This window comes from Spermophilus citellus, assembly GCF_964194105.1.
Source record: "Spermophilus citellus genome assembly, chromosome: 2".
NCBI classification, from domain to species: domain Eukaryota; kingdom Metazoa; phylum Chordata; class Mammalia; order Rodentia; family Sciuridae; genus Spermophilus; species Spermophilus citellus.
The window spans coordinates 163987035-164059123 of NC_138183.1; the positions used below are offsets into that span (position 1 = coordinate 163987035).

Sequence of the window (72089 nt, forward strand, 5' to 3'; positions counted from 1 at the left end):
ATAGCCTTCGAGGACAAGTGTCCACCTGAACTTTGATTTCAGTGTCCACCAAGGCCGTCAGACTTTATACCTAGCATTTCCAACTGTACAGGTCTTTAAATTATAATGTAAAATTCTGATAGGCTCTATTAATAAACATCTGTAGCATGGCAGTGGAGATCTATTTACAAAAAGCAACAAGCTCTTTTTTTTCCTGTATGTTTTAGGTATGTGTGTACACCTGTGTATTATATTGTTGTGTCTACTTATGTGCTTCTGTCCATATATCATGTACATGGTATTCAAATTGGCATATAAATAAATGAACATGCATAAATTAAAATTTAGTTGAGAAATGGATACAAATACCTTTTAGTTCATGTGACTTAAAGAGAAAGGTTCAATTTAAATTATGTAAAAAGATGAGAGTAAAGATGTCTTTAAAATTACTAACTCACAAGTTTTTCTAGGTGGTCAGACAATTAACAGAGTGTTGGTGTCTATAAAATGTCTAGAATGTAATATCCATTGCTTCTAGGATTTTTCTTCAACAAGGAATAGATAGCTAGTACTGTTAACTACACTTGTCTGGTATCTTGGTTTTACAGCCAAAAATGAATAAATTAGATTTAACATCAATGGGATTAATCTTCATAAATGTGTTTGTTAAAGGAGATATCTGATTAATTTGCAAAGCTAATGTGCACATCAACTGCTAAATATAAAATCAAGTACTCTTAACTTTTTATATTTCATAAGATAATATATTTAAACATTATGTGTGTTTTCATAAGTTGGTAATTGGAAAAAGGTTTTAAGATTGTTTTGTTTCTGCGTCTTCACTAAAAACAAGGTTGCTAAGAGTTAAGATTTTATCCTGTATAATTTTATATACAAAGAATACAAGAGTTTCAATTGGGTTTCAAACAGAGTACTGTAAAAACAAAGAATTTCATCATATTAAAGTGGAGTATTTCATAAGGATTTTATATTCAGAATGTGAATATAAAAAGGGTTAAGAGCTAGGAAAGAGATACAAGAAGGTTCTAGATATGGAAATATATTTAAAGATGGAAAGTAGAAGGAAAAGTGTAGAATGTGTAAAGAAGTTGCAGAATGTTTCTAGAGGATAAACTTCGAAAAGTTTATGTGTAACTAAATTGGTTATATATAATTAGACAATCAGTTAAAGTTATTTAAGGTTTTTCCCTAAAGTCAAATATTAATGGATTGATGTAAACCGAAGTTTAGTCCTCTATGGGTTGAAGTAACAAAGATTTCTTAAAGCATTAATCTGCTCTTATCTATTGGGATAATTTCTTATGTCTGTTAAGCTTTACTATTTAGAGAAACTAGTCTTAAAGGAATTAGGGTTTGTACAACTTTGATTAAACCACAAATGTTATTTTATAATAACTTATCACACTGCATACAGATTCTGAATTTTTCTTTGAAAGCTAAACTTGGTTAATATAATAACATCAGTGTTATTGTGGTACCGTTACTGGCTTCTTTGTATACTAGATGTATTAGTATCTTCAAGTATGAAAGTCTTCAAAATATAAGATTTAGAAGAGAATTTTACCAAGTTGGTGTTCTTCTAACTAAAGTTTAAAGTAAAGGTTTGGAACTGTAAAAATTATGTTTCTTGGTTCAAAGCTATTATGCAAACTAAATAAGTTCTTATTCTTGTTAATTTCATTTTGTATTCTTCTTATAAACTTTGTAACTGTTATCTATTAGTGCCTTACAGAACTATAACTTCTAATGTAACATCTTGAGTTAATATGAGATAATAGGCCATCACCTATAAGACAGACAGGATGTAAGTCCAACTACCACTACTAATACTGATCTCTAATCAAATGAAAGGGTAAAATTATAAATATTAAAGGTAGAACCCAGTCCTCTTACTTTAAGACTGGTAAAACTGGCTTCCTGGATTTTTAAGACCCAAACTTGGAGTCTAAAGTTGAGGAAGTAAAAGGGCCAAAAAAGAAAATAGCCAATATTTGGCTCTTGCCCTCTGAGGTCAGTTTGAACACAGGCAACAATGGGACTTTTCTAAAGGCTTTGGGACTCTGGGCCACATGACCTCCCAATCATGGGTATCAATGAGACCCTGGAGAACAGAAAGCTGACTAGTGTACATGCTGAAAAGAGGAGGGTCGTTGGAAAGGAAAATGTTCCTGATGCTTCCAAGGGAAGCCACAGGGTCAAGGAAACCTTGACACATTCTGGCAGATGGCACTAAAGGAGCTAAGAAACTACTCTCAAGTTCCCAAGAATGACTCCCTGAGGGAACTCAGCTGACTCTCAACAAAAGATAGGAACAAAGTCAAATTGACCAGCATGTTCTTAAATACCTAGCAAAAAGAGTTATAACCAAAGTACAACCATACCTAAACATTCAAAAGAAAAGACAATAGTTCTCTTAATGGAACTTGAGACATACACTTTTGTCAGCCCCACCAAAAATAAGACTAGAGGCTATAAAAGAAAAATTCCTAGACAGTAGTGCCTGATAACTATCAAAAAAGACTATCAGAGTCACAAGGTTTTTAGTTACTTGTAGGTCTACAAATCTTCCTAACCTCCCACATAGACAGACTTAATCTGTTTGCTAGTATGATTATCTAGCTCTAAGTAACAGAAATAAAGGTATCTCTACTAAACCCAGAGATTATGCCAATAAAAAAGGTATTTTATAAAAATCCGATGACATAAGATATTTTGATTGTATCTTATTGGTAGTATCTCGACATCATAAAAACTAAGTGTTGTATTTACATTCCTGACAATCTGGCAATGTAACTAATATCCTTAAAGATTTACATTCTCAAATAGAGGACATGTCCCCCCACTGGCCTTGCCATGGGAACAACTTCTTAGCTCTTGCACCCCTGGTAAAAATTCTACTATCATCATGATATTCATTGACACGTTCCAGATGCTTTGACATTTATTTTTGTATTAATCTTATTCCAATACTCATATCTTCTTGTTTCTCCATAGAGCATCTGCTTCTCAAATGACCTTACAATGTGCTTCTTCCAAACCAGACTTTTACCATGGAGCCCTAAACTGACCCCAAACATTCCTAAAAGGTAAACCCAAACTGCTTTTCCCATGTTGACCCCTCTCATTCTGAAGTAGCCAAAGTTGTCATAGTCTATTTCCCCTTATAGTAGTAAGGGTTCCCTTCTCAGAGGGGGGATTGAATCCAGGGGACAAAAGGACAGTCAGTATAGGTAATGAATGATTGGGTCAGGAAGATGGGGTCTATTTGAAAGGAAATAGAATGCTAATACCTGCAGAACTCTTCCACCCCCTCCAACCTATTGCCAAGGTTACCTGCCTCCAGGGAATTGTTCCTCCCAGCAAGGAGTTTTAATGCAGTACCTCCTGGGCAGTTCTCTTCCTGCCTTTCTGTTGAGATAAGGAAAGGCACCCTAGAAAGGGCTCCTTTCCCACTTTTTGGCTACATGGGCAAGATAAGAGAAGGGGGTATGAGAAGAAAGGATAAAAGGGGCAGGATACCCCTACTTCCACAGGTACCAGCATTGGACCCCTCCTCTACAGAGAACTTTCTCTATTTATTTAGTCTAGTCTTTAAATAAAACTTTTTGTTCTTGCCTCAGCATTTCTCGGGTGTCCAATCTTCAAAATCGGGGGAACGGACCTGGATCATGATTCTCAACATCAGTATCATCTCTGGCCTTAATACTGAGTAAAGACAACAGAGAGAACAAGGAATGAACAATCCCAGGGGTGGAGTGGTTAGTGGTAACTGGGTAGTTAGGATTTGGGGAATGAATATTAAGGAGTCAGCTTTAAACATATTATGTATGAGATATCAGTAGGTAGATGTAGGCATGTTGAGTAGGCAGTTGAAATTATGAGTCTGGAGAGGTCTGTTAAATATTTGGATAGTATTTGATGCCCAGGTGTGAATGAGATCACCAAATGTAGGTATGGGCAATAAAGTGAGGAGGTATGAGGACCATGATTTGAGATGTGCCACAGTTTTAGAAGATGAGGAGAAGCCAACTGGTAAGCAGTGCCCAGTGGGTGGGACAAGGAACCAAGTAACCTACAGGGCCTTTGAAGTAAGTTAAAACAAAGTATTTGAAAGAAATAAAGAAGGAAAGAGTAACTGTTTATAAGATGCACTCAAGTTAGCCAAGAAATTGGACAATGAGAATTGCCTAGTAGCTTCTTAAATGTGAATGCTATGAGATACGAACCATTTTCATAAGACTGGTAGGAGTTAAGCCCTAACGAGAATTAGGTTTTTAAAGGGAAAAAAAATGAGAGGAAAGAGTTTGGAGTCATTGAGAATGTATCATGCTATTGTATCAAAAGAAATGAGGGATGGAGGTAGCAGATGGGGATTAATTACTCCTTTTTTTTTTTTTTTTTTTCAGGAGGAGAACTCAAGTTTTGAAGCTGAAGAGAATGATTCAGTTAAGAAACAAATGATGAAGCAGAAGAAAGAGCTCCTGAAATGGCATTTTTGAGTAGTGAGATAGAATGAGTGGTTCAAAGTGTCTTACTGAGGAATGGACCCTCCATAGAACAGGAAAGCCAGAGTTGTGGGTACAGATATTGGGAGGTAGGCAAATGTGATGTTGCTGAGAGATTGGGTGGGAAACAGTACACCCAGAAGGAATGATTGAAGAAAGAGTAGGCAAGAAAAAAGAGACCTACAAGAGATAGGGAAGCAGTCTGGGCTAAACAGGAACAAGATGTTATCTACTCCTAAAATGAAAGGGCAAGGAGAAGTGGCTTCAGAATTTGTGAAACCTGTATGTGGAAGAAAGAGGGCTATGTTTTGCTAAGGAAAGCAGCTAAAATAGAAGGGAGAAGGCAAAAGAATCATCATCCTGACCTCTTTCCCTTACCACCCCTCCTCTAATGGTCCCTTCCATTTGCAGAACCCAATCATGGAAAAGGGAGCCTGGTTAATACAGGGCACTGGACATCAGCCTTCTTGGGTACCAAGCAAGGTGAAAATCTCTAGACTTAAAGGGGAAAAGAACCACCAGTTAGTAGGCTTCCTGCTCATGCAATACTACAAAAGCATAGAAAGGGATTTAAAATACACTCAGTATCAATAGAAAACAGGGTATTTTCAGGACCACCAAGTTATAGGCTCCTACTCTTCTACTGCTGAGGGCTTCTAGGCCAGCAGGAGTGGTCATACACATAGCACAGGGACAGTCCTGAAGATGATCTTTAAGAAGTGTATTAGGCCAAGCATCAGATGCTACTGCTTAGGTAGCTTTTTCCTTCTAATGATGGTTCCTTTTAAGTTTTTCCAATGAACAAATGATTCTAAAAGCAAAGAATGGTGACTTAACTTTTAGGGGAAAAAAATTCTCTTAAGCCATTTTTACTTAAAATGTAGCTAAGTTTGCATTCTCCTTACTATCTGTATTGCTTTAACTCCAAAGTTTCTTTCAACAGATTTAGATAAATCAGGTACCCATTTGCTGTCTTGTGTTTCCTAAAGGTATATATTTCACTGTTTTTGTGGCAAAAGCTACAGAGGTCCCCAGATTCCACTATCACTGTTCCACTATTGCTGGTTGTTAAATAATTTCCAGCACCCCTAAGGTTAATACAGTGATAGAACCTGGAGTGGTGGTGTGCACATCTCTTCAGTGACTTGGGAGACTGAGGCAGAAGGATTGCAAGTTCAAAGCCAGCCTCAGCACTTAACAATTTACTGAGGCCCTCTCTCAAAATAAAAAATGACTGGGAAAGTGGTTCAGTGGGTGTGCAACCCTAGTTTAAAAAAAAAAAAAAAAAAAGTGCTCCACTACGCAAAGGACAACATGATCTTTACTAAATTGCTCAATATTTCAGCACTTTAGTTTTCCCATCAGCAAAATGAACCAATCCCATAAGATGATTAAACAACCTAAGTATGAAACAGTTCGTGTGGAAGACAACTATATAATATAATTAACTTGGACAAGACACTTAAGGAAGTCATTTGACATTATCTGATAAACTAGAATTTTATCCAAAGACCTTAGCCAATCCCAAATTCACACATACTATGATGGCATTATTTTCCTCCTAAAGATGAAGCTGGGCATGGTGGCATATACCTATAATCCCTGCAAATTAGGGTGAGGCAGAAGGATCCCAAATTCAAGGTCAGTCTCTTCAATTTAGATCCTATCTCAAAAAGAAAAAAAAAAAAGGCACTGGAAGGGGGACAGCGGGGAGAGGGAGGGAGGGAGGGAAGGAAGGAAGTAAGGAAGGAAGGCAGGCAGGCAGGCAGGCAGAAGCGGACTGCCTTTCCTCCCAACCTTAAAAAAATATATATCTCCCACGTCCCATCTGTTCTTAGGAAGCTACTTGAAGATACGCCCTAGCCAGAGGGGGAGGACATTTAAGATACATGATCTAGGAAATAGGAAACAGAATCCAAAACAGAAGAAATAATTCCCAAGTTGACAGTAGAGAAGATTTTAGAAGACAGCTGTACACCAGCCATAGAAGGCATACAGTCCAGACTGGACACTGCAGACTGCTTCAGGAGTGATTTTACAAAATGAATGCACCTGAAAGAATGTTATTAGGTCTGAATATAATACAGAAGTTATTCATTTAGCTGGTTGAAGGCCAAGCAAAGCCAATTATTAATTCAAGGAAATGAAAATATAGTAATGTAGTATATTATCACTTAGTAATCAGAGGTTACATAACCTAAATAAATGTAAATATGTTCTAAGTGTAACCATAGTCAAAAAGGAAACTCTGGAATACAATTATGTTGAGAGCAGAAAGGGGGATAAGTAGAGAATGCATAATGTTGAGAAGAGAGAAGGGTTATATTAGGAAACCAAGAAACAATGCCCTAAAACTGAAAAATCAAGTAAAAGTAATATAAGCATATTATTTGGAGATATAGTTGTAAGTTACAAAAAAGTCAAAAGTTGTAGTACTTTAGGAAAAAACTTACAGATTTTTCAAGTTGTACACGTACAACTTTGATTTAAAAAATAATAGGAAAATCAAATTTGAAAAACACAGAATCTAGCACTGTCAGGCTCATAAAAACTCCATAAAGAGTATTAATTATTTTATTATCATAATGACAAGACAAATGGTTTTTCATATCACCATTACACTCATGCTAGGGATAACAATACTTTCTGTATTATAAATGCTACTTGATCTTTTTTAAACACATTACTTATTATGCTTGGAATAAATGAGCATGCTTAATAAAATAAAAAATATTATAAAACATTCCAAGATTTTTAATTAACAAAAGTACCTATTTTTATACAGTTTACATACCACTTTCAATGTTAGTAATAGAAACAATGAAATTATTTGATATTTAACAATAAGATTAACTTCCCAAGACATGCACTACAACCATATAATAGATTCTGTCATCAATATGATGGTCTTGGCATTTTAATATATTATGTTCACATTTTAAATTAAGTCCTATTAACTAAAATAAAAACAGATTGAAGACAATGAACAAGAGGATCATTTAAAAAAAGGAATACAAATAACCAGTAATGTTTATCAACCTCATTTGTAATGAAAGAAATACAAATTTTAAAAAATGACACAACATTCTTCAGGTATACTAACAAAGATTAAATACAGGGGGGAGGGGGAGATAAAAGATAATACCTACAGTTGACCAGGGAGTATACAGATAAGCATGGTCACACATACACTACTAAATGGAAGTGTAAATTGGATAGCTTTTCTGAAGAACAATATGCTAATACTTACCAAACCTCTAAAAATATTTAAGCCCTTTCAGTCAGTCACTCCAGTTCTAAAAACTTTCTTAAAAGACATAATTAAGCATGTGTCTCAAAATGTACTAGGGCATTCACTGCACCACTTACAGTAACATAATGCAGACAATCAAAATGCCTAACACAAAAGATTTCTTACGCCAGACAATGGGGCTTCACCTCAATGCCATAATCCCAAAGCTCCTGTAGCTTTTTCTTTCCCAACAGAATCTACTTCTAACAGAGGCAAAAAATGTCAGATGCTAGCTTTCTCTATGACCAAATCTGAGTTGATGGAAAATGAGAGGAAATAATTTGGAGGCTATTAGGAGAAATATTCCGCACCATAAAATAAATGTTACAGGAAAAATGGTCTTTCCTGCCTTGTAGATGCAATTTTAGGAAGATATAAAACTAGAAGTTATAGCATTATGCTGGGGAATGAGATGAGCCTAAGGCAAAATCAATAAATTGAGGGCAAAAAAAAAATTCTTAATGAAACCTCTGACATTATATGTTATATAACAAATATCCTTGGTTACTTAAGCCATTTGGACAATGTTACCTCTAGACAAAAGCATCTTAACTGATATTAGTCATAGAAGAGAGTACTTTAGAACCACTAAAAGTTTATGTAACAGAGGTATTGTAAACAGTTTAAAAAACTTACAAAACAGTGTGTTCCCATTTTAAAAAAAAGTTAACATGGATTCAATGGCCAAGAAAAGTCTGGAAAGAGAACTCAGGGTTTAAAGATGGGATCCTAATGTTTCCTTTTTCCATATTTTTTTTCTACAATGAACATGTAAAATTCTTCCAGCCTTTTTCTATCAATTCAATGCAATTTCAGACAGGAAGAGGGAAACATATTGTACCAGAAATCTGCTTTTTGAATAGTAAAAGTTTTCAGTTTAAAAAAAAAAAGTTTTTGTGAAATAAAACTTGATCAGGCATTGATTTTTTTTCCTGCGAATATGGAAGATTACAATTTTCATTTCCCTTTATTACGTAGGGAATCATATCATGACTTTGTACCATTTCGAATTGGAATTTCTTCTGTGAAGCAAAAACAGTCCCAAAATGAAGGATCTTCAGGTGTCATGGGAACAGCAGATGATATTAAATCATTAAAGGTAAGAATAGTAAACTGCCTCTGGGTTGGTATAGAATCATCTTGGGATGAAACCTAAAAGGAAAAAAATTAGATTTTAAAATATTTAATGTTTTTAATATTTAATATTTTAAAATAATTATATTACCTACTGTATAGTAATTATTACTGTATAGTAATCTTATGAACAATTTTATAATTATAAAAATAAGACCAAATTATATCTTCAGTAGATTACAGTATGACTGTAAAATTTTTAGAATATTTTTACTCCTTGTATTAGTACTGAAAATGTACCAAGTTCAAAAAAGAGAAAACTTTTTTGTATTTAATGATAACCTGGTTGTTTAAAATTTCTTGAGCCCCGCATCCAGAAAGACTGATTCAGTAGATAGGAATTTAAAAGAATCTCAAAATCTGCAATTTTAGCAAGCAGAGTTAGGCCCAAGGCAAACTTTTGAAAGCTACTACTCTAGAGTGAGGATCTGGGATCTGATAAAACTGTTACTAAGTATACAGATGTAATGCTACTTTAGGAAATTACTATTCTGCAATACAGACTTTGTTCAGGACACAACCCAATATAGGTCTTTGATGTTCTATACATTCTAGTACAGGTTGAGCATTTTTATTCTTAATTCAAAAAATTTTTAAAAAGCCAACATGCTACAAAATCTAAAACTGAGTGCCATTATGATACCACAAATGGAAAATTTCACATCTGACTCTCATGTGACAGGTCACAGCAATTACAGGTACATTAAAAATATTACATTTATATATATAAAATTACCTATAGGCTATGAGGTGTATATGAAACAAATGAATCATTATTTATTATTATTTAGTATTTTAATATGTCTAAGTAAATATTCCAAAATTTTAAAAAAATCCCAAACACTTCTGATCTCAAGCCTTTCAGATAAGGGCTTCTTAATCTGTATAAATAGCATTTGGGTTTTGTAAAGTATAGTATAATTATGTATAGCTGTGCTGTAATATGGTTTTGATTTTCAACTTTATTGATAGGGAAATTGAGGCTCCTAAAGATCAAACAATTTTCCCAAGCTTACCACACAGGTTAAAATAGTAGACTTGTGTAGAACTTAGACTTTCCATTATGCCACTGCTGGATAGGCTCTAACCAGGGAAATAAGGAAAAGTAGTACTGAATATGTAGATACTATAAAAACGATAAGGCTGTATAAAAACACGATACCCACAGGGAGTTATGAAGTTGAGACTTGAGATCATTAGTAGGACAGGTAGCCTAGGTCAATAACAGGTATTAATTTTAACATGCTATCCTTAAAAAATCTATGTAGAATTTTAACACTTTGATTAATCTATCAAAGGCATGGTCTGTGTTCTGAGTTATTTTTCTAGAAGAGATGCTATACAGAAAATTGATTGTTCTACATTTTCTTACCCAGATTCATTAAAAATAATGGAGTGCATATAGCTTTGATTATAACATTATCTTAAACAAATTACTTTGGCAGAACCACAACTAAGCTGCAGTTTTTAATCCTAATTTTTTCCCTCTCTCACATACTAGGTAACAGCCTCAGAAATATATGTCTCACATGTTTGACACTGTAACTTTGAAATAATTTAGGATATTACTTTAAAAGGGGAGGAGGTTCAATTGCAAGATAATCCTATTACTTACCAACCTTCAATTCAGTACCCTTTTTATTCAACATGGCCCAAATTCATAAGGAAATAAATTTCTATTTATATGACCAAGATAATGATTATAGTGAATTTCTACAAAAATATGAATGCTATGATAATACTACCAACATTTTTTTCCCATAATATTTAAATATATTTGAAAATGAAGAAGCAGGTAACACACACTTTCAAAAAGTTTCTGTGACAGACTTACACATAATCTCAAACCTGATGTAAGGCATATTAACTATTTCCATTAAAAAGGTGGGAGGACAGATTAAACATTAATTCATACTTTGAAGAAAAAAAAATCTTACATCCTTGTGTCTAGATCCATTGGGTTTCCTAAGAGCTACTGCAACAAAATGGTGTTCATCTATTTTGCTTTCCTGAAAAATAAAAGGGAAAGAGACACGGATTATAACATATGTAAATCTAGATATAGTTTTGTTTACATTTTATGTATCCCATTCTTTTTATATACATAGATACACAAACACACATGTATTCCTCTAGGAACGAACTTATAGGCAAATGAGACCAAGTGTTGCATTCATTCATGTCCTCTTAGCCTTTGTCTTTTATAATAATAACATTTTAAATACAAACCCCATGGATTCCCACTTTAAAAGAATGTTGCAAATTTTTGGTTTTATGTTTCTTAATTAGATTTAGATCAAGTACACACTAGTTATCTGCCCTTTAGTATGGGTTGGGACTGTAGCTCATTGGCAAAGTGCTTGCCTACCATGTGTGAGGCACTGTGTTCAATCCTTAGCACCGCATAAAAATAAATATAATAATACAGGCATTCTATCCATCTATAACCACCAATTTTTTAAAAAATAAATAATAATAATAATAAAAGATATCAAGTTGCAATGCTGGTTTGTAAGCAGTTAGTTACTTATACAATAGAGCCTATGGAAAACCAATGTGGAAATTTATAGGTAAGATTTAAGAAATAGGAAACTATCATCAGAAGTAATACTTGGAGACCTTTCACCTTTTATCTTCCTTCATATTTTCACACCTTAAAAAATCCAAATTAGCAAAAAATAAAAATTCAACAAGAATTAAATTAAGACAATATAATTAAAGAGGAAAAATAAATAAGACTAAGAATGAGAAGATTCAGTAAATCAAACATCAAAAAATATGCTGGTTAACAAAGCCTGCTTTTTCTTTACAAAAAAACTAATTTGAATGTATAGATTTAAAAATACCTAAGACTAATTTTCAGAAATTCAGCAAATGACACAGTTCTTATACAGATGGAATATTTTAATAAATAAACATCATGCTTAACATATATGTATGAAAGTTGGGCACTAAAGACTGTTACTAATTGATGTATTATTTCTAACAGTATGAGATACTAACAGAAAATATCATTCTATCATGACCCCAAGGAAAAATATTTTCCATTAAACTAAGATATTTTAAGTTCACAATATTTACTTAAGTATTATAAAAAAATTACTCTATATACCAATAATAGCACATTATAATATACAGAACTGTTTTGGCTAGAATTACTTCGGGAAAACACTCTGGTCAGCAACTGTACTTCCTGTATGTAAGACAAGTACTAGAGATAACTGTGGGCAATAACCAGTTCTTATTCCACCTATTAGCTAAAATACCAAGATACCCTGCTCATTTTATCTATATAAGTTGTTACAAGCCAAAATTCAGTAAGATTAATTTCAAAATGAGGCTTCACCCTGTTTACTCAGACCTTGTCAGTGCAATATAAATATAAAATATGACATATCAAAAGTAGAACAGCTGTATTATAACTGATGCCCCAGTTATCAAACTGTCATGTACCTCATTGTTACATGTGGAGTTCTAATAATGTTAGCTATTTATATACAATAAATATTAGAATGAAATTTATATGAGGTTAGGAAATTTATATGAAATCCTTTCTGGTTGAGAAAGTGCCTTTAATAAATGTGCCTTTAATAAATGTAAGATGAAAAAAGAAAAAATAAATTTAAAGCAGCAAATTACCCTAGCCAGTACATTCAATGCTGTAGAACATAAGACTTAAGTTTAATTTTTAAGACTTTCTAAATTTCAAGAATTCTCTTGTCATTTTTTTTGTGATATATCATTCTATATCTCAAATTTACTAAATTTACTGTGAACACCAAAATCCCCCTAAAATTTCCACCAAAAGAAAAGAAATCTTTTCAGGAAATAGTTTAACATTGGTTTAAAAGATTAATCTGCTTCAGTAAAATGACAGGTCATTTTCTTCATGTGTGTTTTCTTACAAAGTTAAAAAAAAAAAAATTTAGCTACAACTTGAAGCATTCTCATTTTACCTTTATTCCCAAAGGTAAAAGGTTGAAAAACGTTATCGATAAATTCTGACACATTTCTACTTGATAAGTCCTTCCTTTGCAAAAGAATATAACCTCATCATTTCAAACATTTTGTTGTTCATTTTCCTGTAGAATGTTCGATTTTTCCAGGTATGAAGATTCAATATATTTGAATAAGTGACCTGCCTTCAGACAGCATTAAGAAATTAAAACAATTACATAGCTATAGATTATGAGGTAAAATGTGGTATATTGTAGGTAAACAAATATAAAATGTTCTGTCCCAGGTTTTTCTCTTTTCTAACTTAGATATATTTCATTGCTTCAACTTGAGTTCTCCTCTTCCTAGATTCAATTTATAGCTACTACTTAGGTAATGTCATAACTTCAACTTCATCCCATGGCTTCACATACCCATATATAAATGATTATTGTTTGTTTGTTTGTTTTGTCTGGTCCCAGCCCTTCATTCTATTTGCCCACTTGATATTTTCACTTGGATGTCTCAGTGGCATCTCAAACTTAACATTTAATTTGTTTTTATAACATTCTATATCTCAATAGGTAGTCCTCTGAAGTCAAAGCACTGCTCACATCATCTTTGATATCTGCCTTCCTTAACCACTATATACATCAATCTGATGTTACCACTCCATACAACACCTATCGAATTCTCTTGAGAAAATTAAAAAACACCTCCTATCTTATCCATTCATCACCAAACACTGGGGAACTAACCTCTTTATCTAAATTTCTTACCTCAAATGCCCATTCTTTTTCTTCCTCTCCATCCAGGAACAAACGTGTTTCTTTATAAACTTCGCCTATATCCAAGTTTAATGGAGATATATCAAATTCAAGCCGCTGCAATTCAAATCCCAGTCCAACACCAATAGCTTTTATGAAGCTTTCCTTCAGCGCCTAAGATACAGACAGGCATCCATTTCTTAAAAGAGTATTCAGAATATAAAACTTTCCATAAAATGTATAGGACCAGTACCATACGAATTTCTACTTCTGTACCATGTTATTGTATGCGATTTTAAGAAAATTTTCCTTTCTAGTAGCATGGAAATAAATCATGCCTATAAACTTAAGCTAAATCACTTAAACTCTGCATCCATTCCCTTTTGCGTGAACTGTGACAACAACACTTTCACTGGTTTGTTACAAGAATTAACTTATTAAGAGCTTGAAATGGTATCTTCCAGCATGTAGTAAATATTATGGATTTGTTAAACAATAGTCATGCATATGAATTTCTTCAAGACAAAAAACATTTTAAATGGTAATGGAATACAATGAATTTTTGTTTTAAAAGTACTTCTAAATTAGTGTTAAATTTTCTCAACATAAATCATCATGTAATACTATACGTGTTAAAATCCAAAGTTCTCAAGCAATCACACATTTACTTCCAAAGGACTTTTACTCCCATTTTTACTGATAATAGAATCATTACAGATTTCTCTTTTCAAAGTTAGAAAAAATTTATACCCAATTCCTATAAAACATATCCAGCTGAGTCCATTCATCCTTAAAGCTTCTGATTGTTTCCCATTCTTTGTTGGTAAACTTTCTTTTCATAATATGAAAGAACTCTGGAATTGAACCTCGGCCTGTGAAGTAAGAAAATACAGAATTAAAAAATTAGCTTTTCTATTTAAAAAAAAAAAAAGCTGCTCAGTAGAGCAGCTAAAATCTGTTAAAGTCAGCATAGAAAAAGAACACTACAAGGCAACCCATCCAGTCACAGTAATCTTTTTTTTTTTTTTTAAAGATATATATATATATATATATATATAGAGAGAGAGAGAGAGAGAGAGAGAGAGAGAGAAATTTTTTTAATATTTATTTGTTAGTTATCGGCAGACACAACATCTTTGTTGGTATGTGGTGCTGAGGATCGAACCCGGGCCGCACGCATGCCAGGCGAGTGTGCTACCGCTTGAGCCACATCCCCAGCCCCCAGTCACAGTAATCTTAAACTAAGTATCAGTCAATCAAATTGAGCTGGGAATTAAGAGAATAACATGTCATGTCAAGCAGAGCATAGCCTAGAAACTGAGGTGCAGTTAAGCAGGAATCAGTGAAATTGGAAATTATTAAATAATTAAGAATAAAAACTACATGGCTGTACCAAAAGATGTTCCAAAAACTCAGATTTTTAGCATCTAGCTAAACAGGAGAAAAAAGGAATCAATTATTTTCTTGTAATTTGCTGTAAATCAGAAAAAAAAAAAAAAACAACTAAACATTGTTCTTTTAAGTCATTACTGTGACTAGAAAATTAATACACCCTTATTTCCTTCAAAATAACTGTTTTTTCAAAATGTTTTCTAATATGACTTCTTCAAATAAAAACAGATTTTCTTATCTTTTTGGTACTGGGTATTGAACCCAGGGGTGCTTAACCTCTGAGTCATATCCCCAGCCCTTTTTATTTTTTATTGGGAGACAGGCGCTAAGTTGCTGAGGACCTCGCTAAATTGTTAATGCTGACTTTGAACTAGCAATCCCCCTGCCTCAGCCTCCTGAGCTGCTGGGGAGGTGTGTACCACCACACCCAGCAGATTTTCTTTTCTTTTATAGATATAATGGTAAAATAAGTTCATATTAAAATCTGAAACATATCTTTAGCGCCCACACTCCAAAGACAATATACTCCATAGCATTCTAAAAATCAGTGATAATTAAAGAACACAACTCAAAGGGCTTGCTTCCTACAACTAAGGGCTAAGGTAAAAACTCTTTGAAGGAAGTCCCTCCGCAAATTCTGTCAAAACAGAAATGTCTCTAAAATGTGACATTTCTGTTTCTGTTAACTACAACTCTTTTAAGTGATAGCTGCTACTATATTCTCCATGAGCACCTCTTATGGAAAGAATTATGTCTGTAAAAAAGATGTTGACTCCCCCTATTAATGCATCCCTGGCATATATATCACTAATGCATCCTTTGAGAATCCAACAATTAAATTCATTATTATTATTCACTGAAAACATATGAGTTCTAGATGCTGATAATAACATGATGAGTAATCATACCTTTCCCATAGTTAACTCAAGGGCAGAAAAATATTAAAAGCCAGTTCTCTCACAAAACTCTAATTCCCATACTGCTCTCAATTAAAGAGTCAAAATAATTTGCTCATTTAGCCAGGAAGTGTTTCTGATTATCCTAAAATGATAAGTAGTACTTAGATAAGACAAAGATTCTTGTTCTTTTTCAAGCACTGAAATATTAAACTGTGAGTTTAACAGTTCTATCACAAGGGATTCTACCCTTTTAGGGCCTTGGATCATTCTTACAGTCTGATGCTTACTTTTCAACACCTTATGCAGACAACTAGAAGCTCCTCAATAAAAACTGTTTTGATCAGGGCCACATCACTGGCACATGCTGGATCAACAAATAACATACTAAAGACTACCTTAAAGAAAAGAAAGCAAGCCTTCAAAATAACTGAATTTGGAAAATAACATTTATGTATTTTGAGTGGAACTATAGTTTTAATATAATTTGGTAGTTTTAATATAAAACTATAGTTTTAATATAATACGATCCAAAACTCCATAATTTAAAAAGATGTGTCCATTGTCATCTATAGTGTCATTTTTGTTTGTTGGTTTCTCCAAGTTTTCATTTTATAACCTCTAAGAAACTGATTTCTAACTAAATGTGATAAGGCAATGAAGGAAAAATTTAAATATGTATGCTTATAAAAAATGATTAACATAAAAGGCAATCTAGCACAATCACTAGGAAGCAATCACAGAACTCATTACTTAAGGCTAAAAAAGTAACCAACGACTGCATTTTCATATACTTTTGAGAGCATCTTATCTAATCCACAAGAAATTTGACAGCAACAGGAAAAGGTCATTTTGTGAATATTCAGCCAAAGTACAACAGCGCCACACTGTGGTATTACGGGGGAAATATGTAATTGGTGAAGTCTGTTAATCCCATATCTTACTTAAGAAATTTAACAACCATTAGGAAATACCACTAGAAAAGTAAATTTGTCCCTTAATCTATTAGCAAAATTATTGGACAAAAGCTGACAAATCATCCTAATAATACTATCACACATTCATGGCTATTACAATTTTCTACTTAATCATCCTATTCAACATTTTTAAGAATTCAGAAAGGACATACGTATTTAAGAAAGATGAACAAGTGGAAACCATAGAGGTACTACTACCAGTTATGTTTAGAAAACCTTGATCTTCCATCTGAGACCTTAATATTAAGCAGACAGTACTAGATATTAACTAAAATGTTCTGCAACATTAAGCAACTAAAAGTCCTTTTTGTTTTCTTTTTTTTGTGGGGGGTGTCCCAGGGATTGAACTCAGGGGTGTTGGCAAACACTGAGCCACATCCCCAGCCCTATTTTGTATTTTATTTAGACACAGGGTTTCGCTGAGTTGCTTAGAACCTCGCTTTTGCTGAGGCTGGCTTTGAACTCATGATCCTCCTGCCTCAGTCTCCAGAGCCACCAGGATTACAGGCATACGCCACCATGCCCAGCTCTAAAAAGTTTATTTTAAACATAGTAATAACCTACAACAAATCAGTCAGTCAATACCCTTGGCTACTATTGCAAGCCTATGACAAAAATTCCTGATAGTACCAGAATCTCGAATCTCCCCTACATCATTTTCTCAAAAATTAACTCATCAATATGTATGTATAAACAGCACCTCAGTTAAAGCTCACCATTCTTCTTAAACAGACCAGCAAGATGAGTGATATCCACTTGTGTTGCTTATAGCAAAAATTTGTTATAGAGACTACATATGAGAAATTCTAATGAGTTTCATTTTTTAAAGTATGATTACATAGGACTGGGATTGTGGTTCAGTGGTAGAGCGCTTGTTTAGCACATATGAGGCACTGGGTTTGATTCTCAGCACCACATAAAAATAAATAAAGGTATTATCCATCTACAACTAAAAAAAGTATTTAAAAATATGATTATATATAGTCTTGCTTCTATGAGAAGTGTCAAGTGTTCTAATATGTATACACTAATGCTTCACTTACTAGCTCACCTATCAAGTTTACTGAGATACAAAACCAAAAACAAAAAATGTGAGATGTGATTATACTTTCATAAATTCTATACAAAAAGCTTCTTGTATGTTATTGACAAAGGATCTTTAAGTTCTCATTATGTAAAGTACAGCAGAAAAAAGATTAGACTGCAATATGATATCCTTGACTTGAGACTAACACTAAGTAGCAAACTTCAGTTGCTCTTCTGTGTATTTATTTGAATGTATATATATTAATATATACTGGTTGGCAAGAAACAGGCCAACAAAGCTAGAACTATGAGACTGGGAATATTATCCTTCAACAAAGGTCTTTCATAAGCAAGGAAGAGGGCCCAGGAAAAGCAGGTGGGACCACCCTAGGAGCCTACATACAAAGTAAGCAGCTGTTATTTTCAGTTCTTGAAACATAATGGAATTTATTTTCCCTCCTGAATTTCAAACTTGCTTGTAAACCATGATCCATCCCCCTTTTCTCAACTTCTCCATTTTGAAATGGAAACTTTTTCTTATGCTTCTCCCACCATTGTATTTTAGATGACTTGTTTTCTGGTTTCAGATTCACAGATGGAGATGAATTTTGACCCATGATGGATCATATCTAATTTGTATGATTCAGATTATGAGATCTTCAACTTTTTGAGTTGGTAAATTAGATGAGATTTGGGATGTAGAGCTAATATGGGTTTGAGTTAAACCTAAGGGATGCTGGGAGGGGGTGGATTGATTTTGTATGTGGAATGGATATAAACTTGGGGTGGAATATGCACAGGATGAACTTTACTGGGTTGACAAGCATTTCCAAAACTTACATCCACTCAAAACTACAGAATGTGACTAGATTTGCAAAAAATTTCCGCAAATGCAATCAAATCAAGATGAGGTCATACTTGACTAAGATGAGACCTGAATCCAATGGCAGGTTACCTTAAAGGAAGACAAACTGATTATACAAAGAAGAGAAGGAAGAAGGCTACATGAAGGTGGAGGCAGAAAATGGAATGAAGCACTAAAAACTAGGAAGAGACAAGGAAGGATTCTTTCCTGGAACCTATAGAGGGAGCATGGCTCTGTTGACAACCTGACTGATCTAAAGCCTTTCAGAATTGTTAATAATTTTTTATTGTTTTAAATCACTGAGTTTGTGGTACTGTGCTAGGTAGCTCTAGGAAACCAGTATACACATGTATACCATTTCAAGGATTAAGTAAACAGTCTTATGAGTTTAAGTGTTATCTCTCTGGAGTCAAATGTTCAAATATTTTCCATCATTTCTTTGTCATATTTATTTATTATGTCTAGGGACAAAGAGTTGAATAAAGAATAAACATATAAACTACCTGGAAATACCAAGTACCTAATAAAGATAAGTTTTGGTTTTTTTTTCATGGATGACAGTGGTTTATTATTCAAACCATATTAACCAGAGAAAATGATTTATTAAATTATTTGCTTTTCATTTCTTGACTATTTTTGAGCAATTTTTTCATTGCTGTCATGTGGATTATCAACACTGAATATTAGAGGGGGAAAAGAAATAGGAAGTTACCAGGTAAAGGGAACTAGATGTAGGCTTCAGGAGATCGCAGGGACAATGTGGCAACTCTGCTAAATCACTTCACTATCTGAAGTCTCTATATAACACCAATAAAATTGCAAATATCTTTAAACAACTGTGGCTACTGCTCCCAGGACACAATTACATAGTCAGTCCAGAGGAAGGGGAAGCAGGAGACTGAGTAAATTCAACTTTTAAACTATCTTACAAGGCACTATTCTACCATTAGGACTAAACCCTTTGCCTTGAATAATGAATGGTCTCTGCAACATATTGCTTAGGATATACTATCTGCAGTTTTCTTTTTCTTTTTTATTGGTTGTTCACAACATTACAAAGCTCTTGACATATCATATTTCATACATTAGATTGAAGTAGGTTATGAACTCCCAATTTTACCCCAAATGCAGATTGCAGAATCACGTCGGTTACACATCCACAATTTTACATAATGCCCTATTAGTAATTGTTGTATTCTGCTACCTTTCCTATCCCCTACTATCCCCCCTCCCCTTCCCTCACATCTTCTCTCTCTATCCCATCTACTGTAATTCATTTCTCTCCTTGTTTATTTTCCCATTCCCCTCACAACCTCTTATATGTAATTTTGTATAGCAATGAGGGTCTCCCTTCATTTCCATGCAATTTCCCTTTTCTCTCCCTTTCCCTCCCATCTCATGTCTCTGTTTAATGTTAATCTTTTCTTCCTGCTCTTCCTCCCTGCTCTGTTCATAGTTGCTCTCATTATATCAAAGAAGACATTTGGTATTTGTTTTTTAGGGATTGGCTAGCTTCACTAAGCATAATCTGCTCTAGTGCCATCCATTTCCCTGCAAATTCCATGGTTTTGTCATTTTTTATTGCTGCATAGTACTCCATTGTGTATAGATGCCACATTTTTTTTATCCATTCATCTATTGAGGGGCATCTGGGTTGGTTCCACAGTCTTGCTATTGTGAATTGTGCTGCTATGAACATCGATGTGGCAGTATCCCTGTAGCATGCTCTTTTAAGGTCTTCAGGGAATAGTCCGAGAAGGGCAATAGCAGGGTCAAATGGTGGTTCCATTCCCAGCTTTCCCAGGAATCTCCATACTGCTTTCCAAATTGGTTGCACCAATTTGCAGTCCCACCAGCAATGTACAAGTGTACCCTTTTCCCCACATCCTTGCCAGCACTTGTTGTTTGACTTCATAGTGGCTGCCAATCTTACTGGAGTGAGATGGTATCTTAGGGTGGTTTTGATTTGCATTTCTCTGACTGCTAGAGATGGTGAGCATTTTTTCATGTACTTGTTGATTGATTGTATATCCTCCTCTGAGAAGTGTCTGTTCAGGTCCTTGGCCCATTTGTTGATTGGGTTATTTGTTATCTTATTGTCTAATTTTTTGAGTTCTTTGTATACTCTGGATATTAGGGCTCTATCTGAAGTGTGAGGAGTAAAAATTTGTTCCCAGGATGTAGGCTCCCTATTTACCTCTCTTATTGTTTTAAGGTTCTTGTGGTAGCTGTTATTGCTAAATGTATATAAATGTGTGTGCACACACAAACATATTCCCTTTTGTCAACTGTTTTATCAAGTCCTTTGTGCATTCACCAAATAAGACTTATTTGGTTTTCTCATCAAAACTTAAAAGCATATTAGATATTAATATCAACCTTTGTCTGTTATATTTGCCACAAATAGATCCCTGGGTTTGTAAAGTGAGATTTAATATGAAATCACATCAGTTGACTTGTGGTTTTTTCTTATTCTTCTAAGCTAAAAAGGTCATCCCTTTTTCAGAAGTGTGATCAAATATACAATTCTTCTATGTTCTTATAATTGTTATTAGAACATAACTTTAATTAATTTTGTTGTAAAGTGTGTGAGGCAGGCATCTATTTAATGGCTTCCTGATCATCTGAGCCATCAATACAAGCAGATGAACTACAATTTTTCTTTTTGTTGGCTTTGTAAATTACATCCAATACGATGATGTTTCCCAACATTATTATGCCTAACAATCAACTGGAAAAATTGTTTAGGTATAGAGCTCTTACTTGTACTCTAAAATTCTGGCTAGGTAGATCTAGGACACTTTCAAGGAAGCTACATTTCAATACACATCTTACCTGATTTTGATATACCAACAATCTTATAAATATAATTATATGGTCCTATTACTATTATGGAAAAAAAATCTGAGACTATTATTTTATTATTTGGAGACTGTTAGGGCTATTCCAACCCCTGACCCTACAACTTAATCCTGATACTATTCTCTATGCTATTTCTTCTTATTTTCAGAGGGGAAGGTGTAAAATATACATAATTCTGCCCATTTTTTAAGTATATAGTTCAGTAGCATTTAGTGCTTTGACAATGCTGTGGAATAATTAACACCACTTATCACCAGAACTTTTTATTCTTTGATCTGAAACTTCACCTAATCTCAAATTTTTTCCAGTTTTTAATAAAAAAATATTTCATTTTTATTTCTTATCCATTTAATCTGTTATCTTCTTCAAAAATATGCATTTTCATATGCTGAAATCTCTGTGTCTAACCCTCTTTTTTTTTTTTTTAACCCTCTTTATTTCCTAATTCATTTCCTTTTAATTCTGGAAATGTTTCCCAGGTCTGTCATATCTAAACAGATTCTATTTTCACCAATAACTTTTTATTGGAAGATAAAAGATTTTACAGAGGAAAGGTTGTAGTTTTTGCTTGAATTTAGTAATGAAGATTGATTTCCTTCTAAAATTAAAAAAAAAAAAAAGTTCATGGAGCTTTTATGGGAGACAAAAAGACATTTCTTTTAAAGTACTTTGGTCTCTGAAATTTCTTCTTCTAACTTTCTGAGTTTTAAAAAATTATTTTAGGGCATGTGTTTTTAAGAAATAGGATATTACTATATTTTTTGTCATAAGATTTTGTAAATTAACAATACATATTATAATTCCCTTCAGATTAACAGACCTTCCCCCCCACCCACCACTGGAAACTTAACTCAGGGGCTCTTTACCACTTAGGTACATCATCAGCCCCTTTTATTTTTTATTTTCAGACAGCGTCTTGCTTACATCATATAGGGTCTTGCTAAGTTGCTGAGGCCAGCCTCAAACTTACTTGTAATTCTCCTACCTCAGTTTCCTGAGTACCTGGGGTTACAAGCGTGCATCAACATACTGGCCTAATTCATTATTTTACATAATAGTCTGTGAAATTCATGTCGCATGATTTGCTCAACCAATTTCTATTAATAGCCCTCAGATATTATTCTCATATACAAATTCATTATGTATATAGCCCGATGTATTTTTCTATTTTTTGGATAGAGTATCAGAAACAAATACTAAATCAAAAGGCTTATGTATTTTTTTATATTTATTTTTCAGTGATAGGTGGACACAATATCTTTATTTTATTTTATGTGTTGCTGAGGATCAAACACAGGGCCTCATGCATGCTAGGCAGGCGCTCTACCTCTGAGCCACAACTCCAGCCTTGCATTTTTAACTAATATTTTTCCAAAAAAGCTGTACCAATTTTTATTTCTTCCATATATATATGACTATTCTTTACCAATATCCTCCACTGTACCAGGTATTTTCTCCATAGTTTGCAAATCTTATTAGTACCTCATTCTTACTCTTCATTACTTTATTTTGTCCTAAAATTGTAACTTTTTTAACATTTAATCTTTAATTCCTCAAAAATTTGTGTACACAGTATTAATATTTGGATGGTTTAACCAATTTTACCAGCATCATTTAATAATCCTTTATCCACTAAATTAAAATATTATGCATATATAACAGGCTCTTTTCCTTAACTCTCCTAGTTGTCTATTATTTTGCTAATACCCTACTCTTTTGTTTACAAGGCCTACTATAAGATTTGTAAAAAATGGTAAGGCAAGGTCCCTATCATTGTATTTCTCGTATTGTTAGACATTAGATCTTTTGCAAGAACTTTATATTTATTTAAATTAAGTTCCACAGAATTTTTCATAATTTCATATTTCCAAATCCTTAAATAGGTATCAGTAAAATCTCAGATTGAGAGGTCATGTACTATAGAATGCAGGTTGAACATATGGACTTCTACTTTTTAGCTAAGTCACCTAAGTCTACCTCTGAGCCACACTCCCAGCCCTGTAAACTTTAATATTACTTAACGTTAAATCTGTAGATTTGATATTCTGAATGTGTGCTATGTACTAGACACTATGCCAGGCACTAAGTATACTGTACTGAAAATGACAAAACAAGCACGATTTCTGAAGTCATCTAATGAGCAAGATAATAATGAAATAATTAAGTGTCTGAATCTTTTTTATAAAATAATAATAACAGTATTATGCCCTGGACTTAAGGTAAAGAAATAATACATATAAGACATTTAACAAAGTATCATACTCAATAAATACTAGTTCAACACACAATTCCTATGGACAGTAGAAAAGATTCACCCCCGTAACCTAGGGTGGGCAAAACATGCAAGTAGAAACTTGGTTTTCCAATAAGGAATTCAGAATACAAAGAGAATGTGACTCTTTACAAATCCTAAGTCTAACCTTTAAAAAAAAAAAAAAGAGTCTTAACTAAACATATCCTGTAAAATGCAAGTTTGGAAGACTGTACATAATCCTAGAAAAAAAAATGATGATGGAATCTGTTATAGTAGCAGCAAAGTTCAAAACTGAATCTGAGAGGAATACAAATGGACAAAGGAAAAAGCTAAACAGACTGGTAAGGAAGAAGTCTCAAAGGAAGAACCATTTTTATCATAACTTACCAATAAGAGTAGTTTATATTCTAACAAGAATCTAACATAGCATGAACAGTCTTTCATTTTGATTATATAACCCCCCCTTTCATTTCCAAATAACATCAGGAATATTTTCAGAGAAATTAAGGAGAGAGGGACCCTAAAGTCTTTTCAACCATTTGTACATTTAATAAATATATTTGGTATTTTGAATGGGTGCTATGTGCTAGACACTATGCCATGCCAGGCACTAAGCATACTGTAATGAAAATGACAAAATAAGCACAATTTCTGAAGTCATCTAATGAGCAAGATAATAATAAAATAATTGTCATAATTATAAATGAAAAAGGCCGACAAAGGAAAAAAGATGAAGTGTCAAGAAAGTCCTTTCTGAGGAGAAATACTGGCTACTTCTCATTCCTCAAATCTCAAGTGTCAAGAAAAGAGTAGGGAGAACACAGGCAGAGGAACCAGTTCTTTTGCAATGACCCCAAAATAGGAAAAAATTTACAACATTGAAAGTAAAAAAAGAGACTGGTGTGGTCAGAAAATTGTCATCAAAAAGAGCAGATGAAAACTATAGAAAGGTCTGCAAATGAAGAGACAGATGAAAACAAGAAAAGAGAGTCATGTTAAAGAGCTTGGATTTTATCCTATATGCAATGAGGACCAACTTCAAAGAATTTTAAGAAAATTGATGAACGTATTTCAAATGTCTGTTTTATTCCACAGCAAGACTGTAGTGACTGGGTGAGGATGAAAGTGAAAAGGGAGAAATCAATTAGGAAATTATTTAAATAGAGCAGTGGACAGGGTATCACAGAAAGAGACAAGAAATAGGCTCTATCACCTTCCCACTTATCATATAATACCAATACTTAATTATTCTTGCTGCAATTAAATTTATACTTATTATTTAACAGCTGCTCTAGACATAATTCCATAGGACCATCACCTCAACTTCACTTTTTTTTTTTTTTTGGCTCAGGGGATTGAACCCTGGGCCTTGTGCATGTGAGGCAAACACCCTACCAACTGAGCTATATCCCTATCCTCCCACAGGACCATCATTTCAAATTACTGAAGTTAAAATTAGTACCGTATCCCAAAATATTTTTGTTATTTTGTCCAGTCAACTAGTAATCTGCAAAGTTTATTAAAAAACAAAAACATGAACATATAAACACAGGGAAAATAATTCTAGTTTGTTTTACAAATTTAAATAATAAATTTTATACTGTAATCTTGCCTTACTTTATAAATATGGTAATAAAACTACACAAATACCTTTAATGGTAGGGTTAAGTTACAAAACAAAGGAAAAACCTGACAAGGAAGATATCATTTTTCTCAGAGTTAAAAATGTACTGAGGGGCTGGGGTTGTGGCTCAGTGGTAGAGCACTCACCTAGCATGTGTGAGGCACTGGGTTCAATCCACAGCACCACATAAATATAAATAAATAAAGGTATTACATCCATCTACAACTAAAAAAAAGTATTAAAAAAAATGTACCTCATTCGCAACTATATATGCTAGGGTGCCCAATCTCCTATAAACCATCATCTCTGGACATTTATTTACTGATTGGATATTTACTGAGTGTTCAGTGAGTACTAGTTACCTTTGTTATCAAGCTGCCTTGTTACCTTCTTCATTAAGGAGAGAATAAAGTTGGTTACAATAACCTCCGTAATAGTGTGCATACCTAGAAGGAAGAAACTCAGAATTTCCTAGATCTGTCATTATATCCTCTCCAGCTCTACCAGGGCAGCAATGGCAGAATCAGGAGATGGATGGGAAAGAGCCACACATAGCAGAAATGTTTAATGGGATAAGGAAAAAGACTCCTAAATTCCTTTAGGAGGCTTACCTTCAGACACAGAAGGGTGTTAACAGAACTGGAACTTTCAATATACTAATAATGCTTCCCCTGCCAAAAGCTGACTGTCTCTTCTTGATAGTTGACAGTCTAGTAACAATGTCCAGTACAAAGTACAGTACTTCCCTTGTTGCTATCCTAAGTTTTTCTTTCATCACTTATCAAGACTCTTAGGAACATCTCTTGATCAATTCCCTCATTCTGATAAATAGAAATAATAGAAATTGAAATGAATCTCCACTGAAGCAAACCCCTATATATTTCCGTCTCTCTTTAAGAAATCATGCTAAATCCATTTCTACTTCAGAAACTAGTGGCATAGTAATAACATTAGTGACAACTGGAAAATCTCTTTTCCCCTTTGTGTCTCTGGACATAGCAGCTTTTTGACAATGAAATAATCTTAAGAAAAACAAATAAAATAATAAAAATAATAATGAATAATAATCTTAAGGAATGTTGACATATTGTTATTAGTCAAGATCAATCAAAAAAGCTACAAGGGAACAAAAGGTCAAAGGAAACATTAATTGGAAACTGAATCTCCAATTTCTGTTCAAGTATCTTCCAATCATCTATTAAAAGCTTGAATTAGTAATTCTTTATTTACCCAGTATTGACCATAAGCCAATCCTGCATGTCAAGTCAATTAGTAATAAAATCTGTTTCTTATAGGCATCATTTCCTGGCAGATATATCATCTCGCTGGGCCAATCACCACTGTGTAGTTTTGCAAATCGCATTCTAAAGATTAAGGGCCTCTCCACTAATTTCTGATGTTAAGAAAAGCTCATGTAAGGACAGTTCAAAGCTATAAAAACATATGGTCTTATCCCCATTATTACTCTGAATCCTCTACAGCAGTGGTCCCTTAATAATGAACTTTCTATGCCTCTGAATACCTCAGAACTATGTAAGTGGATTTTTGCTCTTGTGGGACTGGATTGGTTATGTCAAGAGCAGGATGTTTTGAGGTAAGGGTGCTTCTGTTTTCTTCTTTTCACATGCACCCTTCCACTTTCCACCATGAATTCATATCGCACCAGCACAAGGCCCTTGCCAGTGGCTTCTCTTATTCTTGGGTTTCCCAAGCTTTAGAACCATGAGTCAAAATAAACCTCTTTTTTAATAAACTATCTGGTCTCAGGTATTCTGTAAGAGCAACAGAAATCAAACTAAGACACTGAGAAAAACAGACATGTCCACATTCATACAAAATGTAACTACCAATTTGAGAAGGTTTATCCCTTATGTTTCATCATGGAATCTATGTCAAGATCCTGTTTCATAATCACTAGCAGAGCCACCTGAGATTTATAAGCAGGACAGAGTCCTGTTGGGCAATTCCAAGATAAAGATAATCAAAGCAAAAGTGAGATGAAATTCACAACCATACTCTGAAGCTGAAATTACAGCACCACAGTGCTTATTTATTCATATCACAAATATTTATTGAGCACTATTATGTACTAGGCAAGGCATTAAGAAGATATGATAGTGATCAAACTCTGTTGTAGTCAATAAGGTTTTGGCTCTCATGTAGCTTAAAAGCACCAAAAGAAAGAAACTCTATCATCCTGATGAATAATTATAATAGGACAAAGAAAACATATTTTATGACTGCCTATAACAAAAGAACCTATTTGAGAGTGAAAGTTCATAAACGTTTCCTTAAAGGTAAGGTTAAATCTAACCAGTAAATAAGAGTAATCTATGCAGAAATGGGGCTAAGGAATAAGGTTAATATAAGCCTTCTAGATCAAGAGAACCACATAAACAAAGATCCTAAGGTGGAGATAGTACGTAGATTAGGCAGTTGTACAAATATGAAATTAGGAAGTTGTGAGTTCTCCTATCAGTAGTTTTCTTCTTAACCTAGTATCTTCTAATGAAAATAATGGTATGTTTATCATAGGACAGTTGAGAGAATTCAGAGAATATATGTAAAGAACTTAGTGAAATGCTGCCTCACATAGTAACTACTCACTTAATATCAATGATGCTAATGATTATAGAGTAGTAGCTGAGAACTTGCACACAGTACATATTAAAAGTGCCTGAGGCTGAGCATGCCTTAATGCCAGCTGCTCAAGAGGCTGTCAGGAGGATCATGAGTTCAAATTCAGCCTCAGCAATTTAGCAAGGCCCTAAGCAACTCAGTGAAACCCTGTCTCTAAATAAGAAGAAAAATTTTTTTAAAAAGTGCCTGAGTTTACTCAACCCCAGTTTACTCAGCAGCTCCTGAAGCTACTGATAACAACTTTTTAAGGCAATATACAAGAAACAAATATTTCAATAGGGCCTACTCATCATTTTTACTTATATAAATGTGCTAAACATGGGCTGGGGATGTGGCTCAAGCGGTAGCGCGCACGCCTGGTATGCGTGCGGCCCGGGTTCGATCCTCAGCACCACATACAAACAAAGATGTTGTGTCCGCCGAAAACTAAAAACAAATATTAAAAAAAATAAAAAATAAATGTGCTAAACAAAGAATTGTATTTATATATAACACAAATATGTCATCTCCATCTAAGAACTACAATATTTTACCACTGAGACTATTCTTTTAAATAAACTAACAATTTTACTGATGAACTCTGGAAAATGCTTAGGTGAAACAGTTGATGTATAATTCAATACTTTCACTTTGCTTCTAAGCAAAGGATTACATGGATCCCCAGTAATGGAGAATGTATTCTTTTAGTAGAAGTTTGTTAACATAAAAGGAAATACATCCTTTTCATGTATATACTCTCTCTTCGCGTATTAGATCCATTTTTTTCCTAAACTTAAATATCTGATACATTTCCCGGACTGCTGGATTACTCAACAATTAAGAGCTGAGACATCAAAATACTTCACTTCTATACCACAAAAATACAACATTACCTGGAAAACTAGTCTTCATTATATCAATTCCAACTTGTAGCTCAGGTTCAGCAGCAAGCACTGCATAGTCCCCTTGATGAGAGATGTTAAAGTTGAAATTAGGGTAAGGATTCAATGAGTCCTTTGCAAGGACTGGTTTTCCTTTTGCAGTTCTTTGCAAACGGATATGATTCCAAGGGATATTCAATTTCTCTGCAACTAATTTCCTTATCATCAGACGACCAGCCTGTTAAGTACATAAAACATTTGATATGTATTGATGTCTTCTAAACATTAGGCATAAAATATACATTTTTGTGGCTTCTGAAATTTTCAAGTTTTGGAAGTATATAAATATTAAAATATGATGCGCTGCTATCAAGTAATTATTACGTACATAGAAGAATACCATTTTGCTTACACAATTTCTTCCCTTACCCCACAAGCAACATTAACAGCAGGTATCAATCCAGACTTCTCTTTAAGTATTTAAATATATGTACTTCTACATGTTTTTGCTAACTCTTGCTATATAAACACATATGAAATCATACTATGCAGTATTCTACAACTTACTAACTTTTTAAGTACTGGGGATTATTTCATGTCTATCCATATCAGTCCAGTATGTAGCATACTTCATAGTATTGAGGTTCCATAGAGTATTGGCCATTCCCCTATTACTGAACATGTTAGGTTATTATGAATATTGTAGATTTGCTGTTATAAAATTCCAAACCAAGCAACCCTCCTCTATCTACATTCGTACATATATGCAAGTATTTCCAGATTCTATGCATTGATCATTCAGCTTCAAAAATTAGTAAAGCATAACCTATCTTGTTCCAGTCTCACACTTCCTTTATTAAGAAAAAAAAATACACACACACGAGTATGACAAGGTTTAAAATATTTTTAAAAATTCCTTCAGGACTTTTTCCTTCATCAATTTCAACACTGACTGCAGGACTTTCAAATTCACTGTTTCCAGTTTCTTACAAATTATTAAAAAATATTCACCAATTTGCCCTCATAAAAGTATCAACTAACTGGCCCATATTTCAGTGTTTAAATATTGAGACATTTTCAAGAAACGAATGTCTATGAAGTGATAGTAATTAAAGGTTGCTTAAACTATGCTACACAGTAATTTATTTTGAAATCTAATTTGCCATATTTTGCTATAAAAATACAAACATAATTAAAAAACATAATACATCTATTACAAACACTGTTCCCCAAGATTGCATCCTCCCTGGACTTCAGTTTCATTGATAACGGACGAATGGCCTAGGCCTCTTACAGTCCCATGGTACGCAAGGATACAAACAAGCTAAGTCATATTGTCAATACTTTCTGAGCATGTGCAAGATGCCCCTGGGACACTGGTGGGCTACGTAAAAGACAGATTAGCATGGCCTATGAATCCAGCAAAGAAAAAAAATACAATTTGCTACCACGTAAAAGATACATACAAAAACAATTTACTACAGTTAAAAAAAAAAAACCCACTATTACTCTGTAGGTTTTCCCTACACTTATTTTATGATTTGGTGGGGGTCTCTATTTTCAATTGCATGGGGGAGGAGCTAATTTTTACAGCGATCTAGGCCTCCCAGGAGGTTACAAAGACTTTAGAGACCAGGCCGAGAGCCTGACCGAGACCCCGCAGCGCCGACCACTCTTACCCGGGGCGGTCCACAAGTGTTCTAGAGCTCAAAGATCCACGTTACGGAGGGAGGATGGTCTCCACAGCCCAAGCCAACCCACCTCCCCCAACATCTGCTTTCTCGGCTTTAAATACCAAAGACCTGTACTACCATGGCTGCCTTAGCGTCCCGGGCAAAGACGAACTGGCCAATGCGCTCCTTCTCCTCGGGCTGGATCGATCGCACCGCCAGCAGCCATTCTGCACGGCTCGGCAGCCAAGTGCCACAGGAAAAGGCCCAACGCACGCCCTCCATGGATGGCACCAAGCAGAACCGTTTGGCTGGGAAAACCATACACTGAACACGGGTTTCACCGCCACCTCGGGCCTGATGGCGCGGACCCTAGCGTGGCCACACCCCCTTCTTCTCGGCGTCTGTGCGTAGAAGGCGGGGCGCCGTGCGGCGTCAACACGCACGTAGCTCTCCCAGAGCGCTCCCTGCCCCGCCCCAAATTCGGCGGTCTCCACTTGGAGATAGCGGTCGGGGGCGGTTACACCAACGACCTCTGCGCTTTGCGGCATCGTGTGACGTCACGTAGGCGTGACTCCGCAGGCGAGCGAAGGGAGGGACCAAGGCCAAGAGCCCTACAGTTACGCCATTCACGCGTAGGGAAATACTAACCAGACAGCGGTGCAAGCCAATCGCAATCAGCGCTCTGGAAGCAGGGAGACTTGGGTGGAGACTTCAGAGACTGCAGTTGCAGGTGGGTGAGCTCCTGGGTCTGAGGGAGGAGTGGGATGTCAGTTCCTCATTCCTGGGGTCGGGGTTACCTCGTATGACCTACAGAGAAGAGGCTTTCCTTACCTTCAGCGGCTTCTGTCGCCCGTTTGTATTTTGGGGAGGGAGAGGGTTTTCTGGCTAGGAGGGATTACCTAGATATCCCTGGAGTTGTGCAACGCGGTGGCTCTGAGTTGCCTCCTTCTCTTGCCCCCCAGCCTCATCTATCAGTGGAAAACTTACCCTCACCCAGGCATTCCGTACCCCTATCAGCCGCCCACCAGAAAGCTGCCATCGAAAGCCGGGCTGAGACACTGTCCTCAGCGCTGGCGCGAGCGCGGGCCCCGCCTGAATCCGAGGCTGTCAGCCAGCTGCTGGGCTAATGCTGACCCTTCATTGCGGCGCTTAGCGCCCAGGTGCTATTTTGCGGTTGCCACGCCTGAGCTAGTATTATAGGGAGAAAACGGGATTCCGATGTTGAATCGTCAGTGGTTTCATCTTGACAGAGGTCTTTGATCTCTCTAACAGCCACAAAAATCAAGTCAATAACTTCAGCGGCCCTTCAGGTTTACTCTGTGCCTTTGCTCACTTTTTCCCCTCAGGCTTTATAAAGAGTCACATTGATATAGTCTGTTTCCATAGTTGTTCCATGTAGACTGTTGATGACTTTTTTTTCGGTCAGTACTGGGAATTGAACGCAAGGACGCTGTACCACTAAACTACATCTCCAGTCATTTAAAATTTTTATTTTGTGACAAGGTCTTGCTAAATTACCCAGTCTGGCTGTGAATTGCGATCCTCCTGCTTCAGCCTCCCCAGTCACTGAGATTACAGGCATACGCCAAGACTTTAAGCTGTTGGTAACACAGAAAAAGCCCACCTGATCAAAGTTCTTGAGGATTTTGGTACAGGGAAAAGTTGTATCTGCAGATGAATGTAAATACCCCGCTTGATGGTAGATTAAGTGCCATACAATGGAGTCAGCCTATTCGCTTCTTCCTATGGCTGCCAGGAACTATCATCTATGTCCCGCAGTATTGATTACCACAGTTACCTGCCTGTTACTTCTGTTTCTTTAAGCAGAATTTTATTCCTTTTTTCATCTGTACTTTTTCCCCATTAAGTTTTTGTAATATCATGAGTCCCCTCGAATCCTGTGCAAGGCAATGGGATTTTGAAAACACACACACACACAGAGAGAGAGAGAGAGAGAGAGAGAGCCTCAGAGCACAGTAAGATGAATTGTTGGCTTGAAATATCAATTTAGCTAATACTAAGAGATTTTGTCAGGTGCTATGCTTAAGATCTGCTTACCACTTGCAGGGAGCTTTGTCTAGTAAGGCAGATGAAGGACACACATAAAAAGCTTCAATAAGAAGATATGAAAAGTAAAAAAGTACTCTACTAAAATCTACATCAGCAACGATTATAATACAGTTTTTCATTTTCACTTTTTGTATCTAAGCATCATACATTATAAATGAAGCATCATTTCCTTTCCTATCTTTTGAACTGATTTTTATAATTTTGGTATGTTTTCTGTTTCTAAAATACATCTATGTACATTATCTTACATGTTCTTCTGTTAATAACTATTAACTATGGAGAAACAGCTCAAAAGGAATTTTCAAAATAATTTAAGTTCAGGTTTAGGAATTCATATTCCCTTCTTTTACCACTAAACTAATTGTACAAGATTTATTTAGTGCAATATACGGACAAGTGATGAAGTGGTTATTTTTACAGTTTTTTTCTACCTATAATATAATTCTCTCTTACCAACATCACATACCTTGTTCCTCTGTATGATTTAGGCTCAAATGTCATACAAAGATAATGTCTAGAATAGCTCATTCTCCTTACCCTCAATCCCAGCCCCAAGCCTACTACTCTAGTGAACACCCTTTGTAAGTTTATTTAATTTAATCACCCTCCTTATTTACTTTTTAAATTTGTCCTTCAAGGCTTAGCTTAAGCCTTTTCTTAAGGCTTTCTCCAGAGTATTAAAAAATAAAGATATTGTTTATAGAATTCATTTGCCAATTATTCAAATATTGCTTTATAACATCTCTTTTATTGTTGATATTACAGGTATTCATCACTGCTCCCAGCCTAGTAATTGACTTTTACAATAGATTTTATTATTCTCACTGGGGTAATACTGTTTTTATATAGTTTGTCTTTATCTCCTTCACTTTTTTAAAAGGAAATATAAATGCACCAGTTAGTAACTTGCCTAACTATATTCCATAAACCCAAAATTATATTAAAAATTGTTTATTGCATTGGTCAGGAGAAGAGGAGGATGAACATAATAGAGGCTTTGCCAGTTTATGAGTAATGGTCATTTTGCGCGATCCTGATTCATAGCTTCTTACGGGGATTCTGGGAGACATGATGTTCTCTTTCCAGTTCTATCACCAATTGTCTGTATGACTTTGGTAAATCACTCTCCCAGGTACTAATTTCAATGGAAAGGCATCAAATGAGATCTAGCTAAGATATTTGAGATCACTAGCTTTTTATTGAGTTACAAACTTTATTCTCTCTCAAACCTTTTTCTTTTTTTCCACCCAAGACTTTATTGACTAGCTCTATAATTCTGCCAGTTTCTCAAGGAACAAACCATTATTCTCCCTTTTCCTCATTCTCCATGTTCATCCCAAAGCTCTATTTTGGTTCTACTCTAAAGTAAAGCTAAATCCATCTATTTCTCTTCCCATCATTGTACAACTTGTCTTCAAAGCTAAATCTAGAAATATATGCTCTTAATCACTATGCAACATTGCTTCCTAATTAGATTGACAAGGACAGAGTGTTGTGGCACAGAACTAATATTCCTGAAAGGTTAGATGAGGAGAGACATGAGAATTCAACTTTGTGATGATAGTGTGGTGACATTGAGAAGGGCAGTTTAAGTAGGGTAAAAGGAAGGAACTTGATTGTAGTGGAATGAGAAGGTAACTTGAGGCTATGCTACCACAAAGTTAGTCCTTAAAGAAGTTTTTCTACTTGAAAAAAATATAAAAATAAGATGGTAGCTAGAGGAGAATAAGAAGTCAAAAGATATTTTTTGTTTGGTATTTGTTTACAGATGGAGATACTAAAATTTGTATTCTGTGGAAAATGTATAGTAGAGAAATAGAAATTTTTACTATTGCAAGGGAGGTTAGTTGTGTGTGTGTGTGTTTTCACCACTCTAATGTGTACTCCGGAGTAGAGGACCTTGTCTGTATTGTTTTTAGCTGTATCTTCTGTATTTAGAACAGAACCTGCTATAATAATAACTACTACCCTAACTTTCTAACAATTGCTGAATGACATGGACTCTGCTTCTTTTACTCTTTTTTCAATTTATTTTTCACATATTTTCTGGAAAGATATTTTTAAAACACAAATCAGATTAAATACCTAGTTTAAAATTAGTTGTTCCTATTGTACTTCAAATCGAATTGTAGCTCCTTGCACCTGCTTTCTGCAGTCCTGTTTCCTGACATTATTGCTCCCACTAACTGTACTCCAGGTACACCAGCTGCCTTTAAATTTCTTAAAAACTGAAGGACTACTTTCTCACTTTAGGACTTTATCTATCTAGTATTTCTCCCACCAATACCTTACTTTCTCACCAGTCAAGTCTCAAATTACACCTTCTTAGAAAGGGATCTGAGTCACATCCCATGTCCCCACTTACTATTTGACCTTGGGAAAATTACTCAAAAATCTCATGTTTTTCTGTCTAGAAAATGGAGATGATACTGTTATCTGCTTTATATAATTGGTTTGAAGATTAAGAGCATGTATAAAGCATGAAGTACAGAGCCAGGCACAGAGTGAGCACTGTGTTAACTGTAACCATTTTATTATCTGAAGTAGACTGTTCCTGCTTTTCTTTTTTCTTTTTTTTTTGTGTGTAATTTATTATCATCAGCAGGAACCATGTCAGCCATATGCTCCAAGATATTTAGTTCCTAATTCATATATAGTTAACATATGCAATAAATATTGAATAGTATAAGCCAGAAATCATGCTCCATTTTGGAACATCAGTATCAAACTAATAAGTGAATGACTCAATGAAATCAAAGCCCAGGTCAATTAGGACACAGCTTTAATTTCAAATTTTATCAATTTGCATATGCCTTTCCATCACTACTTTGCATCAAAGACTTGGTTCTTAGGTTTGACCCTTGGTACTTTTATTGATTCAATTATGTAAATCACCTTTTAATGGAGGACATTAAAAGAAAGAATAATTTGTTTTGAAAATTGATTCAGTCTTTATTAAACAGAAAGGTGTTTCATTGAAGCTGAGATGCAATAGATGAAATACACTATTATTTTATGTGCTACTAAGAAAAAAGATATGCCAGTTTAATTATTGTACAATTTTTTTATCATTTGGAATTTTTCATTCTGACAAAATGAGCCATATGTGCATGTGCTCCTGTGTATATATGTATATATATACACACACACAAACATTATATCCCTTGTACATACATTGAAAGAAAAATTGGCTGAGTTGCTCCTAAAACAACTTAACATTCAATCTCTATTTAGGCTCACTTTCAATTCATGCTCAATGTCTGTGTTATATCCATATAATATCATTCTTTGTTTATAGCATTAGTGATTCATCATCTCTTATAGAAGCATCTGTTATTATCTCCAGGGTTTTCTTCCAAGTTGCTAATATCCATTTTTCATATTTAATATTCATGTGTTGACTAATGTGACTGCTGTGCAAGCAATGTGGTTATAAGATGCCTGTTCACTTCAAATACTATTGTGAAAAAAATTGCCTTAAGAAACTACCATAATTGAATTTGAAAAATATTTGGAAAAAATAATTAACTTACAAATCTTCTGCCAAGAATTAAGAATAGTTAATATTTAACAATATTACATATTTTAATTATTAATACTTATACACACTTGACAATATTAATTCATCATTTATGATATCATTAAAGTATTACAACACTCCAGTGAGTTGGTGTGTCTACTTTGCAGATAAGGAAACAAAAGCTTCACCAATCCTGAGCTGTAGTCACCAGTAAATGATGGACTATTTGGAACTATCTTACTCCTGCTCCAAATCCCATTTTCTTTGTTATTTGCAAAATACACAAATAGAGATTTATTCAAACCAAATTTAAGAAATGGAAACTTTTAGCTGCTTGGATTTGTTATTCTATGTAGAATATACATGGCAGGGGGGTTTATTTTTTTACTTTATAAAACCAAATAAATGTGATTGATCTTAAAGTTTTATTTTAGTATACTTAAAATTTTCTAGTAAACTCTTCTTTGTTCCTGTTCATAGAAATAAAAATTCCTTTATGTTATGTCATTGGGTTCTATTCTTATTCATGAACTACAATCCTAAATAATTAACTCAATCCAACATAAGACCTAAATTACATATTTCTAATGATAATGAAATTGATTAAGAAGTATTTTGGTTGGATTTTTAAAAAATTGATATTCTTAATTCCTATGCCAATATGCACATAGTTTTATCTTTTTGAAAGTTTCTGATTTTGATACATTTTTACAGTTTCATTTTCTAGTTATTTTTAAAAATATTGAAAAACCACTTTATACTCAAAATGATGTTTTCTTCGTATTTCCTAAGTGTTTTGAGTAAGACTAAAACTGGAATTGCAACGTAGTTTCTTGAATTGATATTTTATTTTTTTTATTTTGAACTAATTACATGTAGATATTTAGGTATAAGGATAGTGGAGAGAGTTCTCCTGAACCCCTCACCCAGTTTTTGCTAGTGGTTAATATGTAACACAAAATTGAAACCACAGATTTGACAGTATAATGTGTGATTTAGTTCCATGTCATTTCTCATATATGTACATGTTATTATAACTTTCACAACAATCTCTATACAGATTATAGGGCTGCAGAGGTAGCTCAGTGGTAAAGTGCTTATCTGGCATGCTCAAAGCCCTAGGTTCCCAGCAACACACACACATGCACAAATATGGGCAAGAGCTTACTATAGATCACTACAAATGTCTCTCTTGTGTGCAAAACTACCCTTTCAACCACTCTCCACCATCATCCACTGCTGGCAACCCCTAATCTCTTTTCCAGGTCTGTAATTATGCCATTTCAAGACCTTTATATAAATGGAATTATACAATGTGTGACCTTTTGAGATTGGCTTCTTAGTAACTCATCATAATGCCCTTGAAATCCATCTATGTTGTTATGCATATCAATAGTTTGTTCATTTTTAATGGTGAGTAGTATTCCATGGTATGAATATGCCAGATTGTTTATTCATTCACCTATTTAGCAGCATTTTGGTTGTTTCCTCTGTTTGAGTATACTAACAAAATCTTTGTAAAGCAGCAAATACAAATTTTTGTGCACATTTAAGTTTTTATTTCTCTGAGATAAAATGCCCATGAGTATCATTTTTGAATAACATGGTAGGTATATATGTAGTTTTTTTCTGATTTTTTTACTTGTTATTTTAATAGATCATCTGCATTTTCTTCAATAATGACCATAAAAGGTACCTCTTTGGTCAGATTTACTTATTATTTAGCAACTGAAGCATTAAATGATAGTTTTTACTCTTAATCTTTAATAATATTGTATTCATTATATTTGAGATTGTTTAGCTTTCTCATGGAGAAAAAGAAACTCAGGCATAAATCTTCACATTATGCACTTGCTGGGCCTGCAACACAGTTTTAACTAATTTTTTTAACTGATAAGACATGGGCAATTTCTATAAAGTAGGCAGATATCAACAAAAATGATTTAAATGAGACATCATTACCCTAGGTACATGTATGATTGCATGAATGGTGTGACCCTACTTTGGGTACAAAACTAGAGAAGTCAAAAATTATGTTCCATTTGTGTATAATGAATTGAAGAACATTCTGCAGTCATGTATACTGACTAGAACAAATAAATAAATTTTAAAAAGAGAATGATTGTAAAGTGGCCCCTAACAAGTTATGATCTTGGATCCATTACTCAATCCATTTCAAGGTCTCATTTACATTATGTTGTAATTCTTCTGGTTCTTTGCTTGGCAGCTGATGCACAATTACTCCTTTGTAGGATGCTACAGCTTCTTCATAAAGAACTTGAAAAATATCACATTGAGTATTATCTTTTAGTTTCTTCTCACTATAATCTCTTGTTTCAAGTCTTTTCCACAATACACTGTTATATGTTCTCAACACAAAAACTATATGAAACCAGCATTCAGGGAGAAAATAAAAACTGTGGTGATCAACAGTGAACTCCACCTTTTCTCATATGTTTTTCTGACCTATCAACTATTCTACCTAAAATGGGATATTATACCATCATGTAACTGGCCTTCTAGAGCTAATCACCCACCCACCTTAATGTATTTCAGTTATGATATTGATGTAAGTTTCTTGCCTAGTATGGTTTTTCCAACCCCTTGGGTACTGGTGAAGGTCAGAGGCAACACCACCACAGAAGGAGGGCCTCTACTCACCTGCCAGCTACACTACCATATGTTTAGTTTTTTTAAGAAACTGCCAAACTATTTCTACCAAATATGTGTGTATGTGATCCAGTGTCTCCATATCCTCTTATGCCTTTGATATTGTCACTAAGTTTTTTTTTTTATTTTAGCCACTCAAATAAATGGGTAGTGACTTTTCATCATGGTCTTAATTTGTATCTCTATAAAGACTAATGACGTTGAACATCTTGTCATGTGCTTATTTACCACCTGTATATTCATTTTAGTGAAACATTTCTTCATACCTTTTGCCCATTTTTTAATTATATTGATTTGGGTTTTTTGCTGGTGAGTTTTGAGAGTTCCTTGTGTATTCTTTAATAGATTTGATTTTGCAGATATAGTCTTCTGGTTCAAAGCTTGTCCATTTATCACATTCATCTTTTTTTTTTGGTACCGGGAATTGAACAACTGAGGGGCACTTGCCCACTGAGCCACATCTCAGCCCTATTTTATATTTTATTTAGAGACAGGATCTCACTGAGTTGCTTAGTGCCCTGCTTTTGCTGAGGCTGGCTTTGAACTTGTGATCCCCTGTCTCAGCCTCCCAGCTGCTGGGATTAAAGGTGTGCACCACTGCACTGGCTGTTCATTATCTTAACAGGGTATTTCACAAGAAAAAAATTAATTTTGATGAAATCCAATTTATTAAAATATTTTTTCATTTCCAGATTATGCTTTTGAAGTCATGTCTAAGAATTCATTGACTAACCCTTAGTCACAAAGACTTTATCCTATATTTTCTCCTAAAATTTTCTCTTAAGTGAATTAATCTGTAATGGGATTAATTGAGTGGTAATAACTGGAGACGTGGGGTGTGGCTTGAGGATGTTGTAGGTTTATTGGGGGTGTGGCTGTGGATATATATTTGAATCTGTCAAGTGGAGGCTCTCTCTGCTACCTGATCATCATATGAACTGGTTCCCTCTGCCACACTTCCACCATGATGTTCTGCTTCCAAACTGTGAGAAATGGAGCCAGCTGTCTGTGGACTGAGACCTCGGAAACCATGAGCCCTCATGTAAACTTTCTTCCCTAAAATTATTCTGGTCAGATCTTTTAGTCACAGCAGCGAAAAAGCTGACTAAACACACTTTGAGTTAAATTTTATGTAAAGTATGGTGTTTAGGTCAAGGTTTATTTATTGACTTGTGAATATCTATCCTCTTAAGCACTACTTGTTGAAAAGACTATTTTTCTTCCATTGGATTGCTTTTGAACTTTTGTCAAAAATGACTTGACTGGCTGGGGGCCAGGGCATGGTGGCACATGCCTGTAATCCCTGCTACTTTGGGAAGCTGAAGCAGGAGGATGAGGAGTTGGAGGCCAGTCTAGGCAACAAAGCCATACCCTGTCCCCCCCCCCCAAAAAAAAGGCTATACTTCTGTGAGGCTGTTCCTCTAGTCTATATTTTGTTCTGTGTGTCTGTCCTTTCACCAATGTCACAAGGTCTTGATTACTGCATCTATAATGTCTTGAAATTAGAATGATCATTGTCATATTATTACTTTTTCAAAATTGTATTAGTCCAGTTTTTTTATCATTTCATATAACTTTTATAATAATCTCAATAGTATCTACAAAACATATCTTGCTTACATTTTGATATATAGGTTTGGTTAAACCTGTATATCAGGTTTTTTTTGGGGGGGTAGCGATTAATTTTGTGAGTATGTTGACTTTTTCAATTCACAGATATAACATGTTTTTCCTCTTTGATTTCTTTTGTTCGTATTTTAGAGTTTTCAGCAAATATGTATGTGTTTTATTATATTTATATTTGGGTATTTATTTCCCTTCTTTTTTCAGCTATTGAATTTTTAATTTTGGTATTCATATACTTGTTACTAATATATAGAAATATAAATGATTTCTATGTGTTGATCTTGTATTTTGTGTTGTTGCTGAGCTCACTTATTAGTTTTATTTGTTTTTTAGGGAGGTTAGATTCCTTGGGATTTTTTGTGTACACTATCTTGGTATATGCAAATAGAGACAATTTTGTGGTTTTTTTGCCAATATATATGCCTTTTATTGAATTTCCTTGCTTTAGTGTGCTGGCTTAGAGCTTCTAGTGCTATGATGAATAGCAGTGGTAAGAGTAGACATCCTTGCTTTTTTCCTCATAAGGAAGAGATTTGGTCTCTATATTAATAATACTATTTAGTATAATGTTAGCTATAACTATTGTTTTCAGTAGATATTCTCTAGCAAGTTGAGGGGGGAACTTTCTCCTGAGTTTTTCTAAGTAATGGGTTTTGGATTATGTCAAATGTTTTTTGTATGAATTGATATGATTATGTAATTTTTCCTTATGTAGCTTGTTAATATGATGGATTACATTGATTGATATTCAGATATTTAATCAGTCTTACATCCCCGAATAAACTTGCTTAGTTATTATATAATTCCTTTTATAGCTTGCTGAATTCTTTTTACCAATATTTTGTTAAGAATTTTTGCATCTGGATTTGTGAGGGATATGGGTCTGTGGTTATGAAGTGTGTGTGTGTGTGTGTGTGTGTGTGTGTGTGTGTGTGTGTTGGGTATTGTCTTTGTCTAGAGAACAGCAGCAATGCTGGTTCAGTTCAAGGTCAGTTGTGGCTCCATCCATTGGGCCTAAGGTGAAGCAGAGCATCATACAGGGAGGGTATGGCAAACCAAAGCCTTCATGGCAGCCAGGAAGCAGAGACAGAGAAAAGAAGGTGCCAGGGGCAGGATATATCTTTCACAGGTACATCCCCAGTGATCTACTTCTGCCTTCTGTGGACTATTATCTGTGAATTCATCAGTGGAACTAATGCACTGATGAGATTAGCACCCTTATGATACAATCATGTCCCAAAAGTTCTACCTCTGAATGTTGGGGAACTAGCCTTCAACATGTGAGCCTTTGAGGGACATTCCAGATCCAAACCATAACCCTGATCTATGGATTATTTAGAAGTGTATTATTTATATTCTAAGTCCTTATATATTTTCACATCTTTTGTAAAATTAATTTTTAGTTTGATTTCATTGTGGTCATATAGCATAATATGTATAATTTCAACTCTTTTTAAATCATTTGAGGTTTGCATTGTGGAGCAGGGTATGGTCAATGTAGGCATATGTTCCATGGGCACTTAAAAGAACACTTAAAGTCTTCTGTAGAGGTTGATTAGATTCTGTTGATTGATGGTGGTGTTGAATTCTTTTATATATCCTTGATGATTTTTTGAGTAGTTTTAGAGAGGTGAGTATTTAGATCTCCATCTATAACAGTGGACTTGTTATTTTACTTTCCTCTTGCATCAGTTTCCACTTCATATATTCCAGAACTCTTTTGTTTATGCATATACATTTAGGATTGCTAGTCTTCATGGTGGATTGACATTATGTAATATTTCTCTCTATCCCTGGAAATTTTTATTTCCAAAGTTTACTTTATCTTGTATTAGTATTTCCATACCTACTTTCATTTAATTAAGGCTTGTATAGCATATTTTTTCATGCTTGAAGTGAGTTATTTGTAGGAAATTATAGTTATGGAAGTTATAGGAAGGTAACTCTTTATCTACTCTGGTTCTGTGTTTTAATTGGCATGTATAAACCATTTTTATTTAGTACAATGATTATGTTAGTACTTAGTCTATTTATCTTTTGTTTATTCTCCCTAATTTTCATTCTTCTATTTCATTTTCTATGTCTTTCTGTGGGTTATTTGAGACTTTTTAGAATTCCATTTTAATTTAGTTATAATGACCATAAGTATTATCTCGTTGCTTACATTTTTTGTTGTTGTTCAGCCTTCTCTGACATCATTCTAGTAGGGAAACAGGAGGAGAAAGGTTGAGTCTCTGATTACAACCTAGCATGTGCAGAATTCTAGGCTTCTCATTGCTCTTTTATAAATGTGGGTAGGTGAAGAACCACAATTCTTCTATTATATTCAGCTAGGGTCATTGTCTAAAACCTTTTTGGTTTGCCAGGTTGCTCCTTTTTTAGTCCCGAGACTAAACATAACAAGTTTTTCTTGAGGCTCTTTCTGTGGGTGTGTGTGTGTGTGGGGGTGTGTGTGTGTGAGTGTGTGTGTGTGTGTGTGTGTGTGTGTGCATGCGCATGCGTGCACGCCAAGATTCTTCTTCAGTATCCAGATTATATTAGGAAAAAAAAAAAAACACAAGGAACTCACCACCATCTTGCTCCTTAGGTCCCAAGTTCACTAGGCACTCTTGTTTTCTTCTCTCCACTTTTTTCATAGTCTTCATATGTTTGAAATTCTGAGTGTGTATGTGTGTGTTCAGGGGAGGTTGTTGTACTTAGCAGGAAAAACAGGGGGAGCAGAAGTTTCTTTTTTATAGGGAATATAATTATAAGAATTAAATACCATGTAAAACCCGTGGGCCAGTGCCTGGCACAACTTACTGGCTCAGCAGATGTTATCTGTTGTTATCATATATGTCCTCGTTATCAAAACTGATCTTAAACTGATGTAACTTTTAACCAGTTCATTATGATGGGATCTTAAGAATGCTACATTTACTTTCTAGATTTCCACTTGATGTTGAAATTGAGGGTCATGAAGAGTACGGGCTTTGAGTGAAACAAACATGTTTCTATGAATTTTGTGTTCTTAGGCATATTATTTAATCTGAGCCTCAATCTGTTCGAAAAAGGCATTACCAATACCAACCTAAGGAGATTATTATGAGCATTGAATATAATAATTATATAAATTACTTACTATAAATCCTGGTACCTTCAGTCTTGTTATGTCACTATAAACTATGAAAGTTCATAGTCTCTAACTACACAGTTGCCTATCAATGTTTATTGTTAACAGAAATGGAAGTTTTACATGTAGTATTTTCTCCAGCTTTTGGGTTTAAAGGTCCAAAAATTCTGCTTCATTACATGGATATAGATGCTGAATTTAGATGGTTGTGATTATCAAAATTTCCCTCTATACCTAACCTTTGTCCTCAATGTATTAACATGATCAAGTTTCTTCTATCTAAAACAAAACAACACTTCTGTTTCGCAATCCCTTGCTTTTGGTGGTAAAAATTTTATGCTGGGAGCTGAAATAACAGTTTGGGGAATTCATGATTTTCTGGCCTTCAACTCTCTTGGATAGCTGACCTCATGTTTAGAAAGTCTTTTTAAAATAAAGTTACATGTTCTTTTCCTTCCTTCTTTCAAATAAGTAAACTTAGATCAATATTTTCTCAGTAAAGATCATAACTAGTTTAGTGCAATCAACCACTCTGATGTTTTAAACTAATTATCTTGTAAAAATAACCTTGAATGCTCCAATGTTAACATTTTAATGCCTACTTTGCAACCAGAAGAAAATGGATGGGAGGGAAGAGGGATGTGCTAGGTACATACTCAAATTATTATTACTACAGAAATAATGCTGCTTATTGTAACAATAAGGTTAGTCATGAAGTGAGATCCTAGATAAGCTATGTATTTTTACAAGGTGTAAGTTTGGTATTTAACACAATTGTATAGCATGAATGTTATGCCTCATAATATATTGTTTAATTCCAGTGAGCTCAACATTTATGAAAATTCAACAGGAATTTATCATTAAATGTTATTAAAGCAAATATTTAGAACAAGATTTACTATCGTGTGATTGTTGTTAGCATGTTTGTAAAATTGACATTAAGAAGATAGATTTTGAGGTCTGAAATTTTCATTAGATCTCTACTTAATTGGTGATTTTTTTTTTCATTCTAGTTCCAAATATAGATGGAATTCGCTATGGATAATTCATATGATTTCAACATACAAAACTCATGTAATGGAATTCCATCTGAGAAGAAAAACAACTTCCTTGTGTCTGAAGATCATGGACAGAAAATCTTAAGTATACTGCAGAATTTTAGAGAGCAAAATGTCTTTTATGATTTCAAAATAATTATGAAAGATGAGATAATCCCATGTCATCGTTGTGTGTTAGCAGCATGTAGTGACTTTTTCAGGTACTTTACCTTGTCTATGTCTCAAATTTTATGATATGGATAATGAAGTTTATGATATGATTAGCTCAGTTTCCCCCCCCCCTCAGTTATTTGCACAGGAATATGCAAAATAATTTTTAGTTCTTAAAGAAAAACTAGATAAAACTAAGATTAACAACTGATTTTTGAACAGGAGAACTTAAAACTACCTTTTCAAAACTTGGGCCTTCCCAAGCCTATATTTCCCAAAGTTCTAGGGAATCTTAGTCTCTTGAAATGTTCTGGGAAGTAAATTTTTTTTTTCTATAAAGTCAGTTTTGTTTAGGAGATCCCTGCACTATATTATTTTATAAAAAGATGAAGTGATAAGTTGAACAAACATGAAAACAATTCAAAGAATATGAGTTAGGAAAATAAACTGGTTGTGTATTTGATCGGGAAGGGGCTCTAACTCAGAGAACTTAAAAATTTCTCCCCTCTTTGGCAAAGATATTCCTGTAGTAGGGAAAAGTAATTCTTAGCAAAGCATTTCTCTGTAGTACATAAATTGTTCTGATTATAAATATAATATAAATGTAATTTGGTTTCCCGTGAGGTCACCCTACAGGGATTCTCCTAGCCATGACATTACAAGAATTCTGTGATGACAGTGGGTTGCTGATCCTACAAGGTTAAGGATCAGACACATTGCCCTCTTATCTGATAGTTGTCTCAAAGTAATACTGTCCTGTGGAGCCTTCATGGACAAGTCTATTTTGGTAATACCATAACCTTTAGCCTTCCTAGTTACAATGCAATAACTTAAAATCCTAATTGCAGTGTTGTTCATTATGCTCAATTTTGGAAGCTAAGTACATAGTGTTTAAATCCCTAATAAATACATTTGATAAAAACAAAATAAAATTTAAAAATACCAAAACAGCATGGAATTTATACTATTTGAATCTTAATTTAACCCCTGTTTTCTAATAAGATGTCACCCTTATTTTCTTCAGAGTAAATCTTAGGTGGACATTTAGCAAACATTTTTTGATGTCTGCTACTTGATAAACACTCTGTAGGGGTTTTTACTTTGAATTTGGGAACTGTGGCTTAGTGCTGCACTGTTTACTGGGGACCAGGAAGCTACAGTTTTTGAACTAGCTGTTTGCCTAATTATAAGTCTTCATCTATTCCTCTCATTTCTCTCTTTCAGTATTCTTGAGTTATTCCTTGAACTCCATTGTGGCTTTAAGTGTTCTTATATCCTGCCACTCTCGGGTTCCACCAATGTCTTCCCTCTTCTCTTCTAATCCAGATTTTCTTCCATGTAACTCTTCTGCTCCTTTATCCTTCATATCACCTCTTATTTAAAGGAAACTGTATAGTATAATGATTAAATACTTGGTCTCTTAATACATATGCCCTAATATAAACCCCAGTTCTGCCGTTTGTTAGACATGTGACCTTAGGCAAATTAGGTAATCTCTTCAGTTGTAAGTTTCCTCATTTGTCAGGGTTAACTGAAATAATGTATAATAATCAGCAGATTGCCCACTATATTTAACTAATATTAGCTGATATGATTATTATTTCTAAACCTAGCAAAAATGGAAATAATCTGATTTGGACATACAGCTTGATTTCCCTATATTTTCATCCAAATAAAATAATAAGAGGTTTATGTAAGCATTTGAATTTCAGTCCTCTACTCTTCTTGTTGACATTATTTTTTAATTAAATGTTTATGTCCATAGTACTTTTTTTAGCTTACACCTTATTTTTTATAGGACTGCTTTTCATTTTTAAAATTACTATTAGACTAATATAGGTTTCTAATTTTCTGCCTGTTTTAAATAACACAAAAGACAGATCCTTTTATTAAATGAATATTTAATATAGTTCTCATTAAAAATATAGATAGAAATTTGATCATTTACACTCTTGTACAAAAAAGCTACCAATTCATAATGTGTATTTTATGATTAAATGTACTCACTGCAATGTTGGAAGGAAAATATAATATTAAAATGTCAAAAAATGTGCATAATGCATGATAAATACCCTTTATAATGTTTTTGGACAATGGAAATTATGATTAACATGTAAAGTCATTTGGAATAAGAAATTGAAAAGAAATCACACATTTTATAGTAACCACTTTATGAAAACAGGATAAGTATAAGATAAATGTTGTCCAGATACTTTAAATATGAATAAATAAAGTATAGAAATATGATCTTACTTTTGTCTTATGAAAAGAAATGTGGAAACTGATAGTAAATCAAAAACACATTCAATCTTATAGAAAAAGCATTTGCTTTCTTTAAATGATAACACTAATAGCTAATACTTTGAATTGATTAACTTATTCCTCTCAAAAACCCAATGAAGTAGATAGTATCAGTATCCCCATCTTCATATGAAGAATTTGAAGCAGAGGAAAGTTGTCACCTCCCCAGGGTCATACAACTAATAAGTGGCAGAGGCTAGAAAACCTACTCAGGCAGCTCGCTCTAGAGGCCATGCTCTTAATTTTACCCTAAAGTAACTATTAGAGATTTTAATAATTAATATAATTATCATTATAGATTAATATCTCTCAATTGATATACATTATTTAAAGCTCCTACATAATATGTAATATGGATATACTAACTTTTATCACTATTTTCATTTGGTTTCATATTAAGAAGTATTGAGTAGCTAGTAGTTTCATATTAAGAAGTATTGATGTAGGAAGTAGCTTTATCATTCTCCTTTTTCCTAAGTTGTATTCTTAGTTTTAGCATTCATTAGAATGCTATCAAGTATGATTTCATAAATGTATTTTAAATCACTGTAAGTATAAAGGAAACCTCCTTCGGGTATATTGAAAATTACAGAGCAAAATATTCCTGTTTACTTGTTCTTTTGTGTTCTTTATTTTTGCAGGGCTATGTTTGAAGTAAACATGAAAGAAAGAGATGATGGAAGTGTTACCATTACTAATTTGTCCTCCAAAGCAGTAAAAGCATTTCTTGATTATGCCTATACTGGAAAGACAAAAATTACAGATGATAATGTGGAAATGTTCTTCCAGTTGTCATCATTTCTTCAAGTTTCCTTCCTATCCAAAGCTTGCAGTGACTTTTTAATAAAAAGCATTAATCTCGTCAATTGTTTACATTTATTATCTATATCAGATAGCTATGGTTCAACCCGTTTGTTTGATCATGCATTATACTTTGTGCAGCATCACTTTTCTCTGTTATTTAAATCCAGTGATTTCTTAGAGATGAATTTTGGAATACTGCAAAAATGTCTGGAATCAGATGAATTAAATGTTCCTGAAGAAGAAACAGTACTGAAGGTCGTCCTTAATTGGACAAAACATAACTTAGAATCAAGGCAAAAGCATCTGCCTCATTTGATTAAGAAAGTAAGATTACATCAGTTATCCGAGGACACACTTCAAGACTGTCTTCTCAATGAAGAGTGTTTACTCAAAAGCACAAACTGTTTTGACATAATCGTGGATGCAATTAAATGTGTACAAGGTTCTAGTGGACTTTTCCCTGATGCTCGACCATCCACAACTGAAAAATATATATTCATTCATAAAACTGAGGAAAATGGAGAAAATCAATATACATTTTGCTATAATATTAAAACTGACTCATGGAAAATATTACCACAATCACACCTGATTGATTTGCCAGGGTCTAGTCTGTCTAGCTATGGAGAGAAAATATTCTTGACTGGTGGTTGCAAAGGGAAGTGTTGTAGAAAGGTTCGACTTCATATTGCTGAGTCTTACCATGATGCCACCGATCAAACCTGGTGCTACTGCCCAGTCAAAAATGATTTCTTCTTGGTATCAAATATGAAAACACCAAGAACCATGCATACATCAGTTATGGCTCTCAACAGATTATTTGTCATAGGTGGAAAGACTAGGGGATCTCAGGACATTAAAAGTCTCCTAGATGTTGAGTCATACGATCCTCTTTCTAAAGAATGGATATCTGTTAGCCCATTACCTAGAGGCATATATTATCCAGAAGCAAGTGCATGCCAAAATGTAATTTATGTTCTTGGATCAGAGGTAGAAATTACAGATGCCTTTAACCCATCACTTGATTGCTTTTTTAAATATAATGCTACAACTGATCAGTGGTCTGAACTAGTAGCAGAGTTTGGGCAATTTTTTCATGCTACACTAATTAAAGCTGTCCCTGTAAATTGCACACTGTATATATGTGACCTTTCCACCTATAAGGTTTATAGTTTTTGTCCAGATACTTGTGTTTGGAAGGGTGAAGGGTCTTTTGAATGTGCAGGTTTTAATGCAGGTGCAATTGGAATTGAAGATAAGATTTATATATTAGGTGGTGATTATGCACCAGATGAAATCACAGATGAAGTACAAGTCTACCACAGCAGCAGGTCAGAGTGGGAAGAAGTTTCACCAATGCCAAGAGCCTTAACTGAATTTTACTGCCAGGTGATTCAGTTCAATAAATACAGGGACCCATGGTTTTCTAATCATTTCTAAAAGAAGTATGTGCTTGGACATTCTAAAACTACTCCATTCTTGTAACATGGTAAATCTGTTTGCCATAATGATTGGTAGAAAGGTCTTTACATCTTACTAAAATAAAATGTTCCTTCTATTACATGACTACTATGTATGTATGCTAGCTATGAATATACAGTTCCCAGAAATGTATAATACACAATACATTTACCAAAAATTATGTTGAATGTAATTTAATCTTGGAGAATCCAGAATACTTAGTATTTTCATATGTAAGTAAAAGTCATAGGCTTTGATACTTTGATTTTTTAAAGTACTTATGAAAGATTAGTTAAAACAAAGTTCACAGATTTGTACTATATAGATGGGTAAATCTCTTGAGGTAGTAAAAATGAATTATACACACTACATTATGGGACATGAAAGAAATTATAAATAGGTGAGAATCCTAGCTTGATACTGTCAGCCTAAGAGTTATTGAATTCTTGTTCTTTCTGATCTTAGGTTAACTTTTTTAAACATTTCTTTCTTTTAGTTATTTTTTTTTGCCAGAATTTTTCTAAAATGAAACATATTTCCCCATCATTCTAAACAGTAAACCTACATTAGTTTTTTTAGTAATTCAGCTTAATAAAAGCATGTTGTACCAATATAGAATACCATGCTATTGACAGTTACTTAAATCTTTTAAAACTGATTATTTTTGTTGTCAGTTTAAATTCTTTAGCAGTATACCTTTCATCATATTTTTTGGCTCATTAGTAAATTAACACTATTAGTGATTCTAAGTTATACCTAGACTGAGTTTATCTTAACATGTAACACATATAGTGATATTCTTAGATTCTAGGATAGTAGTCTTAAAATATTTTTTTCTGTATCAATGTCAGGTTCCAACATAATTGAGGATATAGAAAATTTGACCTCTAGATAAGTGGATCTTATCATTCCACTTCTTAAACTTTATTCAAATTTCAGCTACAGTAAGAAATGTTAAGATTTATTCGTCACCACATCAGTTTTCTGTAATAACATATACAGCCATTAAAGCACCATTCTGGTTTACTCCTTCAGTAAATTACTCATAGTAAATTAATTTCTAATTTAAAAAGATGACTAGGCTTTTTGTTATTGATAATAGTATTCACTACCTGTTTAAGTGTTTAATTTTCAACTCAAGTAAAAAGAATATTGGTCTTGTTTTCAATAGATGGTTCTGCCTTGCAAGGAAATGTTTCTTTACTCAGTATAAAAGACATTTTACATTTTAAGATTCCTGGTTTATATCTCAGGTAATGTGTAGATTGTATTTCTCTGGAATCACATGTGGTTTCATATACTTAGAAGTAACTTTTAATCTGTAGTAAATATAAAGTGGAAATGTATTTAAATGAAGTTTCTTTTATTCTACCATATAAAATTATGAAAATAAGTTTCAAATATATTTTTGAATATCAAAGAGAATTTAGAGTACAAACAGCGACTGTCTCCAATGAGGTGACAGTTACATAAAGAGAATTCTGTAGAATTGGTGGCCTTCCTATCTAAGCACATGATTAGTTGGCTCTGCCCTTTCCTGTAGGTGTGTGTTTAAGAAAGAAAATTTAATGGAGGCTTCTCTATATTTGTGTGCCTTTGAAAACACATTATTTGAGAAAGACCATAACAGTAAGTGACCTATATTTGGATTTGCTGAACCATTAATTTAAGCATATATTAATAGAGTATGTTTAAATATTGTTGTCATCACTGACTTTAGGAATTGTTCATCGCTTCCAGAAAGGAGAACTAAAGCAAAACCAAATCCTTTCCTGATACTGTTTCATTATTTTATCATCTTGATTTCTACCATTCTTCTCATTGGCCATTGCTTTATGGCAATGTTTCTAGAAATATCCTTCTTATCAAGACGTAGGTGGTTCCCTGTGCATTTTGTTTTTTACCTTTTTCTAATGCAGATTTTCTGCCTTAGTTGCTACAGGGGCTGTGGGTTATTTCTTGATCATTTTCATGCATTGCCATTCCTTTATAGCACACCTTTCAGCTCTTCTTCAATTATCACTGTGAAGAAAATACTATGTCTAGTTATAAGACCCCAAACTCTTCCTGTATTCACTATTTTTTCTCATTGCCTGTGGGCTTTGCACCACTAACTGATCTTCTAATTGAATCTCGTTGTCATTGTACTTTCATTTGATCTATAAGCCTTAAAAATGATTCTGTCTTTAGATTCCTCAAGGAATCCATCTACACAGGTTCAGTGCTGGGTATATGCTCTAGTCTTGCCAATCATGGCTTCACTGTCTAAGAACAAAATGTATCATTCTGATCTCATCATTCTGGATTTCTGACATGCAAATCTCAGCAATCCCTCAAGTCTATTAACAGTACCTCCAGAAGGGGCCATCTTTTCTGTTTGTAAATTTAGGTAAGAAAAAATAACATTCTTTTATGAACTCTTCCCTTAGTCATTATTTTCAAAATCTGTCTTCCTTTCATTTTATCTTTCAGCCAGTGCTACAAGCATAAGAGACAATTGTGCTCATTTTCCAGATTGTTGTCATTCCTGTGGAGAAATTCTGCATAACATTTCTAAATTCATTATTGTTTGTCTGCTAGACTACATTTATATTATGCATGAAAAATTATTTGAATATTGTGCTATCTTTAAAATTTAAAGGTATATGTCAATAAGCATAAAAAGATTAACGTCTGAGAAAAAACTCAATAAATATTCTTGTGACCTCTGGATTTGGGCTAAAATCTAATGTAACTTTTGTTCATCTGCAGCCTTTGAGATAAATAATATGAAGAATATTTGCATAATCAAAATTAACTGAATTTCCATAATATTCAACTCTGATACTGGAAAAGAAAGAGTTCTTACATGCTACTGTTGGAAGTTAGATTATTTGAGAGTGACTTTATACTGCAATATGATTCCATTTTCTCAGAGGAACAACTTTGTATGTATTGAGTGTGCTTAGCTCAAGGTACATCACTTGAAAATCAGAATTGCACAGAGAAAAGCATTTGTTTATATGTTGATATTTGAAAGCAAAAAATACTGTGATGTAATGAATAAATAGTTAAATGTATAATATTACTTTGAGATTTTAATTGGATCTAGTATTCTTGAAATTATCTATATTTAGAATTGAAGTGTAATATCCCAAAATGTTTTTCCAGAGGACAGCTCGGGAGGGACTCCTAAACACAAGGGCTGAAATTTATAGGAAACCAGATTTATGTCTAAGAAACAACTTTACTCCATGAAGTCCTCTTTATGAAGTCCTACTTTAGAATGTGACTATTTATCAAGGACTCTGGCATTTGACAAATTGTTAGCTCAGTGATTTCCTGCACAGGAGTGCATGACCAAAGATTTTTGCATTCTATTTATACATTTTGATTTCAATCATTTTCCTTATATGGACTAATTGCTTCTTCCTCCAATTTAGTTAGCAATTTAGATATCTGATTTCAATGGTTGTGCATACTCAAGATTTTTCAATAGGACCTGAGACTTTAAACTGTTTCATTTGAGGAGCATTTTGGTTAAAGGGGATTTTTTTTTTCTTTTAATAACTCAGGAAAAGTCGGTAAATGGTGCTGACATTTATAGTGAGATGTTGACTGGGATTTTCCCTTATACTTATCATAGATGCATGTTTGTCTTATAGTGAATAAAAACTAAAAGCCAGTTTCTCTGAACTTTGTTCTTATTTTCATGGAAATGTATTTATACAACCAAAGGTAGTGATTTCCATTGATATTATTTAATTTTGAACTCTAAAAAATTATGTTTATAAATTATATTTGATGACTGATGCTTAGTCAAATTTAATAACAAAATAAGAAATTTAATCATAGAATGATACTATTATACATTTATCAAAAGATAAGTCTTCTAAATCATAGACTTCAAATTTGAAAATAACCTTTGAAATTTAATACAGTTTCCAATCTGGAGTAGAAATTGCCTCTAAATTTGAAAACCTAGATATGTGATTTTTTTTTTTTTTCAGTTTCTCAGTGCTTTAAGAGGTAAATTGGGCTGGGGAAGTGGCTCAAGCGGTAGCACGCTCGCCGGGCATGCATGCGGCCAGGGTTCGATCCTCAGCACCACATACAAACAAAGATGTTGTGTCTGCTGAAAAACTAAAAATAAATATTAAAATTTCTCTCTCTCTCTCTCTCTTTAAAAAAAAGAGGTAAAGAATCACTATCTTCATTTTTGAATTTTTCTATTAGAAACATTGAAAATAACTCTGAATTGCTATAAAACTTCCAGCGGTTGATCAGAGGTTTCTGACTCTGTCTGCAAGTCATTCAAGTGTTTGAAACAGTACCATGTCTCTCATCCTTCCAAAACAGGCTCTCGTTTTCATCTCCCACAAAGGCTGGATTACATACTTGTTCCTTATACAGTTGCCTCAGAGAATCTATCCCTTGCTTTTTTTCTTTTTTTCTTTTTCTTTTTTTTTTTTTTTTTTTGGTGGATTGAGCCTGACTAGCATTGCAGAATCTATTTCACATTTGGATAGTGCCTCACTGTCTATTCCTAGTGTACTTAAAAATTAAGACCTCTCATTCTCTCATCTATCTCTTTAGCTTTTGTAAATCCCACCAATGCTAGAGCCTTGCTTTCTCACATAATCATATTTTCTGAGTGAGGAATTCTAAAGCAAACTTTAATGTCAATCTTTTGTTATTTTATGTAGTTTTCAAATTTTTAAAAATACTCTACAAAAGATTTTAAAACGTAAACCAAAACTAGTAACCAAAGCAGTTATATAATAAGAAATAGTTAATAAGAGGACAATTTTCTTAGCAATTAATAGAGACCAGCCTATGATGGTAACTATTTAAATCGGGAGATTCATTTGTGGTGTTAGTTGAATAGAGAATGATATTTTCATGAAACAGGGTCATAAATAGCTTATGGGCCAGGGAGCTTTTTTCATTTCATTACCATTGACAACATTTCCAACCATAATATCTAACTAGCTCAACAAATTAAGCTATTGGGTTCAAATGTAACAAGGTTGCTGAAAATAACTCAGAGTACAGTTTTCTGGTAGTGAGCATCCCATTGTATAAATATTTTATAAATGTCTGTCTTCCTCATATAACTAGAAGCTCTTACGGATAGGGACATAGCTTCATCATTTCAGAATCCAGCAACTAGCACACTACCCATCCTAATAAGGCATCCAACAAACTGATATTTTATTGAGCAATAGGTGAAGCAAAATATATTTATCATAGTTGTAGTATAATTGAATGGAGTTGATATATCTGCAGTCTGTTTTCATGTACAAAGGAAATTATTTTATGTTAAGAGTTTACATTTTAGAATGGTACCACATTGTACTTCAGTTATCTATCAATGTGTGTGTTAATTCTTTTTATAATGCCTAATAATTGCTTATGTTTAAAGTATGAGAAAATTGGTTTAGGCCAGTTTCTATGACTTCAACTTCTGTTTCCTTTGTTTACTATATATAAAGGTTAATCAGAAGCATTTTTGAGAGTAAAATCACATTATTCACTATACTGCTGACCTTTGGAGAGCATGTATAGCTGATTGTATGGTTGTGTATGTAAATTAGTTCTTGAAGGTGAGATTACAGATTTAAAGTCATTTATTCACCTAATTCTTTAGTGCCTGTAGATTGTTTTGTTTTCATGAATTTTAACTATAATACCTTCACTCAAAGGCAATAATGGATAAGTCAATGACTGCAAGTTTCTTTAATACATATGCAAGCCCCATTTTTCCTATACGAGCATGATAGCTTCAGTGATCTTTCTCCCACTTGGGTTGGGGGAGGATAGTGCTCAAAGCTACTTGCACTGCATACACGGGTAACTTACTACATTTCTTTATTAGTGGAATGTGGGCTTTTGGATATGCTATGAGAAATAAAATCAGCATTTTTGCAGGTCCATATTGAACATACTAACATATAGTAAAACTTTTCAGTTCTATAAAGTAACTATTAGTTTATTAAAATGTATCTCAGAAAAAATATATTGTCTGTATGTATTATTACTAGAAATAAAAGAGGTAGAGAAAGGCAATGCAAGGGCTCTCATTTTCTTGCCTCTCTCCAGTGTCCTAAATTCCTGAATGACTCTAACGGGTCTCAGAATTACTGAGAACTATCTGGGATGGGAGGTATTGTCAGAAGGGGTTTCATAGTTGGGATATGTGCAACCATGTAGACTTCAAGATGGACAACCTAGTCTGAAATGAACAGAGTAACAGTCTCCAGGTAAGTCATAAACCTCAGACCCTAACAGAGTTAAGAAAGAACAGATCAAATGTCCATGAACCACAGGTAACAACCCTAAAAGCTAATCAAATACACATGGTCTGGAACTGGTCAACCCTGACTCACTGGTTGCTATGCATACAAGAATAGGTCAGCTGCCAGGGTGCAAGCCTTTCTACCTCATACACCCAGATATTCATGGCAAGGAGCTACAGAAGGGGCCAAAGTCTGAAGTGTAAGTGATATTGTGAAGAGATTTCTAAGTATTTGTATTAGACAGAAACTCTCATTTAAATTTATTCTTCCCTTTAACTTTATTGTTTTGTTTGATTTTTCCTTTCACTTGTTTATTGATTGATTGGTTTTGATTGGTGCTTTAAAGGTCTACATAAAGGTAGAATTCACCATGGTAATTCATGTCCTGTAATTTTCCTCCATTCTGGACAGGGCCATTTTCTAATCTGTTTTTGTTTTTCCTACATGATGAACTAAACTAGAAGTTTACTAACTGACCTTATCCCCCAGGTCCTTTTACCAAACTGTGGCCCAAGTGGAAACAGTTCCTCCTTGGAAATCCAACTCTTAAAAAAATGAGTCTTCTCTGAAGCTCTCTGATGCTAAAGCGTGATCCCAGCTTATTGCTCTGGACTTTTCCCCTTATTTCCTCTAATTCCTTCACATGCCCCCAGTTTTCTGTAGTTCTCTTTGCCTTCAAACATTGACTCAATGTCTTCTTTTTAAAATAGAAGCCTCTAACACAGTTTATTCAAAATGTAAGACTATGTAGGTAATTGGCCTGCCACTAGGTTGTTATGGATGCTCCCCTTAAACCAGAGGTCTCTTTTAGTCAACATTTGAATACTTGCAATCCCCAAGCAAGTGAAGCTTTCATCTTAAGTCATTAAACATACTAGTTAATTATTACATCTGATGTTGGCTTTTGAACTTCTTTTCCTAAGTTCTAAACCAGGCTGAATTATCCCCCCTTTTCTCTAATTAAAAACAGAAGTGCTTCAGTGCCAAATTTCAAAAATCTCCTTTCTTACAGAAAATGAATTGTAAAAATCATATATAATATCAGTTTGTCACCTTTCCAATCACTAAGAATCACATGAAACTACGAGTTTTTATGCATTTGTAATATAAATTATAAAATTTTTGCTAAAAAACTATTTGTAGCAATTTAGTCATTCTACTGATTTTAATTTGTTTACATGTATATTTTCTAGAGAAAGCAACAATAAGTTTCACTATTCACTAGGGATCCAAAAAAAATCTCAAAATGTTTGGGGTTGGGGGCTGGGGTTGTAGCTCAGTGGTAGAGCGCTTGCCTAGCACTGGGTTCAGTCCTCAGCACCACATAAAAATAAATAAATAAAATAAAGGTATGGTATATCCGTCTACAACTAAATTTTTTTTAAATGTTTAGTGTTTGAGGTTTTCAGAACTAATAAAAAAATTACTGGATTTTGAAGCAATGTGGCACTTGACCAGCCTACATAAGGAACATCAACTATTTAAAACTGCAGACATTGTTATTAAATACTTCTTAGAAAACCCATGTTTTCAGGATAAAATCATTCTGTAGATATAAATGTTGTGGTTTTAAACTTTTAACTTAATAAGCCCTAACCTAACACAGTGAACTAAATAATATTTATAAAAATCTTAAAATAGCTGTGGGAGCTATCTTAAAATAGATTTTAGACATAAATATTAAACAGATCATTCTAGTATCTATAGTGTTAAGTTCCACAGCACCTGATAAATATTTTTGCATTTCTTCCAAGGTCAGGGCTTGCTTAACCTGATTTTGCTCCACTGGTAATTAGTGAATCTTCCATGGGAAGTTAATTACCCTTCCATAACCCTGACCAAAATGTGTGCTGTAAAATGAATTTAAATTTTTTAATCAAGAAAAGCCTGTCCCTGTGGGTTTTTCAGATTTAAAAATCCAATTAGCTTTAACATTTTTCCTTTTAGAGATTAACCAGCCTTTTCTACTATGAAACATTGATTGGAATTCAAACTATTTATAGATCTTTTTTAAACAACCTTTTAACAAATCCGTAAATTTTTCATTTCTTTCACAAATAGTATTCACTTCATATCTACTCCATAATATTCTTCTATTTAAATATAGTTCACAGTTGTTTTGCAAACCCATATTAATATGCACTCCTGCTTCTAAGAATTTATGCAAAGAAAATTCTTCAATAGTTTAAAATAAAGCATCTACATTTCTTTCTCTGCTAAGTGCAATGGAATTTTGCAATGAAATTTCTACCATTAATGTACAGTGTCATACAATGTTCCAAAATTTGAGTGTTCCTCAAATTTGCTTTAAAAAATTAAATAATCATCTGAGGAATGCCTATTAAAGCCATATTCAGGACCTTGATTTTGGAGATTTCTATTGAGTAAATTCTAGATTCAGGTTCTGGGAACCGACATTTTTACAAGCACAGCAAATAATTATTATTAGTGAGCAAGTTGGGAAACAAATGGAAATAGAGTTTGAGAATCCATATATGAAATCAGACATGCCTGGGTTTGAATCTTGTTTCTATTGTAGAGAATGATGTATATGCTATAGAAGCTTGAACAAGGTCCTTAAACATTCTGTGGCCCGGTTTTCTTATCAGTAAAATTGGGATAATTGTTATATCTCCCACAAAAAGTTGCTGTGAGAATTAAATCATGCAAGTGATATGCTTGACACAGTGCTTAGATATCAGGAAATCTTCAATAAATGTCTCTGCCTCCTCCTTTTCTTTTTCTTTGTTTGATTTCATCAGATACCAGCTTTCCTCTAACTCTAAAATGCTACCACAGTCTTTCAAGTAGACATAAAATATTAAGTCTGAAAATACCCAAGGCTACTTAGCAAAGGGAATTCATATGACAAAGCTAAACTTTTGACTATTGTACAGTTGAGTTTTGACTTGCCCTAAACATTCCCTCTTATGCTCAACCATGAGTTTCTTATTTATTATTCATTGAACATCCATTTTTTTTAACTCTTTCAGAGTGTTATCACTATACTACACTTGGGGATACAATGACAAGAACACCAACTCTGTTTCCTGTTCTCCTTGAATCATTGAGAACCTTGCTGCTTTGGTGAATCTGTTTATTTTGCCTGTTACCTTCTATTACTGACACTTGCAATTCGGTCCCATTTTTGTTTTCCATGTTTCCTCAGGGTCTTGAGCCTAGAAAGTCCTAAGCTTTCACATCTTCTCTGTTCAGATGGGTTCTCTAATTTGCACCTTTATCCACAGTTCTCAAGCTCAACAAAGACTCCTATGAATGATGCCAGATTAACAGAGCCCAGCTTGCCTACTCACCCATGACCAAAAGACTCAGCCAGGCAGAGCTCTAAAACAGTCTAAAAAGGGGTGGGATTCTAGCAGCCTATGAGGAATTTTTAATCTATTGGATAATTTAATTTTACAAACTCAAATGTAGAAGAATGTATAAGTTTTTGATGGAACCAAATTCATTTTTTTCTTACTAATCTCTTGCCCTGGTATTTGGCCCTTTATAATATGTTTTGTTGGCAAGTCTTAAATGTCATGAGAGTACTCTCTTAACATTTTTAATTTAATGAGAATACTGTTTTTTTTTATGTGTTCTCCCATCGTATATCCTCACCAAAATAATTCAGATTTGAAAAATGTGTAGAAGGGTCAGCTCACTGATATTTAAAAACACCAAATGAGGATGGCAAGTCATGAAAAAGCCCATTTATATACAATGAGCCCTTTCATTAATAAGAGTCCTCCTTTCTCTTGCACAGGTAATTAATGTAACATCAAAGGAGTAAAAGCAAGTAATACACCTTCCATATCATCAAGAATATTGAGGAAATTTAGGGCTGGGATTGTGGCCCAGTGGCAGAGCACTTGCTTAGCATGTGTGAGGCACTGGGTTCCATCCTCAGCACCACATAAAAATAAGAGTTTGTCCATCCCTCCCATGCTCCCCCTCCCTACCCCACTATGAATCCTTATATCAGATATGGATTATAGTTATGGATATATGCTTCCTTATATCAGAGAAAACATTTGGCATTTTTTTGGGGGGGGATTGGCTAATTTCACTTAGCATTATCTTCTAGGGCAGAGGGATAGGAGGAGAAGGGAGGGGGTAGGAGGTTAGCAAGGATAGTGGAATGCAATGGACATCATTATCTAAAGTACACGTATGAAGACACGAATTGATGTGAACATATTTTATATACAACCAGAGATATGAAAAATTGTGATGTATATGTGTAATAAGAATTATAATGCATTCCTCTGTCATTTATTTTTTAAAAATCAATTTAAAAAGTTTATAAACAAATAAATAAATAAACAAAGGTATTGGGTCCATCTACAACTAAAAATAATTTTTAAATAAAAGAGAATATTGAGGAAATTTATACGATGCAAAGTCAGGACCTTAGTTAAAAAAGGGCAGTTGAAGGATCAAACTCACAGAGAAGTTACATCAATAACTGCAGTAGACTCAGTCCTGTTCTTCTCTGCCAACATCTCTAGTCTTACATAAGGCCATGAGTTATAACCATCTATGTCTTTTAAAAGCAAAAGGCAGGGAGCTATATTACAGGAAGTAGAAAGAAGAGACACTCAAATTCAGTGTCTGGGTCTCAAACTTCCTGTTATAAATTTCCATTCTCATTATGATGATCTCTTTTTGAACAATGTGAGAATGCTATATACGAAAGCCCTGAGGTTTAAAAAGTGAAAATGGGTTTTATTTCTTGCATCTTCTACTTCAAGCACTTTAAACCATTAAGTCCCAAATTTTCAATTCTGCAAATATCAATGAAATTGACATGGATACATTAAAAGTGGTTGAAAATTTTAATCTAGAACTTACACATCCTATATATATATATATATATATATATATATGAAATGTATGTGTATATTTGCAAACACTTTAATTATCTACTTGTTTTCTCAGAAGAATAGAACTCTAAAAACAATATTTATTTCAAAAGTTTCAATAAGTGGTACATATATTACTCAATATAAGTTTTTATAGGTGTCCCACATCTGGGACAATGAGACTTAATGAGTTAGTTTCCTAATCTGGGGTCTAGATGCAGTCCACATTTCTGTAGAATAATAGTATCACAGTTTGAATGGACACCTGGCAGCTAGGTGTCCTTTGGAACAGACCAGTTGGCTACCCAAGATAGTTTTCCATAAGATGGAAGGACATTCTTGCATCACCAAGTCTATGTCCATTACCTATGGCCACATAACTACCTCAAATTTAATGGCTTAAAACAATCTCATTGTTCATGATTCTATAGGTCAGGGATTTCAGCATGAATCAGCTGAGACAATTATCTTTGCTCAACTTGGTGTTGGCTAGATGGGTTCAACCATGGCTGGAAGGCTCAGATATCTAATAACTCAGATATCCAATAACTCCCTAGATATCTGGGAGTTATTTGGGGCACTTTAGTCTTCATCCATGTGGCCTCTCTCTTCATGCAAATCTCTTTCTATAGGGATGCCCTTATCAATATGGTAAGTACTAGCTTGTGGCTAATAGTCACAATTGATTGAATTAATTAATCAGAATTAAAGTTTAAAATTTAGTTTCTCAGTCACAAGTCACATTTCAAGTGATCAATAGTTACACATGGAAAACAGAGTATTTCCATCATAGCAGAAATTTTTGTTGGAAAGCACTGTTCAAGAGCCTTTCTCCTGAGCAGAACAGTGTGGACTTCATTCCATAGTGGCTGACTTCCTTCTGAGCAAAAGGAGAATTACAGGGCCTCAAGGCCAGGGCTTGAAGTCTTATACCACTGCTATTCATTCTATTGCTCAAAGCAGTTCACAAAACAGCATAGACTTCAAGGGGAGGGAAAATAGGCTCTAGAAAATAGCAAACACATATTTTAAAGGGTGCAGAGGAAAGAGAAATATGCTTTATTGAGCCATTTTTAACAACCTACCAACACATCAAGTTCAATTGTACTCTACCAACACATCAAGTTCAATTGTACTCTCTATAGGGAGTAAAACTCTGGGGGACACACTCACACTTTAGAATCTGGTTTCTTTCTGTCTTTTCATGATCTTATGTTATTCTTGTTTGGCAACCCCATTCCCTCATGACCTCTTCCTTTATATCCTCTCTTCATTTCTTTCAAAGCTAAATTCCCTTGTCAAACTTTGTGATCACTCCCATGCTTACACACTCAAATCCATTGTCTCTTTGTTGAATACTTACTTATCAATTAAAATTGTTCTGATTGGAACTTCTATAAATGCCCACCACCAACCACATCTACCTCCCTACCAGCATCTTTATCCACATACTCTGTCTTTCCCTCTACCTCCCACTTATAAGTGGATCACATTCCTTCTGATTCCCTCCTCTATCTTTAGCATTCATTTCCCCACTTTCTTAGATTATTTTCATCAATTATTTTACAAATAAGATGATGTCATATCTCATTCAGAAACTGCTGTTTCTCATTTGTATACATTTTCCCACCAAAAATTATTTTTTCAATACCATCAATAGCTTGTTAGCATTTCTCTTTGCTATCAATAGCTTTTACTCAGTTTATGATTGACTTTACCTGGATATATGTTTCTAAGTAACTTCAGAAATTCACCCTCTTCTGGTTTGCTATCTGCCTCACACTATCTCAATCCCTTATTCTGATTCTTTCTCTTTTCTCTGAACTCATGTTACAGTAACCCAGGCATCAGCCTTGGACATATCATCTTCTTAATCTATAATTATTCCTTGGCTGATATCCAGACTCAAGGGCTTAGATATCATCTATTTGTTGGTGGATCACACGTGTATGATTCTAATCCACAATTCTTCTGAATTCATATACCAAAAACCCTACACAATATCTCCTGTTAAATGTTTGCTATTTAAAAACATAAGATTTCCAGAGGCATGAAACCACCATATGATCCAACTACACCACTCCTCAGTATTATCCTAGAGAACTGAAGTCATCATACTATAGTGCTACATGCATACCCATGTCCATAGCAGCACAATTCACAATAACTATGGAATAAGCCTAGGTATTCATCAATGGATGAATGGATTAAAAATGTGGTATATATACACAATGGAATTTTATTTACTCATAAATAAAAATGGAATTAAGTCATTGCAGGAAAATGGATAGAACTGGAGATCATTATGTTAAGCAAAATAAGCCAAACTCAAAAGGTCAAGAGTTATTGCAAGGCAGCCAGCACCTTGCCAGGAAAATTTTTACTGTTCAGGAGGGGATAAGCCACCTGAGAAAATAGAGTCTGAAATAATTAGTGAAGAAATATAGAGAGTCAAAGAATAGGTTTAAAAGCAGAGCACCTGATAGGTCCAGCTCACACAGGAGCTAGAACTGAACAATTAGAAAATGACTCCAGTGGTTTTATTTAAGGGGGTACATCAAAGTCAGGGATAAGGTTTCAGGGGTGGAGTCTTGCTTCATGGTGTCTTGTACAATAAGTTGATTGGCATCTTGTTAGGCAACACCCATCTCTGAGAGGCTGTATGGCTAGGTGGCTGCAGTGGGTCACCCCCTCTCCGGTGCTGTGTGGGACCTTTTTGGCAGAACTGAATGGGAGATCACATGTGTATAGGAGGTCTTAAACAGTAGGATTTCCACTGGAAGTTCCCAGATATCAGATTTTCCTATTCACTGGGCTTCCATGCCAATTTGTTCCACACATAGTCCATGGATGGCTCTCGACAAAGTATCATATGTTTTTTCTCATATGTGGAAACTAGAGAGAGAAAAGGGGGGAACATGGTGGGCAGGGATCTTATGAAAATCAAAGGGAGATTACTAGAGGGAAGGAACCAGGGTGTCGAAGGTGGGGATGAAGTGGGGAGCACTCAGGAGTGATACTGGTCGAATTGTATTGTTATATTATGCGCATATTCGAGTATGTAACAACAAATCCCATCATTACTTACAACTCTAAGAAAAATGTGGAAAGAGAGGAAATAAAGCAAGATTTCCAAAACTAAACTTTGATGACCAAGATATTCAGTAATGAGATCACCATCTTGCCAGTTTCTCAGGCCAAAGGTTTTGTAGACATTGTTTGCTCATATCCTTCTATGTCCATCCATTAGGAAAAATGTAGATTCCCCCTTTGTAGAATAACCACAATCACCATGTCCTTTTCCTCAATCTTATACAGAACATCTTCTCTTTTACAGAAGACTTGTTCTATTAGCCTCTTACCTAGTCTCATTGCTACACTTACACTCCTATACAAGTTAACACCAGTAAGATATATGTAGATCAGATCATGCCTCTTTTTGGCTCAAAGCCTTCTCATGTCTTCAGATTTCTCTAAGAAAACCATCAATGAAGTGTACCCATTCCCTTTTTTCTTTCTGACTTTCTTTCTTTGACTCTTACCCTCATTCAGCATAAGCATTTCTTCCCAAGGGCTTTGGCACTAGCTGTTCTGTTTGAAATAATATTTCCCCAGCTATTTGCATGGCTAAATCCATCCCCCTATTCAAAGCTAATCTCAAATATCACCTTTCAATGATACTTAACTCAGGATCATTCTACTTAAAGCTACAACCATCCCCTTCCTGCAGCCCATCACACTCTGCTCTTCCTTTAGTTATCTCAGGGCACTGCTCATCTTCTACGATACTATGCGATCCATCCCTTATTCATGGCTACATCTGATAGACTTTAAGTTTGGCTAAGTCAGAAATTTTTGTCAGTTTTGTTTCACAGATACATCTCCAGCCTCTAGTTTACCCAGTATTTCTTAGGTACTAATATAATAAATATTATATAATCTAATATTCAGTAAATATTTGTTGAATGACTGAGGCTTTAGATACTTGCATATTTTATCTTTCCCAACATCAGAACCAATGACAAAACTAATTTAAATACAATATGAAGTAGTTTGACAGCCAACATTAATTGTTCCAGGTGATGAAGTTTTCTTCTGTCTAGTAACCTTAAAAGTAAATCAAATTTTAAGATGTTTCAGGACAAATTTTCAAGAAAATGAAGTGGGCCTTTGTAGATTTCATCAATTACTCTTTTTTTCCCCTTTGCTAATCTTTCCTTCTCATTTTTCTGACCAACATTACTTCTCTAAAGAAATATAATACACAAACTAATTCCTTCTAACACATTAGTCCATAATAACATAGTAGGTACTTCATCAGAAAAATGCCTATAAGAAAAAGATTATTTTCAAAACTCTTCTTGAAACTAATGTTTTCTGTACTATACTGTCCTTTGTGAATATTTGAGAAATTTAAAAATCAATTTTACAATGTAAAATTATTTTTATTTGAACAAGTCATTACTCTTTTGCTATTCATTCCCTTTAGTAGTAATTTGGTATAGGAAGCCAGACAGCTCTACGCTACATTGTTTACCACATTAGTGACTCAAGTTTCTTTCTCTGAAAAATGAAAATAATCCTAGCATATTTGTTATAGGATCACTGTGAGAATCCATTGTGTTAGCATAAAAAGAACCTCTCCAACAGTGCCAGGCTCATAATGGAACCACATAAAGGTGAGGTTTTTATTATTGATTTTGTTTCTAATTTTGACATTTAAAATTTTCTTTTCAAATATAATTACATGGCTTTTCAACTTAGGATTCATATCTGTAGATACAGAGAACAGTTTGAAATAACAATTTTTACATAGTAGTTTTGCTCAATGATCTAACAAATTTTATACTTAATATTAAATAAATTAATATATTTATACTATATCTATTATTTACCTCCTTGTTTCTTTATTTCATTTTGAACTTCCTGAGGACCAGTTCTGCTCTAACTAAAATTATTGGGGTCCCAAACTACCTAATAAAGTGTGTTCCATTCTGTAGCTGCTCAATGAATGTTTAATGGTAATATTTCAGCATTACTGAAACACTAGTTAATATTTTGTTCTTGAATATTTTGGTAAATTGCATTTTTTACTATTTATTTTTGTCAGTAGAGGCTGGATATACACATAGTATTTGCAAGGTTAAATCTATTTAAAACCAAGGACTCATTCAGCCTTTCCTCTGAATATTTTATCCCTTGATAATTAAATGTATGCATTAAAACAACATAGAGTTCTAGCTCTGCTCTTTCATAGCTTAATGGAATTTTGTTTGATTACTGTATTGATTTAATTTTTAAACATGCAAATATGTGTGGCCTAGTTGCTAAAATGTATTTTAGTAAAAGGAATATAATTTAGGACACTCCCCCCCCACTTTTTTGTCCTGGCTTATTTAACCACATTATAAATGCAAATCAAAAGTTAAACATTTTATATGTAGGCCGAGACTGAATAGCTGTGTGATATTCTCAAGGCAAGCCTAGCCACAGATCTTGATGCAGTAGACAACTTCATAGATACCAGCAGGTTCAAAAAGACAGTTTCGTAGAAAATGTCTCCAAGCAATTAGAATCTTTAGATGTGATGTCCCAAAAAACGCTTCAAAAGGGAGCTCACACCTACTGGAAAGTCCAATATGAGGAGGTCTAGGTCATTAGGAATCCTGGTCAAATTCAGCTACAGATGTGGAAACTCTCAAGTAAGAGATACTAAAATTAAGAGTCTCAAAGAAGTGTCTTGTGTATTGTGTGTTTGTCACATGGGTAGAGGAAGGAACAATACTGATCTAACTTCTAGTACTGGGATCTGTGGTAACAGGTGGGTGGTAGAGGTAGATTGGGGTCAGGATTCCAGTTTCTACACACTAAGCTTCAAGGAGGCTTATCTAGAAGAGGAAGCTATTTGAAAATCTAAAATGTGAGGTTATACTTTCAGCAACCTTAAGTGAAGAGAAGGTCTGTGTCTGACCTAACAGGAGCAATAGTAAATAGTGGGGGAGTATCAATGATAAAGGTAATTTTATAAGTAACAAGGTTGATGTCAGAGACCCAGGCCAGTGCTGCCTCCAAGATAGATACTGAAGCAACAAACTCCATTAAAATTCTGAAATATAAAGCAAAATGATAGGTATTTTTTACATTAATCATTTAATCATCATAATAGTAAAATCTCTATTTTATCAGTTTACAAATAAGTAAACTGTTGCTTGCTTATATACCTTGGCCAAGGACACACAACTACTTAAGAGGATAAAGTTGGAGAAGAACCTTGTACTATTGTCTTGAAACCATACTGACTCTCAATGAAAAGTTTGTTAACTAGAGTATTGAACTGACTAGAACATTCAATTCCCAGAAACCATATTTAGAAGTAGCAATTTGGAAAGTTTATTTGGTCCATGTTTTCTATTTTATTATTGGAAGAAATACACATTTAGCCTTTGTTCAACATCATTAAGCAATTATTCATGGGAATTATTATTGAAAAGTGATTTCTCCTTCATTAATTAGAATGTTTTAAAGTTTGAGAATGATTGAACTGCACTATTGACCATTTCTACAGATTGAATATCTCAGCTGACTATAAATTAAAATATGCTTGCTCTACAGAAATAAAAACAAACAGCCTATATAATTTTACTGCTTTTTTTGATTTCTCCTTCACTCTCCTATTATTTAGAGAAATAGAATTGATTTTTATTTCCTCTTTCAAATTACTTTAGTCAAGAAACAGTGAACCATAGAAATCCTTTAAGGCTTTGTGATTTATTCAAATGATTGGAAAATCATTTTGATAATTTAAAAAATATAGGAAAGCTTCCTCATCATATTGGAATAAAATGTAAAATATATTTGGAAAGAAAAATACTAGAAATTGCTTAAAAGATTACAATTAGAATAACACAACAGGGTCATTTCTCATTTTAATAAAAGGCAGTCAACCTAAATTAAAAGCTACCTCAGAGTCTACAAAAGAAACATAATGACCTCATCTCAAATATACATACTTATATGGGAAAGAACAATAATAAGGTAATGAAAACCTATATAATGGACATATACAATCAGTATTACAAACAGGACACATTTTTTCAAGGAGCAATAATAGCTTCTTGCCTCTATCACAGTTTCTCATATTTATCATTTTTTAATATTGCAAGTATAGGAGGCAGATAGGCAAGGAACAAGCAAACATAGTTTATAGTCACCAAATTACCATGCAATAGAAACTGAAAAAAAACTTATTTTGTTTATCTATTACTATTTAACAAAGTACCATAAAATTTAGTTGTTTAGAATCAGTACTCTATCTCCCCCTCTTCATTTTGTGGATCAAGAATTCAAGAAGGAGTTGAGCATAGTGGCACATGCCTTTAATCCCAGTGATTGGGAGGCTGAGGCAGGAGGATCAGTGAGTTCAAAGTCAGCCTCAGCAAAAGTGGGGCACTAAGCAACTCAGTGAGACCCTGTCTCTAAATAAAATACAAAATAGGGCTGGGGATGTGGCTCAGTGTACAGTGCCCCGAGTTCAATCCCTGGACCCCCACCCCCAAAAAGAAAAAGGGATTCCAGAAGTTCCAGAAGGCTTTGGCTATGTGGTTTGTTTCTGATCAATGAAGCTTCAGTTGGGGCAGATCTTTTTTTTTTTTTTTTTTCTTTTTTTAAAGAGAGAGTGAGAGAGGAGAGAGAGAGAGAGAATTTTTTTTTAATATTTTTTTTTTAGTTCTCGGCGAACACAACATCTTTTGTTGGTATGTGGTTCTGAGGATCAAACCCGGGCCGCATGCATGCCAGGCGAGTGCGCTACCGCTTGAGCCACATCCCCAGCCCAGTTGGGGCAGATCTTGAGGATTCAACTCCCAAGACGGTTTCTTCACTTACTTGTCTGCCAACTCTTTCAAGTGCTTCTTGGAATCTTTTCTTCTCCATGTTAGGTCGTTTCCTTTAGGACCTCTCCATAGAATGTGGGCTTCTCACAGCTTGGTAGAATTCAGGTGGTCACACTTCTGTTATGGAGGCTGAAAAGAAAGCTGTCATTTCCAGGTGAGAGCTATGTCTAGAACTGGCATAACATCACTTCTGCTAGTTTGTTATTATTGTCATTGAGTTGATTTTAGTTGTTTGTTTGTTTTTCTTTTGATTTGGTCAGGATAGTCACAAGACCTGTCCAGCTTCAAGAAAGAGAAATAGACTTCTCTTAATCCAGAGGTGGTAAGGTCACAGTGAAGAAGAACCCTAGGGAGGTTGGGAGAAACTCTTGCAGTCATCTTTGCAGAATATAATCTGAAACAAACTCAAATCTCCTTTAATCTATATTCAGTGATGTTTAGACTATAATAAACTGCTCTAGGAACTACACCACAAATTAATCAATCAGTGCATATGATTTTAAACATGAATTTTAATGGTTAAAATATATCCCTCTGATTAAATTCTAGAACACAATGATTAGATAAATCTTGACTGCTTTTCCTAAACCATATGAATTAAGTATGCTTAGAGAAATTGTCCAACATAGTACACCACTTTTTTTTAAGATTTTTTGTAGTTATAGATGGATAGCACGCATTTATTGTATTTGTTTATTTTTAAGTGGTGCTGAGGATTGAACCCAGTACCTCACATGGGCTAGACAAGTGCTCTACCACTGAGCTACAGTCCCAGCCCATAGCATATTTCTTTAACACAGCCTCTTAAAAATTTCTGTGTTGCTGCAATTCTGACACCTTTGTATAACTAACTAGCCCAACTTACTACCAACCAGATCTCCATCTCTGCCTGTTCTTCCTTCACTATTTCCCACATAAACCCCTTCCTGTGATATCCTGAAGTTTATTTGTTTTGCTAGTTAGGCAGTGTCTCCACTCTTCTTTCCATTGTTCTCACCAATGTCCAATACTTTGTCCCAGATACTGTACCACCTCTTTCTGCCAAAGAAACTGGAGCCAACCCATTCATTAAAATATGTCATAGCCTAAAATCTCCTCTGGGTTCTTTCCTAAGTAAATAATACAAAGAGACAAAAATCCCACAAGAATCAAAACCTTCATAAAAGGTATAGGCAAGAGCTTAGTTGGTGGCAAGAAAATTTGGAAATTATCTTGTAAAGACTCAGCAGTTCTGAGATTCTACTTAGGGTATGGAAAAGAACAGGAATCAGTATAAGAAATGCTTGAGGAAGAGCACGACAAGGTGGATCTAGCTCCAAACTATGAAATCTTGGCAACAGAAATCGAGACAGATTGGAGCAATGAGATTATTTGGGGAATTGCTCTTTTCTATAGGCAAAGATGAGAATCTGAACACAGAAGAGATGGGGTTGAACCGTTTTAAAAAACACTGAAGAAAGAAAATCAAAAAGATTGGGTAGATTTGGGGTGAGGGAGAAATATAACCAGTCATTTCAGAACTTTGAATAGGCCCTTGCTTTTGTCAAACTGGGAGAAACTTCCTATGGACTAATATATGTTGAATCGAATGACCTCAGGTGTACCTAAATCCTTGCAAAAGTAGTGTCTCATGAAAAGTGGCTTAAAATTACAGTTATTACTTTAGACGGTGATGCTGCAAAATCATTTGTTCTCCACATAAAACAAAAATATGTTCAGCTTTCTTTATGGCATAATTTATAATGTCCCAAGTCCACACGCATGAATGGAAACAAGTGTAATCAAATAGCCAACAGAGAAGTCAGAGTGATGTGCTTCTTAATAAATATCTCAGTGGTGTTCTACTGTCGTTGAGCAATTAATTATAAAGCAATACTGGCATTCCTTCTCTTATACATAATTCCATCTTCCTTTCATTCTTCATAAAGTGCTGAAGTTATGTCTTTGTTTAGGCTTGTTTTTTATTATTGTTTTGTAGGGCATATAATCCTGCTTATTTTTATTTGTTGTTGTGGTTTTTAGTAAGGACAGGAAATAGTTTTGAGTTAAATGATAACAATATGAAAACTGCACAAAAGTATTTCCATTAAAGATTTGTGTATTTTAAAATAATGGCAACTCTTACACATAATAAACAAAATATTTTAAAATGCCTTAAGAACAGAGCAGAAGTAGGTACCACACAGACAAGAGCTCATGGGTGGTATAAAGCTGGCAGAACCTGGCTGAGAAGGAGATTTAAAACTGAGTTCAAAATAAATTTGGGATTTATACATGAATACGTCAACAGTATAGGTCATAGAGAATAAACTCCATGAGAACAGAGAATTTTATTTGTTCTTGAATCAGGCCTTTAACCAATTTTTGTTGAATGAATAAATGTGGCAATTAAAACAGACAAACAATAGATTGATATATAATATTAATAATATAATAGTGTCTATCTTAATCAAAGCATAATATTGAGAATAAGGAAAATGTTGGTTTAATTATTCTGCCATGGGGAGATTCCATTCAGAATATTGTTTTTGTATTTATAATATGGCACATCATATTTTAAAATAGAAGAGAAGTATTCTGAAGGACTAAAGTGTGAAGAGGCTAAAAATCCTATTATGAGAACTAACGAAAGAATTGGGGAAATTTTACTAGAAAATTCTAGGTGGTATTGAAAAGATGGGATTCAAATATTCAATTATTTGAATAGATCACCTATGAAGACTTTATATTCCTGTGAGTCAGCAGTTCCCATATTATTCTTTGGAACACTTGTTGTCATATTTCTAGGGAACTTTCAGAAAACACAGCATGTAAATCACATCATGACCACATTTGATTTCTCTGGCGGGGTAACTCTAATACCTAGATTAGGTTTCGACAATTGTTAATTGTGTAGGGTATCATAATAATATATAGTTCCTTCTTTTCTGGAGATACATTTAAAAATATTTATAGATAAAATGAAAAACTAAAAGTTCAAACCAAGGTGTCCCCAAGTAAAGAAATTAATTTACAATGGTCTACATGGTGAATGGGATTATCTCTAGAGAATCAAAATTTGAAATTCTATTTCATCTCACCATTTAAGCCTTCCTCATGGCTCTTCATCTTAAGCACGAGGGGACATTCCCTATCCAGTTTCCTCTCTGGTTTGTTATCTAAGACTTGCAGGGAGAATAATTATGTACTGTTTCTCAGTTTGGTCTCCTACTGTTCACCTTAGAGGTGTTTGAAAACTAAGGGTTGTCTTTTGGTTCATAAAAGTTTGTTTCAAAGACTCTAGTTTTTCAAATGAATAAGAGTAATTTCAAGTAACCTACCAAGTTAGTTGTTAAGAGTTAATAAAACTTGATGCTCAATAAAAGTAACATGAGTTCACTAAGAGTCCAATTTCACAAAATGCTTGACAATACTTCAAACTTCCTCTGTGTACATTCATATGCAGGTCATTGAAATCTCCAAATGTTCTAGAGGAAAAACTGTTATTTTTCAATTATCTTTGTTTGTTTGACTTGGTTATAGTTTTATTACTATTAATTTATTCATATTCATAAAATTTTTATTATTACAATTTTTTTC

The 72089-nt window shown here is 34.2% G+C and overlaps 2 protein-coding genes across 3 annotated transcripts; one reads left to right on the forward strand and one right to left on the reverse strand.

The window, feature by feature from the left end:
• Positions 1–7065: 7065 nt before the first annotated feature.
• Positions 7066–31095, reverse strand: AASDHPPT (aminoadipate-semialdehyde dehydrogenase-phosphopantetheinyl transferase). The gene is made up of 6 exons (XM_081279687.1): positions 30842–31095; positions 29043–29268; positions 14385–14506; positions 13647–13808; positions 10869–10940; positions 7066–8949 (listed from the first exon to the last, which is right to left on the reverse strand). Exons 1-6 carry the CDS (start codon positions 31022–31024, stop codon positions 8785–8787), a joined length of 930 nt encoding a protein of 309 aa, XP_081135813.1. The 5' UTR covers positions 31025–31095; the 3' UTR covers positions 7066–8784.
• Positions 31096–31219: 124 nt separating this feature from the next.
• Positions 31220–55523, forward strand: KBTBD3 (kelch repeat and BTB domain containing 3). 2 transcript variants are annotated; one of them, XM_081279685.1, is made up of 3 exons: positions 31220–31433; positions 44715–44959; positions 47852–55523. In XM_081279685.1, the coding sequence occupies exons 2-3, from the start codon at positions 44727–44729 to the stop codon at positions 49452–49454; spliced, it is 1836 nt and encodes a 611-aa protein (XP_081135811.1). In that variant the 5' UTR covers positions 31220–31433; positions 44715–44726; the 3' UTR covers positions 49455–55523. The 2 variants fall into 2 exon arrangements, with proteins under 2 accessions (XP_081135811.1, XP_081135812.1); XM_081279686.1 differs by lacking the exon at positions 31220–31433 and having other exon boundaries at positions 44713–44844.
• The last annotated feature ends 16566 nt before the right edge of the window (positions 55524–72089 follow it).

Excerpts from the sequence above, each read along its gene's own strand:
- AASDHPPT (XM_081279687.1), bottom strand. The coding sequence starts at position 31,024 with ATGGTTTTCCCAGCCAAACGGTTCTGCTTGGTGCCATCCATGGAGGGC. Across the intron at positions 13,809-14,384 it reads ATATGTTTTATAGGAATTGG|GCGCTGAAGGAAAGCTTCAT; the intron begins GTATAAATTTTT and ends TCTGTATCTTAG. Across the intron at positions 10,941-13,646 it reads AAAAAGAATGGGCATTTGAG|GAAAGCAAAATAGATGAACA; the intron begins GTAAGAAATTTA and ends TTTATTTTTCAG.
- KBTBD3 (XM_081279685.1), top strand. The coding sequence starts at position 44,727 with ATGGAATTCGCTATGGATAATTCATATGATTTCAACATACAAAACTCA. Across the intron at positions 44,960-47,851 it reads GCATGTAGTGACTTTTTCAG|GGCTATGTTTGAAGTAAACA; the intron begins GTACTTTACCTT and ends TTATTTTTGCAG.